General features: G+C 36.6%; 1 protein-coding gene across 6 annotated transcripts; it reads left to right on the top strand.

Annotated features, from left to right (window-relative positions):
• Window positions 1-29,353: 29,353 nt before the first annotated feature.
• Window positions 29,354-68,307, top strand: LOC131079678 (uncharacterized). Of its 6 annotated transcripts, none has more exons than XM_058017690.2 (17): window positions 29,355-29,518; window positions 29,747-30,138; window positions 30,348-30,403; window positions 30,614-31,775; window positions 35,786-35,872; window positions 48,297-48,406; window positions 48,596-48,646; window positions 49,485-49,656; window positions 49,819-50,139; window positions 51,401-51,604; window positions 51,776-52,276; window positions 52,393-52,602; window positions 65,642-65,830; window positions 66,151-66,335; window positions 66,627-66,779; window positions 66,865-66,943; window positions 67,199-68,307. In XM_058017690.2, exons 4-17 carry the CDS (start codon window positions 31,308-31,310, stop codon window positions 67,715-67,717), a joined length of 3,249 nt encoding a protein of 1,082 aa, XP_057873673.2. In that variant the 5' UTR covers window positions 29,355-29,518; window positions 29,747-30,138; window positions 30,348-30,403; window positions 30,614-31,307; the 3' UTR covers window positions 67,718-68,307. The 6 variants fall into 6 exon arrangements, with proteins under 6 accessions (XP_057873676.2, XP_057873673.2, XP_057873675.2 ...); XM_058017692.2 differs by having other exon boundaries at window positions 29,355-29,525; window positions 29,813-30,138; XM_058017689.2 differs by having other exon boundaries at window positions 29,355-29,525.
• Window positions 68,308-72,089: the final 3,782 nt, after the last annotated feature.

Below are 72,089 nucleotides of genomic sequence, written 5' to 3'. Positions count from 1 at the left end.
CTCCAATTGTCTAAGTTTCTATCGGTGAGGGTATAACTCCAAGCTGCTCTCTTAGATATTCAAAAATTTCCTTAGGCAAAGGCTTAGTAAAGATATCTGCAATCTGCTCTTTAGTATTCACATAAACCAATTTCACTTCTTTTGCTTCAACATTCTCTTTCAGAAAATTGAATTTCATAGAAACGTGTTTAGTTTTAGAGTGAAATACCAAATTCTTTGATATATCAATTGCTACCATATTATCACAGTAAATGATTATAGGTTCTTTGCATTTTACCTTTATGTCCTTCAACATTTGTGTACAATTAGTTGTTGCTGCAACATATTTTGATTCTGTTGTTGATAGTGATGTACAACTTTGTTTCTTGCTCAACCATGAAATTAGTCTGCTGCCAAGAAAAAATGCTCTGCTGGTGGTGCTTTTTCTGTCATCTACATCTCCTGCCCAATTTGCATATGTGTATGCACACAAATCAAAATTTTCATCTTTAGGATACCATAAGCCAAGATTTGTTGTGCCTTGTATGTACCGAAAAATCCTTTTCACTGTTGATTCATGATTTTCCTTAGGATTACTCTGAAATCTTGAAACAATACATACTGCATTCATAATATTAGGTCTTGTTTGTGTCAAATACAGTAAACCTCCTATCATAGACTTGTATCTTGTCGGATTAAAAGGTGTCGATTCATCCTTCAATGATAGTTTATCAGTTGTAGTCATAGGTGTACTTATCGGTTTAGAGTTTTCCATGCCAAATTTATTAAGTAATTCCTTCAAGTACTTTGATTGATTTATGAATATACCTTTATCAGTCTGTGAAATCTGCAATCCTAAAAATAATTTTATCTCCCCAATCATAGGCATTTCAAATTCTTCCTGCATCTTGTTAGAAAAGTCTTTACACAATCCATCTTCTCCTCCAAAAATAATATCATCAATGAAAACTTCAATAACCATGATGTCATCATTAGTCACTTTGTAGTATAAGTTGTTGTTAGCATTACCTTAGTGTAACCAAGCTTCAAAAGATATTTGTCCAATCTAGCATACCAAGCTCTAAGAGCTTGCTTCAATCCATATAAAGCTTTCCTTAACTTGCAAACCATATATTTGTCATCTGTCAAAGAAAATCCATCAGGTTATTCAATGTAAACTTCCTCTTCAAGATCACCATTCAGAAATGCACATTTAACATCCACTTGATATACTTTAGAGTTCTTGTGTGTTGCAAAAGCTAAGAATAATTTGACTGCCTCAATTCTAGCTACTGGTGCAAAGGTTTCATTATAATCAATTCCTTCTTTCTGTGAATATCCCTTACACACTAATCTTGCTTTGTTTATGATTACCTTACCATCTTCATTAAGTTTATTTCTGAATACCCATTTAGTTCCAATTACATTTTTGTTTTTAGGTCGGGGAACCAATGTCCATGTGTTATTCTTTTCAATTTGTTCCAATTCATCTTCCATAGCTTCAATCCAATGCTTATCTTCACATGCCTCATTAATAGTAGTTGGTTCAATTTGAGAAATTAGACATACCTCTTCATTTGCAGTCTTCCTCTAGTCATAACTCCTTGATACTTATTCCCAATTATCTGACTTTCAGAGTGATTCAATCTTACATACCTGGGTGTATTCACTTGTTGTTGTTCTTCAATCACTGTGGAATTCTCAGATGATGTCGGTGTGACTGGATCAACATTCTGTACCTGTGTACTCATTGTAGGTTCATTTGCGATTATCTCAACTATCGGTTCAGAGTCCATAGACCTTCTAAACTGTTCATCAATCTTCACATTTGCACTTTCAATGATTTTCTGCAATCTCTTATTAAAACATCTATATGCCTTTCTCTTAGATGAATAACCAAGAAATATTCCTTCGTCACTTCTAGGATCAAATTTGTGAATATAATCATCTCTCCTAATACAACATTTGCTTCCAAATATTCTGAAATATTTAAGAGTAGGAGTATTAGCAAACCATAGTTCATGAGGGGTCTTATCGGTTTCACCTTTTATGTGAACTCTGTTGAATGTATAAACAACTGTATTGACTGCTTCTCTCCAATACACACGAGGTAGGTTTGCTTTTGATATCATGCTTCTAGCTGCATCCAAAATAGTTTTATTCTTCCTTTCCACAACTCCATTTTGCTGGGGTGTTTGAGGTGCTGAGAATTGTTTTCAATTTCCATTCACTTCACAGAATGTATTAAATTCCTTAGATGTGAATTCACCTCCTTGATCCGATCTTAAACATTTGATTTTCTTACCGGTTTCATTCTCTACCATGACTTTGAATAATTTGAATTTCCCAAAAGCTTTTGATTTCTCCCTGAGAAATGTAACTCGATACATTCTATAATCATCATCAATGATTAGCATAAAATATCTATCTCCTTGTAAACTTCCAGTTCTTGATGGACCACATAAATCAATGTGAATTAGGTCAAGAACATTATTGGATTTTTCTGGAATACTTTTAAAAGTTGCTCTAACTTGCTTTCCAAATTGACATTCCTTACATACCAGATTGTGAGGTTTAACAATCTTAGGTAAATCCCTTACTGCCTTAGTTGTACTGATTTTCACAATGCAATCAAAATTTGCATGACAAAGTCTCTTATGCCATAAACAAATTTCATCAATATGTGTAATCAAGCATGTTTTCTCATTGTTATTCAAATGAAATATATTACCTCTAGTCTGATTACCAGTTGCAATTTCCAAACCAGTTCTATTTATGATTTTGCATTTACCATTCTTGAATTGTAACCGAAATCCCTTTTCAACTAATTGACCAACACTCAAAAGATTATGCTTCAATCCTTCAGCATAGTAAACATTGTCAGTATTGTGCTTACCATCAAAAGATATAGTGCCTTTTCCTCTGATCAACAAGCTTTGTCATCTCCAAATCTTACTAGACCTCCATTGTATTCCCGAAAGGTTAAGAATTTACTCTTATCACTAGTCATATGATGTGAACATCCGGAATCAATGATCCATTCATCATTTTCTTCAATTTTAGCTTCCAGGGCCTGCTCTACTGGTTGAACAGTAGGTGTCAGTTGATCTTCTGTTATTGCAACAAAAGCCCATCCATTGTTTGTCAGTTCCTCATCAGAGTCATCAGTAACTCCTTCATCAGCATAGTAACATGATTTGTCTCTATTCTTCTTAAATATGTATCTCTAATATTCAGGGTTAGGCTTATATGTTCTTTTAGCTTCTTCTTTCAATCTTGCATGCCTATCATGACACCTAGATGCCATATGACCAATTTTATTATAGTTAAAACATTTAAATGGTGCTTTGCCTTCATACTTACTTCCAACTGGACCTTTAGGCATTTCCCTTGCAAATAGTGCTTCAAGCTCTTCAAGCTCTTCATTCTCTCTTTTGATTTCTTCAAGTTCTCTAGCATAGAGTGCTTTCCAAACAGATTTTTCAGTTGATGATGATGATGTTGCAGATGATGAAGCTTTGAAAGCCAAATCTGTCTTAATTGTAGCAATATGACCAAATTCCTCAAGTTCAAAAGCTGAAAGTTTTCCAACCAAAGTATCTCTAGATACTAATGCATTAGGCATTGTTTTCAATTCATTAACAATAGTTACTTTCATTTTGTATGCCGGTGGCAATGCTCTTAAAACTTTAGAAATAATTTCATCTTCACTTGAGGATCCTCCACAACATTGTATACCCAGAACAATTTCATTCTCTTTCCATAAAAGCAGAAATCCTTTCATCTTCTTCCATTTTCAGATTTTCATACGTGACCTGGAAACATTCCAGTTTTGCAATTTTGACAGTGGTATCACCTTCATTTAATGTCTCCAATTTATCCCAAATAGCTTTAGCAGTAGATTGATCTGATAATCCCATGATTTGCTAATCTGACAATGCGATCAAAAGTGCTTCTCTTGCTTTGCAATCATTCTCCTGATCTTTAACCAAGGTTGGTGGATTAGGTTGACTTTGTGTAGGACCAACGTAGCCATTCTTTGTAACATCCCATATGTTTTTTCCAATGCAATTCAGATGAGTCTCCATTCTGATCTTCCATATACCATAGTTAGTTCCATCAAGCTTCAGAGTGTCCTTCCTGAAATAGTTAGTTGCCATAGAATCTCCTCAAGCTGTTAAACTTCTGCAAAAAGAGGACTTAGCTCTGATACCAATTGTTAGGACCCAGAGGCAACTGAGAGGGGGGTGGGGGGTGAATCAGTTGTTTATTAATTTTAACCCAAATATAACTTAACCAAACTTAATGCATAATATCGGTAAACCAAACTTAATGTCGGTAGACAGTTTAACAGTATCGGTAAAGTTTAATTCATGAAACAGAAAGACAAATAACATACACAACACATAACACAGTTATTTGTACGTGGAAACCCTATAAGGGGAAAACCCACAGTGGGAAACCTTGCCCACAATCAGATGATACTACTGCAGATAGTATGTGTGTACAAATGGGGTCTACACATGCAAAAAGGCCAACTGCCTAGAGCTCACTACTCAATCACAAAATGGGAGTCACACTGACTACAATTGGATGGTTAAGTCCAATGATAATGTACTGCTAAAAATAACATCTTCATATGCTGAATTCAGTACCGGTTAAGCTCTAATTGTCTTCTTCATACCTTCCTTGAATCTTCAAATGATGTCTGCGTGTATAGCTCTGCTTATATTCGCATATACCTTATTACAATCCCTTTTCCACAATCCTCTACATAATCTCACAAATGAGATCTTACATATATACCAAAACCTAAGACCAAATGTGTAGGTCGGCTCACTAAGATATTAAAATTAAATCAATTACAAATGAATCAATATGCGATGCATGATGTCGGCTCAATGCATTTACAAAAATAACCAATCAATAAAACATCTCCATAACGTGTCGTGCTAATCTTGAATAGATAATGCTTGTCGGTCCATAACCTAGACCTATTTGCCGGTAACAACAAATATGAAAACTCGGTTAGACCAATAACAAAATCACCAAAACCAAGTGTCCAAACAATGTCTTTGACATAACCAAGTAATCTCCAGATGATAACAGATCATCCTCATTGTCGGTGGACAATATAACCTGCCGGTGAACTAGATACCGGTGACTGTGCATGAGTCACTGAACATGCCGGTGAACATAACCAAAGATCTCCACAAGGATAACTGTTGACAAGTGTTGACATCAATGACAAAACCAATGCAACACATCCATAATACCAACAAGATCTCTTTAAAGACTCTTTCCTCCTTTATAAAAGCACCTCCAAAGAGCATTGTATCGTCAACAAATTGCTAATGTGATATATTAGGTAGGCTACTTGTGATTTGCATTTCTATCAATTTTTTTGTTAGATTTCACCTTACCAATTGATCTTCTTAGAGAATCTACTCTAATAATGGAAAGAAAAGGGAGAAAGCCCCCCCTACATCAAATCTCTTAAGACTTCAAAGAAACCTTCAGAGGAACCATTGATTAACATTCAGAACCTTAGGATAGAAACGAGTTTAAATATCCTTTCTATCCCTTATGTGTTGAATCCAAAATACTCTAAAACCTTCATTAAAAACATTTGATCCACCTTGTAAGGATTTTTAATATCCAATTTAATCATCATTATTGCAGTCCTTGTACTATATAAAGAATGCATTTCTTCTTGAGCAATCACAATCCCTTCTAGAATTGATCTCCTTGGTACAAATCCTATTTGTTATTCTAAAATAATATTTGGAATGATTCTCTTTAATCTATTGGCCATTCCCTCAGCCAATATTTTGTAAAGAGTTTGAAAGAGAGATGGACATGTATTCACTAGGTTGGACAACATTTTCCTTCTTGGGAATGAGTGCCTATGAATGTATTACAAACCTTTAAGGATTTTCTTGAAAATTTCATGCCTTTGATGCCACACAAGGAATGCGTAGAAGTATTTCTCTTTGATCCACCAAATTTGATCCCTCTTCATTGTTAAGAAGACCCTTAAATAATCTAATTGTTACCTCCATAATTTGATCTGGATTTCCTAGAATGGAACCATTATCTAGTTTGATATTGGAAATTCTATTGAAGTTTCTTCTACTCTTCACATTGTTATGAAATAATTTTAAGTTTTTGTCCCCATCCTTGATCCACGTCTCCTAAGATTTTTGTCTCTAAAAGGTCTCTTCCTTCAACACTTGGTATCTTCATATTCCCCCATCAACTATTTTTCTTTAAGATACCTTCCTCCATCCATGCCAAAAGATAGTACCTCTTCTTTCAAACACTTCATTTCTTCTTCTAACAACCTCTTCCCGTCAAATATGTTTTTTTAAATGTTCTTTATTCCATACTATTAAGTTTTGTTTAATCATTTTTTTTTGAAACCACCTTAAACATTTTAGTTCCCTCTTGAATATCAACCCACCACCATCATTCTATCAGACCTAAAAAATTAGTACATGTTGAAACTGTATATGGTGAAAATGGATAGCAATAAACAACAATATTGAAAGACTAAAATGGATTCAACCACCAAACCCTAGCCTAACAATGAACAAAGATCCACCATAACATATGAAGATAACCTAAGACAATGCAAATAACTCAAAATCACAAAGATTATACCATCACATGTCCACTAGGGTTTTGATCTCCATTCTTCCTATCTCCATTGATCTTGTTTGATATGCTTGCTCTCAGATTTTTGTATGCACAAGAGTTCAATAAAGAACGGAATGTGGTTGCAAGTAGAATTGTAGTGTAGTCAATTGATCAAGTAGTTAGGGTTCTTCCTTAGAATGCTTGATTAGGGTTTGACAATGAAGAAAGCATCTCCTTAAATAGAAGACACAATAAGAAATGGAGGGTTAAGATTGAGAGGTGTAAAAAGAGAGGTCGGCTAGGATTAGAGGGTAGGTATAAGAAATACCAAAATAATGAAAGAGGTAGGTAGTGTAGGAAATAAGAGATGAATGACATGTGTCATGTGTAGAAAAAGATAATGAACTAATTAAATAAATAAAGATTTATTTAATTAATAGAAGAAGTAGGACAATTAAATAAATAAAATATTTATTTAATTTAGGAAAGGGATAATTTAAATAAATAAATGTATTTATTTAAATGAGAATTAAGGCTAGAAGAGGATAAATGAATTAATTAAATAAATAAAAATTTATTTAATTAATAGAAGAATTAGGCTTAGATAATTAAATAAATAAAATATTTATTTAATTAAACATGACAATTTTGGGTGTCTACATTTTGCCCCTCTTTGAGACAATGCGGCTTGTCGCGTTGTTTCAAAGAAGATAAGATGAACTGATACAGAGTTGCCCCAGAATGGGAATGATATGCCCCCTCGAGAGATTGGATGAAAATGTCTGAAAAGATTGCAGACAATCTCTCGATAAGAAAGATGGGATAGAATGGGTTGAGCGAATAGAGTGACAGAGTCACGGACTGAAGAAGACTGACTCGGGAAAATGCAGGCGAGGGCTAGGCTAGGCTATAAGATAGACCACGAGCAAAAGACATCCTCATTGTCATCCACACCCATAGAAGATCACAGTGCAGAGCGAGAAAAGAGCAGCAGCAGTCAGCAGCGATGGCATTCATTCATAGATTCGATCGTGTCCGCCGATTCCAGCGACCAGCCGATGCAGGAGAGCCGGTAAGTACCCGAAAACCTCCTTGTACTTTCACACATTTCGAGTTTTATCATAAATGCATGTTTAGGAGCAATAAATGCGCTAGGAATAGGATAATTTAAAAGTGCAAAAACGCGCAACCGCGTCTGTGTCAGCGCCAGGCGCGTCTGTGTCGGGTCCAGGCGCGTCTGTGCCTGGAACCGCGTTTGTGTTGATTGCGGACACGTTTGTGAAATGCAGCAGCGTCTGTGCTTTTTAGTAGCGTTTATGTCATGTAGGGACGTCTGTGTTCCCTGGTCGCGTTTGTGTCTGGCATAGGCACGTTTGTGTTCAGAAAACGCGTCTGTGTTGCAGAGGCGCGTTTATGCAGTCTATAAGCGCGTTTAGGAGTTAAAAGCGCGTTTGTGTTGTAAAAGTGCGTTTGTGTGTGTAAATGCATAGTTTTAGTCTTTTAGGTCAAATCCGCAGTTCTGTGATGAACATACGCTGTCGATTGGATAAGCTGCTGAGAGGATACACTCAAGCAGGTCCTCTAGGAAGATTAGGATAGATTAAGGCACTTTGTGATGAACAGGGAGCACCAGGATAGGAAGCACTTTGTGATGAACAGGGAGTGCGAATGTGAGTGACACTTTGTGATGAACAGGGAATGTCATACACGTAGTACTTTGTGATGAACAGGGAGCACTACTAGGATAGATAGCAACACTTTGTGATGAACAGTGAGTGTCACTAGGATAGATGACCAGATGCATTTAGGTAGCAAGTAGCATTTTGTGATAAACAGTGAATGCCACGATAACTGACAAGATTGATTGTGTGACTGCAGGAGTATTTGCCGATGTTAGAGTCACGGGAGAGATTCCCATCGACTCAGAGACTGCGACCAGAGTTGTCTATTCAGGACATGATTTCCATTGAGGAGATGGGTCTCACACATATGCTCTATGTGCCCGAGTTTCAGGCAAACATGGGGTTGCTGACTGCGTTGGCCGAGAGATGGCACTCAGAGACATGCACGTTTCACCTGCCGATGGGTGAGATGACAGTGACATTGGAGGATGTATATAGGATTCTGCATGTTCCCATTGATGGAGAGTTGATTCCTTACGACCGTGACGGTGACAGGGAGGCATTGAGACGAGTTTTTCAGGATCCTGAGTTGGAGATGCGAGCAGGTCATGTAGCCTGGGACACCATGACTGCCACAGGATTAGCATTGCCGGCAGTTGTTGGAGGAGTTATCAGTGGATATTTGTGTCCAGACAGGGCCACACGAGGATTGGCAGTGGGCTGGGGAGGGGCCTTGGAGACGCTGATGGCAGAGCACACGAGGTATGCGTGGGGGCCATGTGTCCTAGCACATTTGTATTATGAGCTGCATCAGTTTGTATACCACGGGTCAGTGGGTTTAGGCTGCGGTGTGACTCTATTGCAGGTTTGGGCCTACGAGCATCTGCCAGTGACGAGGCCGATTCATTTCAGAGGCAGAGGACAGGGACAGAGTTTTGTTCATTTGTATGCCATGATTACATCCCAGCCTCGGATTGGGAGATTGGAGCACTGGAGGAGAGTTATTGATGATATTGACATGGTGATCTGGAGGCCATACCTGGGGTGCGAGGAGTGGGAGGACGATGCATTGGAGCTGCCCTACACCTTCCGGAGCAGGTACCTGATTGGGCGGACGCCCTATATATTAGAGAGACAGCTGGTGGACCGGGTATGCAGGCAGTTTGGGCGGATTCAGCGGATGCCACGAGGCTCGGGCATGTATGCCCGTACGGTCAGAGATCAGGTGCAGTTTGGCCCACTGCTATCATATGATCAGGCAGTGATGCAGTTAGCTGAGATGATGCCGATGCCATGGGACATGTGGCCAGAGGTAGATGATGCAGGGATGGACGCCGAGTACTCTGCGTATTGGGCAGAGCATCCATATCCCAGATTGACAGATCCGACAGAGCCACTGGATGGAGAGGGTGGAGGAGAGGATGATGATGGAGGAGGGGATGGAGGTAGGGGCCGGCGGAGGCGGAGGGGAGTGGTGGGAGAGAGACGGGTAGCACCTCGGAGGGAGGGAGGACAGGAGAGAGCAGCTCCAGTGGTGAGAGGACGGGGTGGACTGCCCCTACAGGTGCCAGCAGCATAGGGTCCCAGAGAGGGACAGAGACAGGTGCAGCCAGAGGGACAGAGACAGGTACAGCCACAGGTACCTATACAGGCACAGGGACAGGTGCAGGCAGAGGCACAGGGACAGGCACCTGTAGAGGAGGAGCCACAGGCAGGGACGGAGAGCGGAGACTCTGAGGAGGATGAGGTGGTGAGGCTGTGGGAGATCTGCCAGGGCCAGGCAGATGAGATTGAGGATTTGGTTCGAGAGAGGAACCACCTAAGGATCAGGGTCCGAGATACAGAGCGGGAGAGGGATCAGGCCATCCAGAGATATACAGAGGCCGAGACAGCTCTGAGGGCAGGTAGGCGGGCAGCAGAGGATGCAGGGGCAGGCTACGCATATGTTTTGCGAGCCGGAGAGGAGATCGCCTACTGGAGGGATCTATACTATGCAGCCGTGCCAGCAGATCAGCGGGCTAGGAGCTTCCATAGATCGTCGCGCACAGCGACAGCTACGGGAGGGAGTCGCAGGAGACAGGCATCCAGCGGTGGAGTCATGGGGCCTCCACCACCACCAGAGAGACAGGGGGATCCAGGGGCGGGTCCATCTATAGCTCAGACTCCGTCGAGGCGAGGCGGCTCCGAGGGAGGGAGTTCCTCATAGCTATAGTGGGCTCCCATTGTATCAGTAGATGTATCATTGTTGTATTGTAGACACCTGCGGGTGATTCTTTTGTAGCCATATGATTCTTTTGACATCATTGTATTATGACACATTTGATTATATATATGAGATGATTCATTTTGCGGCAGCTATATGCATGTGTACCTATGTGATGAGATGTTCTTATGTGATACATGTTTTATGATATGGATGCAAATATGATGCAATGCAATATATTTTTGTTCTTTTATGTTGTATATGTGTATGCATGATGTAAATGCGAATGTATGTAATGCAAATGAATATGATAATGCAAATGTAAATTGTGCTAACAAGTGTTGTGTGCAGGATGTGATGCAGTTGTGATATCTATATGTATGTATGAAATGCTTATATGTGGTAATGCAGGTGCAGCTACATGAAATGCAAATGTTTTTGGTGTGTCATTATACTCAGTCATGTGATAGCAGGCTACGCGGACTCGAGAAGGACGATGGAAGTCAATCAAGAAAGGGGGATGGAAGACAGAAGATATGAACGTGAAAGAGCTTCTTGTGCGTTATCATCATTGAGCTTTATTATGGCAAGTAGGTTATGACAATCGAGGCATATGTTTGACCCAGAAAGTCATTGTACCCGTTTGCATGGAGATAAGACAGTCACAAACAAGGAATGCCCTAGTTCATACTAGACTCACTGTGTCCTCATATCCTTGGACAAGTCATAGCATTACTAAGAGACAATCCACAAACAGCGAATGCAAATAGGTGACGATACCCCATCCTCGCCTTTCTAGTCAAAGACATCCTGGAGATAGAATCTCTAGTCAAAGACATCCTGGAAAAGCTAAAAGACATGTCACCAAAAGATAAAATCAAAAGAAAACCAAGAGTCGACACCAACATTAACTGTAGTCCTCAAGTTTAGTGTCTCTTGTCACTTGTTTAAGTCTTATTCGATTGTGGTCACAATGTTCACTTTCACAAAAAGGATAGATAGCACTGAACCATAATGTTGTCTGAGTCTGTTGAAAGATTTGATTTTGTTGAGGCCCATTGTTGCCACTGTGTCTCAACTGAAACTGACTGAATCCATGAAACTGATACTTTATTGTGGAGAATATGGAACTTTATTGCGGATCTGGCAATGCAAATGTTGCTTTATTGCGGATTGTGCGCGAATAGACTGAAGGAAGCTGGAAGAAACTGTACTCCTCGAAACATGTGATGTTCTCAGTTCCACACCCATTACTAGACGTAAGATTTGGCCGTAGTCACAGATAGGATCTGATTTATTATGGATGGAAAAGGGAGTGAAAGGGGAGAGTTATGGATGGCTAACCAATCTTAAGTAGATCAATAACAAGCCATGATGGGAATGGGCAAGTTTATTGTGAGTGAATAGGTTGTGAGTGTGTGCAAAGTGAAAGGATGAAAGTGAATCCTGAAGGAGGGAGGAGCAAAGTCCCTACGCATGGCGCTGGTGACCCAGTTTTCACCATGGTACTTGCCCAGGGCGCCACCGAAGTGGTTTTCACCGTTGGACGAAATTATTTCTCTTTACTTTTTTCGATTTTTCAAATTTTTTTGTTTTCACAAGGCGCCTGTTTGCCAGGTTTTCACCAAGTAACGATTTTTTTGTTTTTATAATTTTTTTTTGTATTTTTGCAATTTTTGATTTTTTTTTTTTTTTGTGTTTTGAATTAGGATATTCCGAAAAGCTATGTGTAGAACCTGCGAAGGTGCATGCTGTTGATAGGATCCTCCAAGGGTTCACCTTCTGTAGTTGAGAGCTGATATGCCCCAGATCCATATGCTGCTGTGATGATGTAAGGACCAAGCCAGTTGGGTTCAAATTTGCCCTTCTTTTCTCTATCTTGCTGATTCTTGGGGTTCTCTCTGAGGACTAAGTCACCTACCTCAAATGTGCGAGGCTTGACCTTGTGATTGTAACTGCGACTCATCCTTTGTTGGTAAGCCTTGAGATGATTAAAAGCAGTGTGTCGTCGTTCCTCCAGCAGTTCTAGTTCTTGTAAGCGAGAGACCCTGTAGTCTTCGTCGTCGATTATGTTTCTCAAGGAGACCCGTAAAGAAGGTAACTCGACCTCAATAGGCAAGATGGCCTCAGCACCGTAGACAAGTGAGTAGGGTGTAGCTCCTGTAGGTGTGCGGACACTGGTACGATAGGCCCAAAGTGCGGGATTGAGTTGGACATGCCAGTTACGGCCAGCGTCGTCGACTGTCTTTTTAAGGATTTTGAGAATTGTTTTGTTAGACGCCTCAGCTTGGCCATTACCTTAGGGGTAGTATGGTGTGGAGAAACGATGAAAGATATGGAAGCGCTCACAGAGTTCACGAACATCCTGGTTCTTGAAAGGACGCCCGTTGTCAGTGATAATGGAAGTAGGAATCCCGTATCGGCAAATGATGTAGTTCAGGATGAAAGTAGCGATTTGTTTCCCGGTAACTTGCGTGAGAGGCACGGCTTCAATCCACTTTGTGAAATACTCTGTGGTTGTGATAATGAATTTATGTCCATTGGAAGAAGGAGGGTGAATCTTGCCTATGAGATCGAGTCCCCACTGACAAAAGGGCCAAGGAGATGCAAGTGGCTGTAATTCCTGTGCTGGTGCATGTATGAGGTCTCCATGAATTTGACACTGCTTACATTTCTTGACAAACTGATATGCATCTTTTTCCATAGTAGGCCAGTAGTATCCAGTCCTGATGAGTTTCTTGGCCAAGGTAGGACCACTAGTATGCGGACCACATATCCCTTCGTGTACTTCTCGTAACGCAATCTGAGCTTCGTCACTCTCTAAACATCTAAGGAGGGTGCCATCTAGACCTCGTCGGTATAGGATATCAGCTAGGATAACGTATCGGGAGGATTGGCGAATGAAAGTGCGGCGTTGGTTGTTCGATAAATCGGGAGGTAAGATATTGTCGCGAAGGTATGTGAATATGGAACCATATAACTGGGATTCAGGACCAACAACACATATCATCTCCGTAGGAGTGATCTCATATGACGGAATCAGCAAGTTGTCAACCAGGAACTCATAGCGAGTCTCATTTTGCGGTAAATCAATGAGCGAAGCAATTGTAGCCATGGCATCAGCAGCACGATTCTGTTCTCTTGGTATCTGCTCAAACTCTATCTTTGCAAAGTGCTGTTTCAGATCTTCTACCAGTTGTTTGTAAGGCATTAGCTTTTCATCTTTTGTTTGATAATCATCAGTTGCTTGACGGATGACAAGTTGAGAATCGCCAAAAACACGAAGTTCCTGGATCTTCCACTGAACTGCAATTCTTAACCCCGTTGTTAATGCCTCGTATTCCGCTATATTGTTGGTGCAAGGAAATGATAAGCGGTATGACTTTGGTATAGAATCTCCTTGGGGAGTTATAAAGAGTATACCCGCTCCTGCCCCGTGCTGTGTGTATGAGCCATCAAAGTATAGTTGCCATGGCTTTGCAGGTGATATTGTTAGAATGGACTCATCTGGAAATTCTGACTGTAGAGGCACATCATCTATCATGGGAGCATCTGCCAATTGATCTGCGATGGCTTGTCCTTTTATGGCTTTTCTGTCCATGTATTCGATGTCGAATTCACTCAAAATCATTACCCACTTGGCCAGCCGCCCAGTAAGTGTAGCTTTGTTGAGAAGATATTTTAGTGGATCAATTCTGGCAATCAGCTTAGTCTTGTGAGTGAGCATATAATGTCGTAATTTTTGTGAGGCGAAGACCACAGCGAGACATGCACGCTCAATTGGTGTGTAGTTTAGCTCATATCCCACCAATGTGCGACTGATATAGTAGACCGCTTTTTCCTTTCCGTCAGGTATTTGCTGTGTTAGGAGTGCCCCCAGTGCTGTTGGAGTAGCTGATATGTAAAGTAGCAATGGTTGATCTTGAATTGGTGGCATCAAAACTGGCGGGTTCAGAAGATAGTCCTTAAGCGCCTGAAAAGCCTGTTGACAGTTCTCATCCCATTTGAACTTGATGTTTTTGTGTAGCAGGTGCTGGAAAGGATTACACTTATCTGCAAGTTGTGCTATGAATCTTCGTATGGACTGGAGTCTCCCTTGTAAAGACCGAAGTTGACTGATATTCTTGGGTGGTGGCATGTCCAAGATAGCCTTGACTTTTGCTGGATCAGCTTCTATTCCTCTTTTAGACACAATGAATCCTAGGAGCTTCCCGGAGGTTACTCCAAAGACACATTTCTTTGGGTTTAATCTTACCTTGTATTTTTCCAGCCTATCAAAAGCAACTGAAAGTATGTCCAAGTGTGTATTTCTGTCTATTGATTTAACCAAAAGGTCGTCAACATAATCTTCCACCGTTACATGCATGAGATCATGGAAGATAGTAGTCATGGCTCGTTGATACGTGGCACCTGCATTTTTCAGCCCAAAGGGCATGACATTCCAGCAGAAGGTTCCCCATGGACAAGTGAATGATGTTTTATGTTGGTCTTCAGGTGCAATCCTGATCTGATTATATCCAGAAAATCCGTCCATTAAAGATAACATCTCATGGCCTGCTGTGAGATCAACAATTAAATCAATGTTTGGTAATGGGAAATCGTCCTTCGGACAAGCCTTGTTGATATCCCTGAAGTCTGTACATATTCGGATGCTGCGATCTGGTTTGCTGACAGGTACTAAATTGGAAATCCATTTAGGATAATCAATTGGGCATATGAATCCGACATCTAGTAATTTCTTCAGCTCTGCCTTGACTAATAATGCCACCTGTGGATGCATTTTCCTCAATTTCTGCTTTACTGGTTTTGCCCCCGGTTTAACTGTTAAATGATGCATTACTAAATCGGGGTCTAGTCCAGGCATATCAGCATAAGACCATGCAAAGTTGACTTGTCGTTCCTTAAAGAAGCTTATGAATTTTGCTCTCTCGGTCTCTGTCAATGATTGAGCCAAAAATATGTTGTGTGGAACCTCTGCTGTACCAATGTTTGTCTTTATAGTCTCCTCTACCAACATGGACGATTTTTTCTCGTATGATGCTGGGAGAATGTCAAGCCTTCCATCTTCGGGCGCCTCAGAGAGGTTTTCACCCTCAGATACGTGCTTTCTTTTTACTTTTTTAGAGTCAGATAGCGCCACAGTGTGGTTTTCGCCATAAGACCCTTGTTTTGTTTTTATTTTCACATTTTTGCGACTAGAAGGCCCGACACCCTCACCAAAGTATGCCATGTTATTAAGCTCTATGGCGTATCCTGCTTTATGGTCTCCAAGAGGAAGATCATCACGAATGCCAAGATAATCAACAATAGCTTCGTCATTTTGAAATGTATCAAGCTGTGGTGGTCCATCCTGATCCCAGTCAATGAGTTGGGGGTGAACGAGGGGAAGGTCTTTAGTGTTTTTAGAGTCCGCAAGGCTAATAGTGAAGATGTGGTTATATTCAGGTATGTCAAGATAGTCATCGAGGTCGTCAATGGCACTTTCCTCATCAGTTTCGATCGTGAGTGAGTCCAAATTATCATCACTAGTAGCACCCTCAGGGACAGGTGTCCTCATCCTATGTGATCCTGACCTAGGGCCTTGAAACGAAGCTTGTGCGGGATCCTTATGGGTCGGTTCTTGACCGACTCTGAATTTCTTGTAAAACTCCTCCTCCTCTGTAGGTTCATCTGGCTCTCTAAATGTCTCATTGAGCTCATAGTCGCTGGAGGATTTGTCTGAACCCCATTCCCACTCATTGGAGTCTGTGGAATAATTATCTTCTTGTTGAACTTCAGCCACTTTGACTCGCCATATCTGTTTTGTTCTCTTATTTTGAATCTTGGGATTTAGAAAACCAAGCCCCTTAGAGCGTTCCCTTCTTGTAGTTAGCTCAGGTTGTAAAGGCTCCACGACACCTTCTTTGCGTAGTCCGAGAGGGCTCTTTCCATCATACCCGAATCTCTGCAGAATTTTGAAACCTTTGCCATAGTTCTCACAGGGTATTATAATTTGATCATGTGTATCATCTTCAGCGTCCTTATACAGCATTTTATATAAATTTTCTTCCTCTAGTTCGCCCCATTTTTGAAAGACAGTAGGATCCCATTTGAGTAGCATGATGGAGATTTGCTTATTAGGATGTGGTCTCCCATATTCCTTGGGGGAGTTCATGACTTGTCGTAAGAACATTGTTTGATTCAGAGTGTATTCTCCCATGCCTTTGTCTTGAAACTTGGCTCTAAGTTCACCTTGTTTGGATGTCGAGGGCTTTAATGACTCAGGATCAATATATGCTGAAGAAGGAGTAGCCTCACGATTGCTAGGAATGATAGTCTCAGTATGTGATCTCAAGTTATTGCAATATATGAAGGGATTTGGATCACCATTGACCGTTACCTCGACTCCATTATGAGGAAATTTAATGCATTGGTGGTATGTTGATGGGACCGCTCTCATTTCATGAATCCACGGGCGTCCTAGCAATATGTTATACGTGAGATCTAGATCCAGGACTTGACAAATCACGTCCTTTGTGACTAGCCCTATTCTTAGTGGTAAGATGACCGTGCCCTTGGACGAACGCTCTTCATCATCATAAGCCTTAATGGTGATTTGGTTTGTAGCATTCACAGCTTTGTCAGAATATCCCAATTGTCTGATGGTGCTCAATGTACAAATATTAAGACCTGCTCCTCCATCTATCAGGACTCGTTTTATTCGGTGTTTATGTATGAAGGCTTCAATATGTAGAGGTGCATTATGAGGCTGACTTATGGAGGCGTCATCGGCTTCTGTGAATGTGAGGGAGTGTGGAACGGATAAGTATCCCACCATGGCTTGAAACTGGTCCACGTTTAGATCAGTAGGGACAGCAGTATCTCTCAAGGTTTTGTCAAGGACAGCTTTATGTGCAGGGGATATACGTAAGAGCTCAAGAATAGAGATGAGCGCAGGTGTCTTCCCTAGTTGCTCTACAAGGTCATACTCAGGCTTAGTTGACGGAAGATTGGTATTCTTAGTAGAGGTACCTGGCAATGTGATCTTACCCCGATGGGTTGTAACATGACATTCAGAGGTAGATGTGGACGAAGATCCCACACCTTTTAGGACAATTTTGGGTCTTTGAGAAGGATTCTCAGGATTTTTGTTTTTGATAGTAATGGTAGAAATATGATTGTCCATTGAGATGTGATTAATAGTGGAATCATAATTGTAAGATGCTGTGGTGTAATTGGCTTGATCATCTGTGAATTTGCCTTTTCCTCTGTCATGTTTTGGGAATGGTTCCTTAAACACCTCATGCTCTTGGTTAGATGAATGTCCCTCAATCTCAATATCTCCTCTGTCAATGAGATCTTGTACAATGTTTTTCAATCGATGGCAATTACTTGTCTTATGACCCTTGCTCTTATGAAATTCGCAAAATTCATCATCATTCCACCAATTCGGTTTTACCTTTGGTTCATATGGAGGAAAATCTGGGATCGTGATCACTTTGTTTGCTACAAGCTTTTTGAATACTGATTCAAGTGGTTCTCCCAATGGAGTATATTTCCTTCGTGGTTTAGCAGCCGTTTGATTGTTCACTTGATTGTTGGTAGAACTTGATCCAGAAAAGACGAACTTTGGTCTCACTGTGTTGGCATCAACAACACCATCACTAACTGTGTTCTTGTTCTTGTTCCAAAATTTTGGTTTGTCCTTTCCCTTAAAGTCCTCTTTGTTTTCTTTGAATAGTTTGATAACTCCTTGTTCAATCAAGACCTTTTCTGTTGCTAGGCCCTTTTCAATGACATCATTAAATGTAGACAAACAAGCTTTTCTGAGATCATAGCCAATAGCCTTGTTAACATTTTGTGTGAACATCTCTACCATTTGTTTTTGCGGGATCTCACAAGAGCATCTGCTAGCTAAGTTTCTCCATCTTTGCAAAAATGACGCAAAGGATTCTCCTTCCTTTTGTTTCGTATTGCACAAGGTAGTAACTGAGACATCTGTTTCAATGTTGTAAGAGAAATGTTGGATGAATGCCTCTGCCAAGTCGCCCCATGACTTAATACCGGGAGGTAATTGAGAAAACCATTCCATCGCTTGATCTCCTAAGCTCTGTGGGAACAACCTCATTAAGTATGTTTCTTCTGCAGCTACCTCAATGCAAGCTGTGAAGAATTGTCTTATATGTGCCTTGGGGTCTCCTCTCCCTCTATATTTGTCAAATTTCGGCGTTGCAAAGTGTGGAGGAAATGGAGGCATTGGAATGCTCTTATCAAAGGGATAAGGGCATATATCTCTCATAGTATATGTGGGTTTTGATGTGCCCATGTCTTCCACTTTCTTTTGTAGATCTCTAATTTGTTGCTCCAAATTATTTTTGGGAGGAGATGGATTTCTTGTAGCATATCCCATGTTTGAAATACCCATTTGAGGAGGAGCTTGTTGCATATATGGATGATACTGATCGTAGACATGTCCATATGGAGGTCTATATTGTTGCGATATGTATGGAGCACTTGGCATAACTTCTTGTTGAGGGACCCCATATCTGTTTTGTGTATATAAACCATATTCAATAGGCCTTTCATTTTCCATTGTGTTGCCCTCAATTTTGGCATGAGGTCTCCTTGTGTCAAAATTTTGAGGAAGTCCTTGAGTATCCATTTGTCTTGGTTGACCCATATCTTGAGCATGTGTTTGAGCATAAGGCCTCCATGATGGTCTTTGAGTGTAAGTATCATGCATTTGAGCTTGTGTATGTGGGATTGCTGGTTTCTGAAGCAAAACTGATGGTGACTCCGGCATCATATTATTTAGTCCTCCACTATTTGGTTGAGTTTGTTGTGAAGGTCTACTTTCCATAAGTTGAGATAAGTCAAAATCATGTGGTATTTTAGCTCCACTTTGTGCCATCATGTTTAGGAAATATTGACGATCTCTCCTCATTATCTCTTCAACCAATCTATTGAATTGAGGATCCATTATAGACTCTTGTATGTCTGCTGATAGTATTGAAGAATTGTCCACATTATCATTGTGTGTAGCGTTGTGTATAGCGTTTGCGCTTTCCACATTTGGATTGTGTCTATAAACATTCATGTCTGGTAATGTAGTGTGCTCAGGATTGTAGAAGACATCATTGTCATACTCATAAGAACTCATGTTTACGGACCCTTGAGCTTCTTTAGCTTTTCTCCTAGATTTTTGAAGACGGGTTTCAACCATGAACTAGGTGTTAGACCAATATGTGGGAGACTAGACGAAAATGACAAGAGTATGGAAGACCAAGAGTTGTATGGAATGTAAATGAATCTGAAGTTTACTTGCAATGTCCAAAGTGTAAGACCAAATATGTATGTAGTAGAGTAGGTGTGACTTCCAAAGAGAGGATAGTTTCTCTTGATGAGGTAAGCTGACCTTGACTCTAAGTAAGACCAAATGAGACCCAAAGGTAAGAAACCTTGATGAGGGACCACTTAGGAAAGTGTAGTAGTGTGTTGACAAAGTATGATGAGGACAAGCAAGTGACTTTTTGACTCAAGTTTAGACAAGTATGAATGTAAAATGAGATGTGAAGCAATGATGGACTGTGTAAGACCTTAGAACAGGCTGAATGCTAGATGAAACCTGAAGAGACAACCTAGGAAGCTCAAGTATGCCGAAACTGATTTCTTTGTTTGCTTGACTGTTAAACTTTTCAAATCCTGACACAGACGCCTCTGTATACTTCACAGACGCGGTTTTAAGACACAGACGCTACTCTGTTTGATGCAAACGCGATTCTGAGATTTTCCTGTTGATGTTTGCTGAGACTGTAACAGTTTTTTGCAATTGTGGACACAGACGCGCCTGTATACTTCACAGACGCGATTTCCAGACACAGACGTGTCTCTGTTCGACACAGACGCTGATAAAAACACAGACGCTATTCTGTACTTCATAGACGCGTTTATCCGACACAGACGCGGTTTAAACAGACACAGACGCGTTTCTGTAACCTTAGTGCAATCTTTCCTATCTGTGAATTTGTTTTGCTGTGACCAAATCTGATTTTTCGACTGTTTTTCGTGACAAGAGGACACAGTGTTGATGACCCAATGTTTGCAGACTGTTTAGACTCCAAAAAGTGTGTTTGTTTGATGTAAAAAGTTTTTGCATACACTTGAAGACACAAAAGACACAAAGTTTTGTTGTTTTGTCTTTGAGTGTTTGAATGTTTATCACAAGTCAAGCACAATTCTTATGGCTGGCCAGGACAGTAATTGTTGATCCCACATGGGGTTTTACCCCCGAGGCTACGCTATTCAGAGCGGATACTTAGATGCTTGACCTCACTGGCTCCACCCTCGGCACTCACTTCTCGGGTCAGCCAAGCATCAGTCCCCATGAAAACTCCCCATGGCGAACTTTGTATCTCTACTAAGAACCGTATGTGTGTGGGCCGCTACCAGAGGTCCGACCTCCTGCCTCAACAACTAGAAGGATTTGGGCATCTAAAACAAAGAGGTGCTAGTAAGGGCATCCGCTCGTGTGGCCATACATGCGGCACTTTCAGCTCTGTAAATACAGAAGGCTCCCAGCCGGTAGGGGTTACGCCCTACAAATGATCAAATAAATTTGATCAAACGGGTTTATGGGGAGACATAGTGTCGGTATGAACTAATCAGCACACGTTATTCATAGTTTTCACCATGAATACATTTGATTATAGTGGCTTGGAAGAAGATGGCTTTTCTTTTGCTACCACTTGGGTCGTTCTCTTCTCACTAGTAGTCCTAATGACCACACGGGAAGACAGACCCTCTAAAGAGTAAACAAAAAGAGCCTATTGCTCAAGACACAAAAGACAATGATTCAATTTTAGTGCACCAATTGAAGTGTTTGCTAAGCTATGAAAACAAGGCACACAATAAAATTACAAAACCCTAGCTAAGGCCCTGCAACAAAATTGTTAGTAGTTTGGGTTGTTTCAAATGATAACCCCTTCCTGCAAGCACACAAGTTAGGTAAATTTTAGAAAACCCAAAAAGACTTTGTGAAAAGGGGCCTTCAACAAAAACGTATTGGCCTCCAAAAGCAAGCTGCACAAACCAGGTTAGCTAGATCTGCAAAGGTTAGCCGAAAATAAACCAGATCTGAAACCCTAAATACAAAAATCCAAAAACCCGAATCAAAAAAACTTGAAAAATTTGCAAAACAGAATACACAGACGCTGTTATACCAGACACAGACGCGTCTATCCGACACAGACGCGGTTCTGTGATTCACAGACGCGATCTAAGAACACAGACGCCTCTTTCTTCTACAGACGCGATAAGATGATGCACAGACGCGATTCAAAATCACAGACGCGACTTTCGGAAACCTGCAAAAATAGAAATTACAGAAACACAGACGCGATCCAAGATATCACAGACGCCTCTGAAATACAAAAACGCGATCCGAACACTCGCAGACGCGGAAAAAACCTAAAATGTCCTCGAAATCGTCCGATCTGCAACTTAAAAAATGCGAAATCTGCAACAAAATGTTAAATGCAAAGGGACAAGAGTCCCACCGGGCGTGCCAAAATGTATATGGTGAAAATGGATAGCAATAAACAACAATATTGAAAGACTAAAATGGATTCAACCACCAAACCCTAGCCTAACAATGAACAAAGATCCACCATAACATATGAAGATAACCTAAGACAATGCAAATAACTCAAAATCACAAAGATTATACCATCACATGTCCACTAGGGTTTTGATCTCCATTCTTCCTATCTCCATTGATCTTGTTTGATATGCTTGCTCTCAGATTTTTGTATGCACAAGAGCTCAATAAAGAACGGAATGTGGTTGCAAGTAGAATTGTAGTGTAGTCAATTGATCAAGTAGTTAGGGTTCTTCCTTAGAATGCTTGATTAGGGTTTGACAATGAAGAAAGCATCTCCTTAAATAGAAGACACAATAAGAAATGGAGGGTTAAGATTGAGAGGTGTAAAAAGAGAGGTCGGCTAGGATTAGAGGGTAGGTATAAGAAATACCAAAATAATGAAAGAGGTAGGTAGTGTAGGAAATAAGAGATGAATGACATGTGTCATGTGTAGAAAAAGATAATGAACTAATTAAATAAATAAAGATTTATTTAATTAATAGAAGAAGTAGGACAATTAAATAAATAAAATATTTATTTAATTTAGGAAAGGGATAATTTAAATAAATAAATGTATTTATTTAAATGAGAATTAAGGCTAGAAGAGGATAAATGAATTAATTAAATAAATAAAATTTTATTTAATTAATAGAAGAATTAGGCTTAGATAATTAAATAAATAAAATATTTATTTAATTAAACATGACAATTTTGGGTGTCTACAGAAACCACACATTTTCAAATTTAAAGGGGCACCTAACCGACCTTTTATCTCCAACAATGTCCAATTGAATTAAAAAGTGGTCAGAGCTAGAGCAAGGTAAAATGTTATTGTCCAATCCAAATGCAAAGTGTCCTAAACTACCTTTCCAAAACAACTCATCCATTTTTTCTAATATTTTGTAGAAACCAAATCTCCTATTAGTGCAATAGAAGAACCTATTGTTTAAATGAATATCCATTAGCTAGCATCTCTCCACCCAATCTTCAAAATCTACCTAAGATTGAAGTTTTTTTAATAACCCCTCATCTTTTTTCGTGACTAATTAGTTTTTCATTGAAACCCGCTCCTAAAATGTGAAACTAACTTTGCTAGTCTAGGAGGAGGTGTTCCAACTCAAACCATGTTTCCCTCTTACCCAAACAAGATACCAAACCAAAGACATTCATTAACAAAAATTGAAGGTTAGATGTTAAACTTATTACTTTGCAACCTAACAATTATTTACCTTCTACGATCTTCTCTACCATTATTGCTCGTGGATTCCAAAGTGTTGCTAGCCCACCAGAAGCTCCTTTAGCCAATACCCATTCACCCTGCCAATACTCGTTCTCTTTATAATTGACTCTCCTTCAACTATGGTTAACTTTATCTCCTATATGAGGAAGATGTTTGCTTGTATTGGATCCAAGTGACCTTTAACCACCCACTGTTTGTTAGGTGCATTTAAACCCCTAACATTCCATGAAAGGAGCCTCACTTTCCCTTGGGAAGGATTTCACCCTTCCTCGATCTTAGAAGCCTTGTGATTTTAACCTACTCTTCTACATCCCCATCTATACTTCTCTTTTCTCGACTTGTTTTTACTACCTATTTTCTTTTTATCCCCACAATTTAGAGTAGCTTTGAAAGAATACTTCAGAGTGATTCTCTATATCTCCAAAAAATTTCTTGGTTTGCTTTAATTTTTTCTTTCTTCTAAAACCTTTTACTATCCCTTCTCCTACTGAGTCCCATCTTCCTCTAACAATTCACATTCCCAACCTACATCCTCCTTACCTTTAGTTTGATTGGTCAGAAGGCCAAACAAATCTATAGCTATCTTTGAAGAATTAATATTAAAATCTATATTTTTTCAACCCATCCCTACTTTCGTTGGTGTCTCCTGGGTAGGTAGCCTTGCTAATCATCAATTTGACTACTACTTCACCACCTTACACCACTACCTTTGTGAGCTCAATTATCCCTTCTTTTGAGATGGACACTCTTGTTTCTTAATCCCTTTCAGCTTCTTAAATGTCTTGCTTAGAGCCTTGATTGTCGATTTCAATTCCACTAATCTCCCTTTCAAGGATCAATTCAATTTTCCTAGAGACCTCCTTGTCGTACTTTGGACCCTCCATCATCAATGCATTTTTATCCTCTCTATCCTTGAGCAACTTTGCTAACACATATTTATCTCCCATCTTCACTTATAGATCTTGCTTCCCGAGGTCTCCTTGGTTCACTGTCTCTACCTCCCCTTTCTCCAAATCTCCATTTGACTCCTTGTGGACATTAAATTTTATTTTTTCTAGATCGACCTAAGTTTCAACCATGCTCTGTCTTGTGATTTTTTTTGACCTTTCAACTATGATCTTTTGCTTCTAGATTCCATGCTAAAAAACCATCTCCAACTATTCCCAACAATTGCCATCTAAGTTAATTACCAACAAAGTATAGTCACAACATGAGAGTCCCCTATCTCCATATTTTCATCAAATTTAACAAAGGTACCCAACTTATTTTCTACAATCCTCAGAGTTTCTTCAAACCAATATTTTAAAGACAATCCATTCAATCAGATCCACATCGGAGTTTTCCGTATCTTTTGCCTACTAAGAATCAAAGTTTGGCTCCCATCCCTTTACAAAAAATTAGCTTCATCCATCATTAGGGGTTGACTCTACAAGATTTCTAATTTTTGCTCCACCAAATTGCATTCCATGATGAAGAAGTCATTTGCTATTGATTTTATGTTGAGCTCATTACCCCATTTTGGTTCCCACTAGTCAATTACCATCTTAATAGAAGCTCCTATACATGCCCATTTTACAAAAGGAGTCCTCTCTTCTAGTCTCTCATTTCATGGTTTAGGTTTTTGTTGGAATAACTATTGCCATGCTTATGGACATATGTGTTACCTCCATGCCCTTGAATCGCTTCTCCACTTTACAACTCCCCATTGTTTGAAACCTCCCATTCCTTATCTTGTTACCATACCATTAAAATTTGGCCTTCCCATGTTAATTAATCTCATGCCATTGTTGTTTGCTATCTCTCCTATGTCACGATGAGATTCTGTTGGCACTTGTTACAAACTGGGTAACACTTTCCCATTCAAATCCTTATTCTTCCTTCCCTTTCCACCCATCCCTTTGAGAATCATTTCTATAAATCTAACCAACAACTTGTCTATTGGTCACGCCTTGTTCCATCTTATCCTTAATTTTTTTGGAGCAATACTTGAAAACAAAGGAATACCTCACAACTTCCTTCATGCCACAAGCACACTCCAATACTCCAAGAATAAAGATCTCCTTGTAGCTATTGAGAAAGCTCCCAAAACTTGCTCACTTTGTCGCCCTCTACTACACAACAACCATAGTGTGCCTCATGACTCCTATGCGATAGGAAAATTGCAGAAGAAACCATAACTAGGGCATCTAAACCTTGACTCGTGATGTTGGAACCATCTGCATTCTCTTCATAGCCTTTGAATAATTTTTTACTTCTCCCTTAACTAATATTATAGATTCAGGGTTAGTGTTATGGTAAAGGTTAGGGTTCATTTATGGTTATATAAGAAATCTTGAAGTTAGGGTTATGGTTAGGGTTAAATTGCGATTAGGGTTAGGGTTAATTTTTTTTGGTAAGTGCCTGTAAAATTTTTAACGTGACCAGTGACGTTGGCACGACACACCCTTTGGCTCCATGTGAAATGTTTTTGACACAAAGCTATGAACTGGTGATGCCACAAACGGGGGACCTCATCCCCACACTTCACTTGTTCAAACCCACGAGCTCAACGACCTAGCGAAGGCACAAGGCCTTGCGAGCTCAGTGGCCCAAAATTGATTTCAACCTTGGTGGCTGCTTCACGAATGAAGTGTTTTAATCGTGACACTACATGTTCGAAGACAAGGTTAAGGTTAAAATATGATTAGAGTTTGAATAATATTAGAGTTAACATTAGATTAGGGTTAGGGTTCAATTAGAGGAAATATTTGAGTTAGGATTAGGGTTGAATTAGGGGTTATGGTTTATTTGGGGTTATAGCTAAAATCAGGGTTGTTAAAATTAGGGCTAGGGTTCAATTAAGGTTGGGGTAAAATTGGGACTAAGAGAAAAATATCTAAGTTAAGGGTAAGATCAGGGCCAATTAAATTGGTGTTAGGATTAATGTTAGATTAGGGTTTAAATAGGGTTAGTGTTAAGGTTGAATTAGCATTAGATTTAATATTAGACAAGGGTTAAAGTTAAAGTTAGAATTATAATAAGAGATAGGGTTAGGTTTCAATAAGGATTAGGGTTAGGGTTAATGTTAGTGTTTAATTTGAGTTTCAGTTTGCTAAGTGTTATATTCATGACTAATTTAAATTTAGGATTAATATTCAATTAAGGTCATTAATAATTTTTTATTAATATGATAATAATATATTAATAAAGTTTTTTATATTAAATATACTAATATTAACATTATTCAATTTTTCATATTAAGATATAATAGACACTGTTTTTTATTTTTGTATTCTCTTTTACTTTGTTTAATATTTAAAATTATTTACCAAGTACCCACATTAAATGAAAAGTATTTAAAAACATTAACTCCCAACGTTTAAAAATTCACAGAAATCCCACCACAATAAATGGGTAGCAGGCGCCTAGAGAAATAAAGGGCATATCCATTATAGCAGGTTTAGTGAAAAACAAGTAAAGCAACGAGACCCACACAAAAATAATAATAAAGAATCATGGCGCGAAAAGAATAATTAAGCGAGATATTTATTTTTATCACCAGTTGGAAGTTGCTTTTTTCCCTCCAAAATTTACGGCGTTTTATTTCAAGTACAAACAGTTATAACAATTCTGCTCAAATAAGAAGGAAAAAAAATGTGTGGCTTGTGATCGTGAAGTCATAGCTGATAAGGGAAAATACGCTCGACTGATTAAAAAAACATAAAAGACAAAGACAATAGAGGCAGGTACAGCGGGTAAAGTGGCATGGAGTCGGTGGTAGTGCGTACCACATAGGAGATCTCATTTTATTTCATGTTTTTTATAGTGTAAAGCCTTTTCCCCTCGCCATATTTTATTTAATTTAAACATTAAAACTATTGCGTGTAGCATTGGGGAGCGCAATTCTGGGAGGTGTATAAATGCAACAAGACAATAGAATAGTGGGTTTTAAGCTTTGTCAGATTACTGACAATTTGAAGGACAGAACAGTAAAATAATGAGCTTTTTGGATTTGACTTATATTATTATTATTACTATTAATTTATGTTTTTGTTTTTGTGGATTAGTTTGGAAAAAGCAAACATAAAGTCGGTATACTCTCTAAATAGAGACCAAGAATAAATTAAAAGGGATAGGATTATGGATGTGTTTTAAATTATAATTATATAGGGGAAGAGTACCAATAGATAATATAGTTCCAATAGTCGTCATCTTATTGTCATGTTGATCCCTAATAGCTGTCATAGTGAAAACACTATTAATAAATTTGTTTTGTATCAAGAGTCGATCATTTTTTGTAATTAATTGGTCCATTCGTGTACAACTATTGGAACATTTGTCCCATTTGTATACCACTATTGGAACATTTGTGCACCACTATTGGATCTGATGTATAGTTTAGGATCTTTGGGTGCGCAAAGTTAGCTATGATGGCTACTGGTGCTCTTCCCCTATATAATTTATTTATATTATTCATTTTTTTTTCTTAATTTATCTGGTGGATCATGAAGCATGATTCTAAACATTGATGAAATATTTTGATATAATGAAATTAAAATATTTTATTAATTTGATAAATTCATTTTTCATATAAATTGATAAAAAATAAGTTATTTGATTGGTTTTATATTTTATGATTATAAGATTTTTTAAAGAGATAATATTAAAATATAATACTTGGTTAATTTCATATTTATATTTTCTTTATATTATTATAGATTTTTTTATGTATATAAATATTTTTCATTTATTAGATTATTAAAAACTCTCTCTTGTATAGATTACTTAGATATAAAAGTGTTTTTGTTAATTTTATCTTTATAATTTTATATATATATATATTTTTAATAATTAGTCTATGTATTATAAATATATTAAAAATATAAAATTTCATTTTTTTTGTCATTATCATTTTACCTATACGTCAATTGTAGATATGAATCAATTAATATCTTATTGAAAAGGAAAATGACTTTCAACTAAATAATTATACACACATCAGAACATTTAATGTATTATACAATCTAACATCTGGAATCTTTATATAGACATAAAAAAGTATCCATTGAAAATATTTTCTTCTTATAATTAAAAAAAATATAGTTTCTTTTTCTATTGAATCAACAAAACAATATTTATTAAAAACAAAACAATATTTATAAGAAATTTATAATATTTGGAGAGTTTATAAGAATATACTAAAATGTTTAAATCACATATTAAAAAATACTAGAAACATTTTAATATATTCATAAGAGGAATTAGTAACAACAAAATGGAAAAGCCAACAAATAGAAAAGCTGAGCACGGATGTGTTGGACATCACGCAGAGAATGTGCTTGATCTGTAGACTATTAAGGAGGATGTCAACCAACTCGAGAATAAGATGGAGGCTTGGGAAGCCCAAATGGTGGGCCTTAACAAATTCCATGCACAGTTCGGCGCTCACCCTCTCTCGAAGGAACACCATGCAGACACTATTCTTGGATAAGCAGGAGGCTAGGGACCTCTACAAGTTCCTGGACAAGCAAGAGGCTAGGGACCTTTACAAGTTCCTGTGAAACGAATGGAACGGTGCCCTTGTTCTCACTGCTTTATTAATAAAAAATAAAATAACTACAAAACAAATAATAATAAATATATCAATAGTCTATGAACAATAATTATTTAATTGACAACATAATTATAAACCATAACAAAAAAATTATAAACCAAACAAAAATTAAATCCAAAAATAAATTTCAGACTTTTATTTTTTTAATATTTAACCAAACATATTGCCGGAATAATAATTTTATATATATTTGAAAACATTAAATTGTATATTTTTGTCTGGACAGTTAAACCATAATTATTTCTATTAAAAAAATTGGAAAAAAAAATGTTGCTGATTGTCACGTAAAACTTGAAGTTCAGATTAAAATACTAACAAAAAATTTCATATCGTTATAGTTTGTGTTCCAAATTAAGACATAAAAACAAAATAAACTACACTGACGACACATTAGACACTTGTAAGAAAACCCTAATAAACAGCCAAATATACTTTGACAGTCCCTTGTCGAACCTTCTGTACACTCAGCGCCGCAGTTTTGTACGTTGCTTTCTATTACAACTTCCCACAATGCCGCTATATTTAGCGGACTTCTTTTGTAAAACCGCACATCAGTTTAGCAACGTATTCTTTTGCAAATCGCTGAACCTTGGCGTAAAAATGTTGTAACAGAAGTTGATAAGAGGTCTGAGGTTCGAATCGCTAGGACCCTTGCTCTGTCTTCTTTAAAATTTTAAAATTATTTTGGTTCAACGTATCCGATATACATAATATTTCTGGAGTATATACATAATACGGGACTAGAATCGTAAGTCCGAACATTATATCTTTGTTTTCCTGTTGACGATTTCGTGATTATGTTTGTTTTGAATAATTTGTTCTTTTTGAATCACTTTTTTGGGTATGTTTTTAGGTCCCTTTCTTCAATGGAGGTCAGCGGCTGTACTGTGGACTAAAGAGTGCGCAGAAATGGCTGCAGGTGAAATGAACTGGACTTTATTTGGCGTTCTGACAGAAAACAGTGGGGGGATTCATCTTCATCATTACGGTTAAAGTGCTTCAACGTGTGGTCGCATGCACTTAGCTTTTCTGGTTTGAGCCGAGAATTGTTCTCTGCGGCCGGGCCTGGGTTCGATTCCCGAGAATCGCGGTGGCGTAAAGCATTTTTCCTTGCATTTTGTAATGGATTGTGGATCGGGCCCGGCTTTAAGCACCGGCCGCAATTGTGGCGTTTAATTCGCCTATTTGTCACATTTTTCTCTCTATTTGGTGTAGTTTTCTTGGGAGCTGAAAATTTAAGAACAGGTACGTATATAAAAATTCTTGCTTTGCCATTATGTTTGTAACCGATAGTGAATTTATTAAATTGGTTGATCGACCTGAAATTTGTTGCCCTTTAGGCTTTCATTCCTTCAACATAGTTAGAATTTTAAGCTGAGGCGTTTTTTTTGGCTGCGACTGAGGTATTTCAAGATGTTAAGGCGTAATTTGCCCTGTTTTCTGGTTCATTTTAGGTTTTCATGTTGGATAAGAGTACAAAATTTGAATACTACAGCAGATGCCAGTCATGGTGAGCATTTTCCATCCGAAAAATTTAGGCATTGTTGGCTGGATTTGGATCATTGGAATCTTTTTACTTACTCCACAAGTGCTTAATCTTGCTTGCCTCAAAGTACTTGAGATTTTCGAAGTCGTACGAAGCCCAAATAGTGGAACTTTTTTTATTATAAGATTTTTCGGGCTTGAGCAGCTGTTTTTTAATCATTAGTAATCATTGCAGAAATCTGGAAGCATTTCGAAGATATTCATTCGCGCCATAGCTGGTCTTCTAAGTACTTCAGTTTCCCAGGGGCATAGGAGCGGATAAAACATCTACGGCCATTTAAAGACTTCAAGCAGCAAGGGAAATGAGATTAAAAAGATGCAAGGATTATTTTTGCTGATTAAAACTTCTGTACGTAACAGAGAAGACTTAAGCTAGGCAGAAGTAATGGAGCCAAGATTTCCAGGGTTGTAGCATTTTTACAATAATGTGGATACAACATGAAGTTTTCTGCTACATCGCTTGAAATTTTCAGTCCTAAGTAGCTATAGCTTCAACCATTTCTGGCATTTCATCCCTTGCACAGGAATTTCCAGGTTTTCATCTACAATGTTTGAGGGATTCATATTTTTTTCCCAGCAATGCCGTTTCAGAGGACCCAGCCCATGATTTGCTTCTTAAATCCGCCAAAGTGAGCCGTACATCGCTACTATTGGCAGTATTCTGCAGAACACTCGTTACTAATTTATCCGCTTCAATCCTCCCAAATGAGCTGTGCATTTGGACTCGAACAGGGATGTTTTAAATCCTAAGAGATAAAATGACTGGTTAGGGTTTCAATTGACAACATTTTGGTCTGCTGCACTCTACTGGGGCAAGAAATTTGGCTCATCTTGCCCTATTTTGACAAATTTTCGGGGTTGTGAAGTAAATGAATATGGAAGGTTATCCATTCAAACGATTGCCACACAATGGCGATTCAAATGGCTTGAGCTACTTCACCAATGGCAACGGAAAAAAAACACAATATGCCTTCAAAGGCCGCACAAATTCAAGCAAGAGTGGCGGGTCTGTCATATTCGAATCTTGGCGATGGAAAGCCGCGATCTGCATATTTATGGCATGTTTTTTGGCGGCAGATTTCATGCTTCAGGGCACCATAACTACGTTGCTGAGACATTATGACACTACTGATTCGGAAAAAAAGCCAAATTTGGCAGATCCAACAGCAGTCAGATTTGAGCCAAATTTGACGGAGATTTTAGATTCTGGGGACAGAATAAAATTTGTGCCTTTTAAACTCCTTGGCAAGTTCAGGGAAAAAAATGGAGGGACGAATTCTACTCCAGACATGGAGCAGAAAAAGCGGTTTCCTATCAAAGCGCCTAGAATTGCACTGGTATGTTCTTTAGTTGGGTTATGTTCTGCGATTTTAGCTATAAAAATCCTCTGATAAATATTTTATTCCTAGGTGCTTTTCTTCTGAAACAAGGCTATAGTTAACCCGTAGTCAGAAAAACTATAACAATCCTCTGTAGTGAAAAATTCCATGCTAGATTGAATGTTTAGCCCGGTGGATAAAAAAATTCATTTTGGTCAAATGTGCATTCAGCATCCTGGATAGACATTGCCGAATGCTACAGTACTTTTTGAGCTCTGCCTGGAGAAGTACAGACATGGAGAAAGTGATATTTTAATTTTAATTTTTCCTTTTAACTGGAATAAGGATCATTAAAACAACAAACACAGCTGAAAGGGCACAAGACAGCCGAGTTGAAAACATTATAATAAAATACTTTTGCACAACTCTTACTCAGAAAATCAGTTCGTCATTATTAGATCGCATTGATATTATTTACTTCTTAATTTTTAGTTATTAAGTTTGATTGTGTACCACCCGCAAGAACTATGAACCCATTTTTTATGAGCTGTTATAATCCAAGTCAATCGACATGATCGATATTTATTAATTAGAGATAAAGAACCCATTACATCTTTCGTGAGCTATGTTAACATCTCTTATGAACTCTGTTACATAGAATCATTAACTCATATATTTTGACCGGTGGTAAGAATCCATGTCTTAGAATTGTGTTAATACTGAGTGAATCCTCATAACAGATATTTCATGCCTGGAGTCGTCTTATAAATATTGGGTCATTCTTTGTAACTGATATCTCATTGGGTTGCTGTCAGAAAACCTCTTATGAGCTGTGTTGATATCTGGTATTGTATGGGCGTTGGAAAGAACCTAACTCTAATAAGTGGTGTTAATATGAAGTCTTTAGTTGATAGGTTTCTTATATGGCTTTCTATGTCCAAACAATTTTTGGGTCGGTGTTAAACAATCTTTAGGTCGTCGCTGTCCATCCAATATTAATTAGGGAATCCACAGCAATAAACCCTGTTGCTTGTCCCACTGCCCAGACTTTAATACGATGTATTGGAATCTCTATATCAAACGAATATGGTTAATTGTAAAAATCTGCTTGCCTTAAATTCACAATGCCAGCGCTCTTGCTCTGCAATTTTCTGCCAGTAGCATTTGACTGCCAAACTCCCATTCGCACAATTAGCACTATTTAAATAGAGCTCAATTCCCTTATTCTGAAGCTGAGTTTTCCCTCCGTTCGGTGAAAGCTTTAATCAAAACATTTGCAGATTTGCGGGAATTTTGTAGTCTTCATTTTTCTTTTCTTTAGGTAGCTGATTTCTGAATTTGTTTTATCGATTTGTATTTGCAAGTTCTATGGAGGAAATTTTTTCCTGTATGCTCTTAAAAAATGGATTTCCATCCGTAATGATTCACTAGAAAGACAATATTGAAAGCGAGGGAGTTTACTGTTAATGAAGGCAGGTTACGAACATATGCTTCTTTCAAGAATTGCAACACCGCAGCCTTGTAAAACAGAAACCGCAGATTCGGAGGGGTAAAGGAAAGAGAGTTATACACTAATAATTGCCAGGTATATTAATAGAGATGCCTACAATATGTATGTTGTATGGATTCGTCTGTATGTGTATTGGGCAAAAATCTTGTCAATCTCGTTTATAACTTTATATACTTTTTGAATTGTTGAATGTGTTTGGTACCGAGTCAAATAGTTGGAAACTGTGTTCTCTCCAATTATTTTCTCTAGATAGAAGAGGTGCGTGCATCTGAACCTGCTCTCTTGCTTTTTCCCCCAGAAGATCGTTGATTATGAACACTAGTCTCTCATTCTTTAATAGGGTTGCCCACAGCGGCTCATATAACTCTGGTAAGGGACGATGTGCATGCACTTCGAGCTCTGTTTGGTTAGTCTAACACCAAAATATCGAGAATGAATATACACCTTACTCTGTTTGGTTATTCAAATTCCAATGATTGACCTTTGGAAGCCAAACGTTCTCACCTTTTATTTATAACATATTTTTGTTAGAATCATGGAGAAGTCGGTTTCAAGTTTAGTTTTACTTGAAAGAAAGAGATATGATAAAATATTATTTATTATTATTTTTTAATGTAAATAAAATATAAAATTATTATTGAAAAACCCAATACAAATATCTTAATCTAAACTAATCATATATTTAAAAACTATCTGAAAATGATTACGTAAATACATTAATCCAAACCGGATATATTTGGAAAATATCTGCAAGTCGCCTTAGAGTCTTAGAACATATGAATGAAATAATTTCAGTGGCCGTTTATCCTTATCTTTTTGGACCAGCAGTCAACACTCACACAAAAAATCTGGATTTTGATTTTCCATGGGCTTTTAAATTTTGTTCTCCAGAATTTTTACTTTATTGAGTTTATTCGCATCCACACATTTGCAACTTTGCAAAAATAGCCTTTAATATTTCATCAATATTTTATTATTTTTTAAATAATTTAAATCTAAGTAAAGAATCATTTATTTATAAAAATAGATAGTTATTTTATATAATATAGTTTAAGATAACAATAAATTCTAATTAAATTCCACGAGTGAAAAGAAATTTAAATGCAAAGCTTTAGTACAGCTATAATCCATTCCAGTAATCTAATATTTAACTTAATATATTGTAATTATTATTATTTACTATAATGTAACCATTGCACCTCCTTGAAATTATATGTAAGAAGTGATCGCTTGTTAGCTGTGTTCATTTTAATGGTGTAAAAAACCTAATTCTAACGAAAGTGTTCATATAAATTGTGTAAAAATCCTTACCATAATGAGCTCTTTTCATATCGAATCAAACCAGTCTCTTATGACCTGTGTTAACATGGAGTTAATCTTCATAATTGATGTGACTGTGGTAGTCGCAAGCACCCATTTCTTGTGAGCACTGAGTGGGTCATTCGGTATTTCAAATTTTCAATATATTTACATAAAATTCATAGCAGTGAACAATGATCCATTATGATATTTAATTTTAAAATATTCTATTACCAATTTACCAGTTAACCTATTTTGAAAAAGTTACTACAATAAAATTAATTTTCGAGTTCAACTTCGCTCTGGTAGCCCAAAGATTTCTGCAGCTTTTGCCTAAAAGTAGAAGCTTCCCGTTTAAAGATCAAGATTCTTCTGCGTCTTCACACCTTAGGAGTAGCTTCCCGTTTAAAGCTCAGGATTCTTCTGCGTGTACGCCTTAGGAGTAACGATCTATATATGGTGTGCTCAGATAAGCTTCTAACGGTAAGGAATGTAAAAAGAGGGTGCAAGGGTTTGAGCATGGATGATGGGAATCATCGGCTTGAAATCAAAATCTGATGTAGTTTTCCTGGAGTCTGCAACCGAAAGTGGTTATAACAATTTTTTTTGGAAAATTCCACCACTATACAGCAAATGTAAAATAGTTTCCTAAAAGAAATTGAGGAGGTGCTGGAAATTCGAACCCTCGATCTTCAGTGCCGACTCAAAGTTGCTTCTCCAGAAATCAAAACCAAAATTCTATTTTATTCTCTACTGCATGTTTTTTGAAACTCTTAGGAATCCACTAAACAGGCAAAATCTGACTTGTGACCTCTTTCATGGGATCCGGCGCATCCTGTTCAAGATAGATATTTCAAACGTTGTTTCTTGCAATTCTCTTTAGTTTGTGTTACTGTTTTTAGAGTTGTCCTCCTCCGCCTTGACCCTAGCATCATTACCTATAATTGAATTTCCCTGTCATTATCTTGTTTCTCTAAAACCTCTTAAGCAATTTACCTCTAAAGCGTGTTATAGTTTATCTATGAGACGTACCTCAGTTTACAAGCTATTTTACGCAGTAACATTTGTTTTAATGATAAAATTTCTTACCAAATTACGTTGCTATGCTCTCTACGTGGTTTTTTAACGAGACCCCGTGTCCTTGGATATATCATGGGAATTGTTTTCGTTAGCTGGGTTTTATCGTGTTTTAAATTTGCTTTTAATGTTAATGGAACAGGTCACTGGGGACCTTTCTAGAAGCCCGGACCTTCTTTTGCTGCTCAGCGTTGCAAAAGCATTGCAAGCATTGGGATATGTTTTGGAGGTATGCTATAAGCGATGTCCTATTTTTTTCTTTCTTATTAATAATTTGATTGATAGTAATTTTTTTCTTCCTTGTATAATGGTTCCTCTTATTATCATTTAATGATATAGTAAAAGTTATTTATTTATTTCTTATCTTTAAATAATCATCTAATTAACATTGGTTTGGGATAAAACTTTTAAAAATATAAATAAAATATAAAAATTTCAATTATTTATATAAGTTACTTATCACATATATTATAAACTCATATTGCATAATAGTAGAGTTATAATGAGAATTCACATGAGGGTAGTCACACAATAATAATCTATGTATATAATTTAAAAAATGTGACATTATAAACAATAAATGTTTAATAAATGTGAGCTCAGTTGTATTTAAAATAAATTATGAATATAAAATACTATAAATAAAAATATCAAACAATCGTCAAATCCAACTATATTGTCGTTAATATTAGTAATTTAATGTTTTTAAATCATAAATATTAATTAAATTAAAAAATAACTTATAATTTTGATGCTTAACCATTAACTTGTAACTATATAATTATAATGTATTTAATTGTTTCAAATTTAGAGTAAAATTTATATGTTAAATAACAAAACATTATACATATCTTGAAGAATTGCCATCATTGTAATGCCCCAACTTGTATATCAAGACATTAATGGTTAAAGGAAGAATGAACGATTTTTTTATCTTACAATTGCAATATATACATTTTGCAATTCACTCTTGCACTCCACAATATTATCAAAGCAAAATATCAATGCAACAAAAGCACAAAATGGCATTGCTTCATGCATGACTCCACAAGGTAGGTGGACCTAAATATAGAATAACAATAGCGGAAAGCTTACATGACCATCATGCAATGACATTTTGCAATTCACTCTTGCACTCCACAATATTATCAAAGCAATATATCAATGCAACAAAAGCACAAAATGGCATTGCTTCATGCATGACTCCACAAGGTAGGTGGACCTAAATATAGACTAACAATAGCGGAAAGCTTACATGACCATCATGCAATGACATTTTGCAATTCACTCTTGCACTCCACAATATTATCAAAGCAAAATATCAATGCAACAAAAGCACAAAATGGCATTGCTTCATGCATGACTCCACAAGGTAGGTGGACCTAAATATAGAATAACAATAGCGGAAAGCTTACATGATCATCATGCAATGACATCCATATGATGAAAAATGAATGAGATAGATTAGTCCTTAGGTCATATTTCACTCATTTAGGCCTATGTAAGCATACATGAACACTTGTAAAAGAATGGCTTCATCACACCAAGACACTCTCTAAATAGTTGTAAGTGGTTCGTAGTAGGGGAGTTATGATGACCCAATCAAATCTCACAAGAGATTCAGCAAGCGCACCTCGACACACAAACATAAGACATAATGGTTCACAATTGACAAAGGACAAATACATCATCAAACTAAGTTGATGGGAAGGGAAAGCAAACCCCAAGGATTAACTTTCCTTCAATAAACTTTCTTGGAAAATATCACAAACTATCCATCAAGATTGCTCTTGTTGAACAAAATGACCCTTGTTATTTGTTAAAATAACTCTTGACTATCTTGGAATTGCCCATGTTACCAACCAAATCACTCCAACAAAATAGGTGATTTTAAATGGTGCAAAAGGCCTATCTTGAATAGTGGGATCTCAAGAGACTCCAAATTTGACACTAAAGATGGCAAAGGGATTCACAACAAGTTTATCATCCAAATTGAAACCTAAAATCAAGTTTCAATCCTAAGAAACATAAGCAAAGTTCACAAGATCGAAACATGAAAAAAAGTATTGGGAAGAAATTTACATTTATACAAAATTTAGAAATGCAACCAATTAAAATTCCTAGCACCATCCTTTTGTTTCAAAACTACCCTACGTCACAAATATGTATCACAAAGATTCTAAGAAAATTTTAAAAGGCTTTTGGTTCCAATTTTATGTTTACTCATTTTTTTTTTGAGAACTAATAATTGACAATAGTTGAATTGAAACTTACATATTTAAATCATCCAAATGAAGGCAAACAATCTTTCCTTATTCAAAAACATTGGAAGGGGCTAGAGAACCATTACAAAAATGAAAACCTCAATATTTTAGTAAGTGGGAATACAAGGGTTTGAAGAACCTTTGATCACAACAATAAGCTAGGCCACTCTAAAGAATCTCTACTTATCCAAACATAATCCTCTTTCACTAGCTTTAGTCAAGCAATCCAACTATTGGAAAATAATTCACAAGTACTCTCTTTCTATCTCTCTCCCAATTTTTCTCACACAGGGCAAGGATTGACATGCCCAATGAAAAAGAAACTCCCTTATCCCTAAAATAAAAATAGCCCTTTTCCCTTTTCACACATTTCAAATACAAGCCTTAATCCAACCAAGCTGATATCTTTAAAAAAATCTCAAATGATCCTTTCAACCCTCTAAAGGAAGTCATCTTTCCTTTACAACAAGTCACTATTTATCCCCAAGCCATATATATTACATGTAAACACACTTTAATATTGCAATAAAAATATAAAAATAACATTTTCTAACATATTAATTTTTCCCTTTCAATTCCAACCTTTCCTCCACCTAGCCCTCCACCTCATATTATTTTGCTAAGCTATATAATCATTCAAATCCACCTCATATTATTTCGCTAAGCTATATAATCATTCAAACTCAAACTAAACAATGTGCACATGCAAATTAATAAAAGTTGCAAGGAATGAAGGCACACTAGTGTTACACAAATAGGGATCTATTGAGTTATCGGTCGTGGTACTAGTTTGGGTTTTGGGATTTGATTTGTAGGCTTAGTCAAATTTTTTTTTGGTGTTGGGTTCATTCATTCAAAAACTCGTATAAAAGAAATATATATATATATATATTTGTAGCAGTAATTAAGTTCAAAATGCTACACATGGTATCATATTTTGAATAATAAACAAAACCATGAGAAAAATAAAAAATATTATAATGTCAATTAGTCAAACTCAAATGTTATGATATATTAAAATAAAATAATAATGTCAGCTATCAACAATCAGACATCATTGAGCTAAATCATTTTCATCATAGTGCGTTGATTTGTTTTTCGTTCTTCTTGTTGAACTAGCTGGAAAACTCCATTAAGGACACTCTGGAAGTGGCAAAAAACTCTCATAAAAATCCCATCCCACTCAATTAGGGGCTCATTTTCCGATTCTACCATTTCCACTTAGCCCTTTGTCCACCCAAACCTCTAATTATGATAGAGGCTCCTCTACATTTTGATTCCTTGCCCACGATTACCATTGTAGACTCCTCGAGTGGTCAAAGGAGCAAAAAGAAGTGCGTAAGCATTCCAGGTGCTAGCAACACTTCCCCTTTGAAAAGCAACTTAACCCCCTAAGGCCCTATCCTGGCTCACCACCCCCACAACCTCCAACTTGGCTTCTCCTCTTGGGGTTAAGACCACTCCTAATACTCCCCTCTTTTGACATGGCATGGTTGTGGAAGGGCTTTGTGACTTGAAACAATATACTACCCTTTCAGGTTTGGGTAAAAGAGGGAAACTCAAGCATTATACGCCCTCAACCAAGAAACTCAAGAAAACTTGGCCCATTCCCTTATCGAGGAGGTTGATAGTGATGATGACGCGGGCTAGGATTGCAAGGATGATGAGAACAAGGGTGTGGGTACCTTTAACCCTTGAAGGTCTAATATGCTCGCAAGTCGATCTATTGAAAAAGCAAAAGATAAGGTGGAGGTGGATCATATTGAGGAAAATTCTGTGACAGAGGAGGAATTTGAGGAGGAGAACAACTCGAAGAAGATGACCAGTGGTCACTTGGGTAGTTCTTAGGCGGCACCGTTGGACTTGATTGAGGACGCCCACCTATTTAAAGATGCCCCTTGGCTGAAGTGACCCACCTGGCAGGGGAGACTCATACCTGCACTAGATGCAATCCCACTCTTGCAGAACTTGCAACCCTGAAGGTGAAGGTCCTTGACCTTGAGACGAAGAAGGTGCACCTCTCCAAGTTTTGCTTAAAGGTGATGCACAATTTTCCCTTTACGCTTTGCTTGCTGCATTAGAAGTAGAAGATGCTTGGGAGGGATGGTGACGATAAAGGAAAGTGTAAGGACTTTTTTGAATTTTTCACCGAGGATTGGGGTGGCCTATTTGATTAGCCACTTGTTTACTCTTTTTGGTGTTTGTATCGTTTAAATTTCATAAACTTTAAAGACTTTTAAATTGCTAGTTTTATTACTTTGGATTGTTTTTGATATTATGGACTGGACTACTGTTAATGTGTTGTTAATGTTCTATTAAAACTTGTTGACGCTGCCTATGGGTTGTTTGTCTTCATGGTCAACTCCCTAATTTTATTGCGTATTAATATCAAAAACATTATATGGGTCTTCAAAATTATCATCACCACCATCAATATTAGATGATGTAGGTACTAGTATATTAGAAGAACCACAGGTAGTGGCACTAGCACTAGCACTAGCATTGGCACTGCATTGGTATCAATGTTGGAGTTGATAGTTAATCCCACGACTCCTAGAAATCACTTGCAACCAAAACTCCTATCATATTTGAAGAGAAAAAGCCATGATTGATGCTATGCAACATTGAGAGAGAGATATTGATCCAAGAAAGCATGATTGATATGCTTGTATTGAATAAAACTTGGATATATTAGATTGATTACAATAAATGCTTATAAAAGCATAAAGATAAAATCCTAGGAGAGGATTAAATTAGAGCATTAGTGTCTTAATCATATGACTTGAGACAACTTGATCTATAGATAGCTCAATATAAGAATAAAAAAGCACTCCTAAGTTTAGTTAAGTGTTATAAAGTAATAAAAGACCTAATTAGATAATTAATTATGTGATTATCCTAATAACTCCAACGTTGCCCCTTAAGATGAACTTGGGAGAAGCTAAAACCCTAATGATGAATGCAAAGACAATTGCATGAATAGATGCTTGGATTACAAGGCTTAATGAGGTACCTATGTACAAACAAATGTAGTCTCTCATAACTGGAGAAAAGGAGAAAAGCACATGTGAAAAAGCTCCTCTCCAAAAGGGAGAAAATGAAATAACTGCACTAATGAAAGAAGGATAGGAGGACTTGACGTGAGCCCCAAGGACTTCTACCACACAAGTACAATAGATGCCCCCCAAATAGGAGAGAGAAAATGAGGATAGTAATCCCCTCCATATGAAGTAGCTCCTATGCCAATGATGAATGCCTGAAGACAAATCAAAATCCATTGCTCGCAAATAACATTTCTCCCCTTAGGAAGGAATAAGTACACTGGTGATATGAGAAGCCATTCCTATAAAGTGGAAGAATCAAGAATCCAAATCTAAGTGATGTGTGCCCCTAAAAATTGCTCAAATGTTTTATGTCGGACAGAGATGAGATCAATCCTAAAACAAAAGAAGATTGATGTAGAACAAGCTCCATGGGCGATCAAGAGATGTTGACAACATTGATGTGGCTATCAATAAAGAGGAGATGAATGTCCTCAAGATAACCCTCCAAATTTGCAATCTGAGACTCTACAAGGAAGGATGATATGTTTGCAAGATATGAACCCCAAGTAGCCATGCTTGGAAGATAAATATCTTGCTATATAGAATCAATAGGGGCCATGATTGTGGTGATGTCAAGTTGACTGGGAAGAACAGGTGATGATGATACCGTTTCAATGTGAGGAGTAGGAACTAGGAGATGAGTCTCTTATTCATCGGAATATGCAAAAACTTGTGACACACTCAAGCTCCTCTAAAGTATCATCATCATCGTAACGTATGCAATTTGTATGTGCAAGGGGAAGTATCATCATCATCATAAAGTATGCAATTTGTATGTGCAAGGGGATGAGATAATTTGTTGCAGGATCCTCTGAGAATGGAGAGATATGACGGTCTCCATGCATTTCCCAAAGTCTAGTTCCGAGTGAGTGGGTTCAATCAATGTTTGATATGGCATACATAGTGTCAAGATACACTCTAGAACAAATCAATCCTACAATATGGTCAATGATAATACCCCAAGTTGGTCTACCCCTTGGTGTGGTTGGTTCAAGTACGAGTCCATACAAATAAGGCAAAAGATCTAGTCACGTGAGATGTGTCAGGATGCCATTTTGACAAGATTCATAATTATCCTCTTCTAGGATGATAGTAGTAGAATGAATAGAAAAACCCATGATAACTTCTCAAAATGAAATAATCAGACCCTAATAACCTTAGTGCATGCAAAGTAGATCAAATGAAGTCATCTCATGCAAACAAGTCATTTTTAGGTGCTAAAACATTAAAGTAGTTGACCAATATGTGAAAACACAAAAAAATGAATAAAATATACCTAGAGCATCACATTAGATTAATTAGACCCCAATAACCTCAATGCATGTAATGCAGATCAAATGAAGTGTAAATAGATCATTTCCAGGTGCCAAAACATCCAAATGATTGACCAATATGTTGAAAACACAAAAATGAATAAAATGTATCTGGGGTAGATTCTAGAAAAAGTGTGTATGGATCTAAAGAGCTTTGAATCCCTCTTGCAAAGATCAAAGATATTGGCAAAAAGTTGTGAGTTTGAAAGAAGGAAATGAAGATCTGACATCGACTACGAATAACAAAAACTAGTAATAAAATTCAAGAATGAGACATGCACCATTGAAAAGTGCTCATAACCAACTTTTTGATGATATCTTGTATGCTCGATTTCGACTTCGTATGCCCAAGTATGGCTAAAAGAAAAAATAGATCCCCTATGGCAAGTTAGGGCTAGGAGGGGGGCAAGAAGGGGGTCGTATCGTTGATGTCACGTTGATGTCAACATGAATTTTCTTTGAATATTGTCGCATGTTCGAAAAAAACCCCCCTTGAAAAATTTAATGATTGCTAGAAAAGTGAGATATATTGGAATATTATGTTGAGATTCTCTGATCGTCACAAAGATTTGGGTGTCATTGGATTAAATGGAGGGGTTGTCGACTTTGTTGATAGGCATCGAAAGAGTTTTGCATTGGCAAGATTAACTGGCTAGTTGAAGAAGTGGGAGTGGGGTGTTGCGAGTGTCAAGGAAGAGGTGTTGGTTGAAGGAATCAGTGCCATCGTGAATGGGGAAAGTTCCTACCATATGGTTGTCTAAGTTGTCATTATACAATGGGATTGCCTGTTGCAAAAAGTGTTACTTTTTGTAGGTTGAAAGGACATTGAGCGCAAGGTGAAGTTGTCGAGGGATGTATAGTCACAATGGTGGAGAAAATAAATGCCTGATTTGATTTATTTACAGAGGCTTGCTCATTGTACACAAAACAATTGTATGCCGCTTTGTTTATTTTTGCCCCTTTTGTGCCCTTTTTTTAATAGTTTGAATTCTAGTAATTTTTTTAAAAAATAAAATAATTTTTTTGGGAAACCTTACTAAGCAGTTGTGTTGGAAGGTTAATTGTAGTAGGGATACGAATCTGTACGACAATCGTAAGGATCATAGTGAATTTGCCTTGGATCTCGTTCCCCTAATTTTTTCCCCTTTTTTCATTTTTTTTTCAATTTGGGTGTTTGAACAAGTGATCCCTAGATTTTTGGTCATTTTGAATCTAATAGTGATACACATTTTGCACTAGGATGAGTCAAAATTTTCTCCAGGGTCGGATCTCTTAGAAAATGGACAAGAATTCATAGATTTGGACCTTTAATACCATGTTGGAGCTGATAGTTAACTCCACAGCTCCCAAAAATCACCTCCAACCAAAATGCCTATCATGTTTGAAGAGAAAAAGCCATGATTGATGCTATGCAACCTTGAGAGAGATTGATCCAAGAAAGCATGATAGATATGCTTATCTTGATTGATTGAATAAAATTTGGATACATTGGAGTAATCACAATGATTGTAATGATAGCTTATAAAGCATAAAAATAAAACCATAAATGAAAACCCTAGGAGGATTAAATTAGAGCATGACATGTGTCTTAATCATATAACTTGAGACAAATTGACCTATAAATAGTGTCAGACATAGATTTGGAGCTTTAATATCATGTTGGAGTTCATGGTTAACTCCATAGCTCCCAGAAATCACCTACAACCAAAATGCCTATCACATCTAAAGAGAAAAAGCCATGATTGATGCTAAGCAACCTTGAGAAAGAGGTCGATCCAAGAAAGCATCCATCATGGCTTTTTCTTGGATCAATCTCTTTCTCAAGGTTGCTTAGCATCAATCATGGCTTTTTCTCTTCAGATGTACCTGACTCATGAGGGATGGCACAAACTCCGATGTACCTATCCCTAACTTCTATTGGTCCACATTCATGGAATGTAATTTTCTCATTGGCTAAGGAGAGTTTGTTGTAACAAACCCTAATTAGGGTTTTCATTGTAAAATCTTGGCCATTGATCTCAAATTAATTTGAGCTGTTGAAATGTAAAGAGCTCTCTATATAAAGCTTTGGCTCTTCATTTGTAAGGGATAATAGTTGGATAATAGTCGATAGTTAATAGTTAATAGTCAATAGATAGTCTAAGGAGAATAGAATAGAAGTTAGAGTAAAGTAGGAGAAGGCAGAAATTGTTGCCTAAGTTGTAAATGAACTCCATTTTCATTGAAGTTATGGTGAAGTGTGTTGTTCTTTACAATGTGCATGGTTTCTTGTTGGATCCTCATGTTAGATGATAAATAAATTAGATTGAGTGAAAGAAGTTGTTGAATGTATTCATGTGGAAGCCGCTTAGTCCATACCACTAGCCTCTTACTGATTGTGAGCGTGCCTTGTGTGGTCAACTGGAATAACATGAGCTTAACCTCGAATCATCCTACACTCATTGTTTATACATTAACTTGAATGGTGATCAATGTTTGGCGGTAATGGTTCGAACATCTTTGAAACGTCCTTAGAAGATTGCATTGAGCTTGTGTCAAATTGTTCAAGTTGATGGTGAGACCTCGCTTGGTAGGGTTCTATATAGTCATTCACCCATCTTCTTACATTCTAGGTCCTAGCGTAGATTTCTCAAACCCTATTTCTTTTGCTCTTTTTTTATCTTCCAGTCGAGTAGATAGGACTTAAGTTCCAGCAAATCAAGCATTCAGGCATTCGAATGTAAGTCCCCTTGTGATTCCAGCATAATCACATCACACCAACTGAGCTTATCCAACACGTGGAGACCCTACATACCAGAACCTTGGAGTTATTTCGATTGATCCTTAGGCAAATCTTCAACATTTGAATAACTTTGTTCAAGAGAGGATAAGATACCTTGGTATTTTATTCTGTGTTCGCATGTGCATGAAAAACACATCAACAGGACCTAATTGGACAATAATTAAGTGTTTATCCTAATTACTCCAACAATTAGCACTAACATTAGTAGTTGCGTTGGCACTCTCAGACTCATTAGTTGGTTCATCTTGAACATCAAGTGTAGCACAAAGTTGCATGGAGACGGTTACAGAAACAAATATGGATACAAAATTGCATATGGATACAACCATTTTGAAGGCCCCTAATATGGATACGATTGGATATGATTGGATACGACATTCATAAAAACACATACACATATATTTAACACAATTTTCTAAGTAATTATAAGTTGATTTAACAATTTACAATATATAAACCAATACCTAAAATTAATACTAATAGTAACGTCATTTAAATTTAATTTAAGATAAAGTAAAATTTAAATATTAATTGAAAATTTTAAATATAAAGAACTAGATAAACAATAATTTAAACTTTGAAAATAAAATTTCACAAATAAAATAAAATTTGCATGAATGAAGTTTAAAAAATTTAGTTTAGGAAGGTACATGTCAAACTTTTTAAAAATGAAATCATATCGTATCCGACATAGCTAGAAAATTAGTGTTTTTTGGGCACGAGTTTATACAATTCCAAGACGTATTCAAGCCAACAAGTAGAAGAAAGAGTGGAGTTGGAAGGAAAAACATGCTCAAGAAGGGAAAACACATAGCAGATGGAAACATGGAAGACATAAGTACAGACTTAATATGTAAAGACTTAGATTGGCTGGAAATGGGACATGACAAGTTAATCCATAAACTCAAGTTAGTTATGTTGCATTCTAGTACATCAACTTATGGATATAAAACAAGATGCTTTGAACTTCCTCTATGTGCAATCAACCATCTCTAGCGGCTATCCAAAATGGACACTGAAGGACTAAGACAACATCTCAAATGTGGAAAGTAGAAACTTGCATCACATACAAATAAACAATATGCAATACAAGAATGAAACTGAGGAGAAACCTCCAAATGGCTAGAAAACTCTCAGAAGAGTGAGCAATGCTTCTCATGTCAATAATTTATATCATAGCATGTGTATACATTGCCTAATGCACTTTACATTAGCTCTTCTTCACATTATTGAGCTCCATCACATTACTATTCTGAAGATGAACATGTCCAGCATCTTTACTCGCTGTAGTGGAAGAACAAAGGATAAAACCTCTATGCACAAGTTTTGCTGCCCACTTATAGTAGTTGAGAAATATGTTTGAGCTGTCCCAAGTGGCTTTTCTTGCAACTTCTTTTGAATAGGATGATGAAAGGTGTTGTTTGTCACACTTGCAGCAACACACTTATCCTTCCTCCAACATCCTCTCTATCAGCTAGACTTAACTATCTTGTCAGCTACAAAGCTTTGGCTACGTGTCAACCAACCAGCTCTGTATAGTTCTATTGCCAATCTGTTGTATTGCTTCAATTTACATTCAATCTCTACCATTGCTTGTAACACTGGTCCCAAACTCTGACTAGGCTTTTCTATGGCCTCAACAATTAGCCAGCCAGGTTAAGAAACAGTCAGCTAAGGACTTTTTAGCAGCTCTTTTATCCCACATGAATTGATGCTCACATTGCTAGGATGCTCACAAACCCTGCTAAGCTATGGCTCTAGCAGACATATTTTGTCCTCCAGCCATGAGTGACCATGTCAAATACAGCTTGCTTCGCATGAATCCAATAGTTTGCCAATCACGCAGCTAGCTTTGTGCAACAACCAACCGTTTGCTTACAGTATGGGATCCCATGCCTTGTAAAAGTTAGTTTCTTCTTCCAATCTTCATCTTTTGTTTCTTCACCTTCTGCCACTTTCAGATTTGGTGCCCAAAATGTAACAACTGTTATGTTAGCTGTTGCTGCTAACAGTGCCGTCGTAGCTAGCAATAGGGTAAGGTATGGTGATGTGCAAGAGTGAAACAGCCTGCAGCAAGATGAATTGCACCTCCTTGAGAAGAGGAATGGACACACATGGCAATAGGTAAGGATGGCCCTTGTAGATTACCAAATGCCCTCCAAAATAGTTGTCACTAACAATTGTCCAAACAGTCACTGAAATTGCCCACAGGAAGAAGGTACCTGCTGCTCTATCATCCATCATTTGGCAAGATGCAAAAATAGCACGGGAAGTGAACTGTCATCTTTAAATGCTGCCTAAATCTCTTTGCCATTGCCAACTACACACCCCATGCAGCATTCCATCTTTTCTGGAAAATGTGAACACACTCAATAACTTGCAGCCTCAATCTGTCATCAAACATAAGCTCAGTCAGATAAAGCACTGTTAAATTATGATTATAATTTAATAAAAACTAAATTAGCAAGTTAATAGCCATTTCAAGTGGCTGAAAATTCCATCACATTGAGTAAATTGAAATATCGGAAAAGGTGTCTTATTTGATATTTGGGTATACAAAGTAGTAACGAATTCCTTATGCTAAAATAAGTCAAAATGCCACAATTTAGGCACAACAAATTCAAATTTGCATGAAATAGTACCTTTCCAAATGAAATACTCATCTATCCTCTTGTGACCTATATAAACACAATACATCATAACTTCTGTAACATGATTTTAGGATCCATGCTTTGGATCATGTTTCATTACTCATCTTCAAGATGAAAAAGTAATATGTATTAACTATTAAAAATAGAAAAATGATTAGTTATTTTTCCAAACCAGGTCCACACCCTCTATTGTGTTTTACAATTTCAGCCACTTCCCTAAGGCTCCTTCATGTAGTGAGCTGCGTATCTTCTGTTGTGTCAAACAAGATGCTAGAGTGTTCTTCCGTGCCTGAGCATTCACATTTTTATTCTTCTGTTCTGATTGTTTAATGCAGTAGTTAAATGTAGTGCTCGATTCAGCTAAATTAAGAGGATATTTGCATTAGTTAAATGTATCTTCTGTCTTGTCAAACAAGATGCTAGAGTGTTCTTTAGTGCCAAAGCATTCACATTTTTATTATTCTGTTCTGATTGTTTAATGCATTAGTTACATGTAGTGCTCAATTCAGCTAAATTAAGACGATATTTGCATTATGCAGTTGTATTCTCTTGAAGATGGACCTGTTCGTGCTGTTTGGGAGAAGATAGGAACTACCACCAATATACTGCAAAGTAATCTACATCAACCATTCATGGTCGATTGGTTAAAGTGAGTTAAATATTCTTAGGAACTCTCAGTGCTTTTATTTGTGTCTGATATTTTGACTGAATTGGCAATAAATTGGATTTGGTTGATAAATTTTATGCATACAGTATTGAGTATAGTATTACATGTGCAGTAGCAGTTTGAGAAAATTTATTTGGTAATATGCCAATTATTCTTGACATTATATTGCAGTTATGATGGTGTGGTGGTCAACTCTCTTGAAGCAAAATGTGTCATTTCTAGGTGAGATATTTTTCCCTTGTACTTTCCTGATTTGAGAAAAGCCTTTTTCTTTTTTGATAGCTTTCATTGAAGTTTTTCTTATTCTATCTATTGTTACTTGGTAGGCCCTTGAAACAAGGAAGTACAGGTCCTAACTTTTACCGAAAGATTACATATATGTGGATGTGATGCTAGGTCAAAACCTTTTAATTATTCAATATAGAATACAAGCTTTCCTATGCTGTTTGTCATAATGTAGATGGTTATTGCACAAAACATCCAGAATTGATATTGTGGTTCAAAATCCAATCATATTTTAAATCGTGATTAGCAAAGGGTACCTACTGTTTAAGTTGAGAGTCCGTTAAGGAAGCCAAGAATTGATTCATACAGCACCTTTTACACTGCCATATATGATGATGATTTTTGTATGGCCAACGCAAGGAAACAAGGTAGGTGTCTGATGTATGCTCCATTATTAGGGTTGAAGTCAATGGTTATAAGTTATTAAAAATAGTAGTTCATTAATAATTTGTTTTAGTCTATGTAATCTGCTTTTTATTTAGATGGAGACTGCTTCCAATATATTTTTAGATCATAAGTACCGCATGGCATTATCAAGGTACAAACTGGGTCCTATATTTTTGTCTTTCCTGAAGTAGATATATAACTTGATGATCTAATGAGGGCCGTTTTATAGTAGATATTAGCTTTGTAAACCTTACTTATACGTTATCTTTGTTGAATTTTAGTAACCGTAATATCTACTTTTATGTATTAGAAAGTTCTTCTGATGGTGCTGTTGAATGTAAATGATTTTTGTAGGAAAGAATCACAATAGATTCACTTGTTTTTACAGCCTCATGCAGGATCCTTTTAAAATGGTACCTGTGGTATGGATTATTAATGAGAATTCCTTAGGAATGCGCCTAAGGCGTTATACTTCAAGTGAACATAAAAAACACATCAGTGACTGGAAGTCTGCATTTGGTCGAGCTGATGTGGTTGTCTTTCCAGACTATTCTATGCCGGTAATCTTCAATGTTCAACTTTGTGCAGTGTGTTTACAATAATGCAAGTTTAAATACATAGATTTTGATGATATTTTACCTTGGTGAATCTTTTTTATTGCTTTCAAATGGGGCCATTGAGATGAAATATCCCGCTTAATTTATAAATGTTTGGACTGGCAGATGATGTATTCCATACTTGACTGTGGGAACTTCTTTGTTATTCCTGGTTCGCCAAAGGAAACATGGGAGGCAGAACATTTTATGGCTGTACATACAAGACATGAAATGCAACCCAAATTAGGCTTCACATCAGACAACTTTGTAATTGTAGTTGTTGGAAGTCCGTTTTCTTACCCAGGTGTATGGAAGGAGCATGCACTGGTAATGCAGGCAATTGTGCCCATAATTGCAGAATTTAATGTGGACAAAGTTATGAACGGTTCATTAAGGGTTGCCTTTGTTAATAACAATTTAAACAGCACCTATGGCGTGGCTTTGCAGGTGAGGGGTGTATATATATGTAGTAGTTTCTTACAGCAGGTATTTCATTTGAGTGTTTATTGATTTGAATCCATCAGATTAATATTTAAAGGTCTATAAATGTCCTTTTAAGCATCAATAAATTCCGAAGCCAGAAATCATTACAATGGAGTAGGCTCAATGCTATTGCAAGAACTACTAATTATGTGTTTTGATCCTCGTTGCTTGAAAAATGATAAATGCAATTGATAATTACATGGTTGTCCTCATCACTTTAAGATGACTAAATATCATCTAAGAGGGGTTTGGTCTCAACTAGAAGTGGAAGAGTCTCAAATTGTTGAGTTATTGAAATTCAATTTCTTTGCCATCATGATTGAGTATGCATGATATCTTCCAAATTAGTATGCTGTAACAATGCTATTTTCCAGAATGTAGCTAAAATTTATAGTAATGAACGTCAGGTTATTCTGTGAATCCTGTCTTATTCCCAAGGTAGCTGAAACAAGATGTCTTTCATCCAGGTTCAGTTGTATTTTTCTAACTTGCAGATGCATTTCATTATTACTGGCTATGGAATTCCATAGTCATAAATTAGGAACTTAATATTTGGTCAACCTAATAATATGCCAGGTATGTTTCTGCAAAGATACTGATGAAATTGATTTAGGAGATTGAGAATTGCTTAGAACAAGAGAATAAGAGTAGCTACCTATTAAATGTTGTGATGGTAGAAGTCTAGGTTTTATAGTTCTGACACATCAACTTCATGTGTATTGGTGCTTATCTTGAATTTGGCATTTCACTACTCATTGGAATCTTCAAGGTAATGCATGGATTCTCAAGCCGCTGAGAATTACTTATTTGATTGAACTTAGAATCAATTCAGAGTGCTAGTGTTTTAAGAATACCTGGTCTTGTTGATTCACATTTTTTCGAAACCTATACAATGCAAGCACTTAATTTTGTGCCTACGCAAGAAACAGAACATAAAAATGTAGCACTATAAGGGTATGAAAGAACGAGGTCTGTGTCTTACTGTTCAAGCATGCACATGGTTTAATCCAAAATACGATGTATATGTGTCAGTATCTTGCTTTGATAATAGGTCTTTCAGGAACTTGGATTAAAAATGAATAACTGGCTTAAAGGTGTGTTAGTAGTTTCCATGTTGTAAAAAAGTTAAAATAATATTAGTCTTTGTTGGTAGTCTCTTTCAGGCTCTTCCTTTGCAAAGCTAATGGTAAGTTTTGAGGTGATGTTTTCCTTATGGTGATTGTAGGCAATTGCACTTCAGTTGGGATTTCCAGCTGGGGTTGTGCGATATATTTGTAGTGATGACGATGTCAACAGCATAATGAGTATAGCAGATTTGGTGGTTTATGGATCCATTCATGAAGAACAGGCATTTCCATCTGTTTTGCTGCGGGCAATGTCCTTCAAAAAGCCAATAATTGCTCCCAACCTCACTGTTATTCAAAAATATGTAAGTTCAAAGGGTCTAAGTTTAACCAAAATATAATGTAAATTCAAATTGAAAGTATTAATGGCATGATTGGCATCCATTTCTTTAAGATAGCATTTGTGTTGTGGTTATATGATTTCATTTCTATTTCTGCTGAAACATACAGTCCTTTCAATCATTCAATATGTACAGGTTGAAGATAGAAAACATGGGTTTCTCTTCCCACTTGGAAATGTTCGCATGATGACAGAAGTATTGACTATGGCAATATCAAGTGGAAAGTTATCTGTTTTAGCCCACAAGATTGCATTTGAGGGTAGCTTACATGCTAAGAATCTAATGGCTTCCAATTCTATTGAAGGCTATTCTGCGATACTTGAGAATATTCTACAGCTCCCATCTGAAACAGCAGTTCCACTCCCTGCTTCTGAAATTCCAGGTACAATAAGAGGAAAGTGGCAGTGGCAGTTAATGGAGGAAACATTAGAATCAGATGACAAATATTTGAAGCAAGATTTGAAAAAAACTAGTATAGTTTTCCAGGTTGAGGAGCTGCGGACAGAGAGTCCTCCCCAAGAAGATTTTTCTTTAAATGGTAGCATTATACAAGAAGAAACTTTCAGTTTGTCAGACTGGAAGGAAGAAAAGGAAAAAGAAATGGCAGAAGACAGAGAGAGGAGGGAGGAAGAAGAGGTATGTTGAGGAAGAAATATATTAATTTTCAAGGTGCTCTTTTAATCTACATGGTATTTTGTTCCATTCTCTATATTTTAATGGGTACTACATAAATTTGTGTTCATATTTTACAGTTGGAAGAAAGAAGAGACCGGATGAAGAGAACTTGGGAGGAAGTTTATCGCAGTGCCAAAAGGGCTGAAAGATCAAAAAGTGAGCTGCATGAAAGAGATGACGGTGAGCTGGAAAGAACTGGGCAACCATTATGCATATATGAACCTTATCATGGACAAGGTGCTTGGCCTTTTCTACATCATCGTGCACTTTACAGAGGAATAGGTTTGGTGAGTTTGTAACTTGTGTGCATTCATCAGCTTTTGAAAAATTTGAGTGTAACTTGTGAAAAATGGGAGATCATCATTTTTCGGACAAAAAAGAACCATTCTTAACCTTTGAATCAAATAAAATCCTATTTGAGAATTAAGAATAAATGCAAACAAAAACATCAAAATTTTTAATTACAGTTATTTCCCTCAAGAATCAGTTTATCTAGTGAGATATTTGATATGTTTGTATTTAGGATTAACATCCTTCAATCAATTGACAAATCTTTTTAGTTATTTTAATTGTCTGATTCCATTTGAAAAAGATTGTTCTAGCTCTAGTCTGCTTTCTTCACACAAGTGGTCTAATTAAAATATATCTTTTTGTACCTTTTCAATGCATATTCACCATTAGTCATTCATGTGGCAAGCAAGCATTCTAGTCCTTTGATTTATGTAATGAATATTTTATTGCTCGTCTTGCCTTTACTGTCAACTAGTTCAGATGGGGCACATTGACGACATAAGCTTTTGACCAGCCTTTTTCCCTTATGTCATCATCTTTTCAGGTAATTTAATGACCAAAAAATCTGTGTCAACAATTTACTTTGGGCTATATGTGATTAATCATATATATTTCTTTGATGCTATTCATGGCGCACTTTATTTGAGGAATTCGTATCCATAATTTGACTGCTCATTCTATATATTCTTTGTTAAATCCACCACATAATGTTTTTTCATTGTCAATGGGACACTTTTATTTTGTACAAATCATCCTTGTTCCAAGCTTATCATCATCTTAAGAAATTTTTTAAGTTCATATGCTTCCGAGAGTTTAATAAAGTTATTTGTAACAGCTGTTCATATATAATTTAATGTTTGATTTTTTCATAATCGAATCTTTGGATTCAAGAAAATAATAAATTTTAATCCCATTTAACATGAATCTTTTTTCAATAGATATATTTTGTTAACAAATCTTTTGACTGAATATGGCAGCCCTACCCATTTCCGAGTTTTGCCAAGAGCTGCTTGTGATAAAAAGTTATTATTCGTGCTTCATAGAGTTTCATATTTAGCAAAATGCTTGTGGTTTAGGTTGTTAAAGAAGCTGTAGCTCAATGTTGATTTCTAAAGTAGACATTCATTGGGAATCCTTTTGTAGTTGGTCTCCTAGTTTGATTTATGAAAACCCATTTTTGGTATGACTGAGGTGTACAATTTCTACTATCTTTGTCGTAGTCCTTAAGAAATTCTTGTAATTGTTTCTTGATATCACATGGCATTGTTGTGTGGTTTCCAAACTATTGCATAAGAAGACAGGGTAGTCTAACCTAAGATGGAATTACAACTAAAAGGGCAGACAATATCGATAAAATTCCTTTTACCATCAACTTGAAAGCTATTGTTGAAACTTGATCTTATGAACTGGAGGTTTTCTGTATAGGGGATATTTCTAATGTTTTGATTATAGTCATTTCTTTTAGCTCCTAGGGTTCTTTACTACCTTGCCACTGACTGCTTTATTGTAACTGGATGCATTTATGGATCCCATTTACCTCAACTGAGTTGATATTCATCGTGAAGAACATCATCACAATACAATGGTTTGCTGACAAGATTGATAGTGCCTATCATCCTAATCCTTTACACATATAGGATTGTTTCAGCCATTACCAAATTAAATCTGAACTAGTCCCTCAATCTTCTAATTCCTATACATCCCTCATCCAATTTGCACAGATTCTTGTACATCCTAGCTCCTTGTAGGGAGGTGGGGATGATATGGCCTAATAACCTGTGTATCCACCATTTGCAAGTCCCAAATTGCAGTCAGATCCTGGTTCATCTGTAAATAAATCTGAGTTGAAATCTTTCATGCAAGAATATGAACATTGCCCTACTGTAAAATCTGTATTCCCTCCAATAAAGAGAATAGATGTAATCTCAGTATGGTGTCTACCCCTCAAGTCTCTTTCATAGTTTTGTGAAAGGGAGCACAAATGGCGGACCTTTAAAAACAAAGGTCCCGTCTGTAGGTACAAGGGACTTTATCCTGCTCAATCCTGTCCCAAAATATCAAAACTTTGCGACTCTGTCACAAGAAGAGGGAAAATTTCAGAAAACATGTTTTAAAAAGGAAAAACGTGGACATCTTCAACGCTAACAAGAGTCAATTCATCTGATCTTTTCAAGGATACAACAACAGAAAAAATGGACTCTGCAAATGTAACATCCTCATTGGCAAGCATTCCTCTATTCCCCTACACATCAGGTTAGTCAAACCAAAAGCCCCCTTTATTTTAATTCAATTAAAATTATACAGCTACTAATCATGCAACTTCCTCTTGAAAGAAAGCCAAACATCTTCTTATTCAACAATAAAGGGCTCCCATACACAATTCTTTTCAGTTTCTGGGGTCACTATCATCAACAGCTACAGAAATGAGCGAGAGACACGTTGAGCGTAGAAGAGAGACAGAGGTGTACAATAAACAGTGGATCAAAAGCTTTAGAGGTAGCCCCCAAAAGGAGCAACTAACAATGAGGAGTATAATCAATGTTAGGAGAATGTGCACATATATATAACTTAGAGCAGCAGATGGACTTCCTAGATATGTATCCACATTGAAGACTCTCTTTAGAATAGGGACTATGCTTCCCAAACAAATGCATATTTCTTACAGATCTGATCATATCTGATCATAGCTGAACATATAGATCTTTTCTTACTACAAGGAACACAGAAACAAAAGTCCCAATATTCTTCTTGACAGTTGGGGATGCTCGCAATTTGATCAATTCCCAACACATTTAATTGTCATGGGAGATTTCAACACCATCCATCACATCCTGAAGAGAAGGAAGGTGGCACTAAATTCAACTACAAAATTCTTGCAACTTTTCATCAAGCGGAAAACCACTACCACTCTGATGGAAATGGAATTCTCATAAGGGTAGTTTACTTGGTGAAAGCGTTGAAAGGGGGTCTCAAAACCATAGCTCTAAAGCTCAGTTACCGAATTGGAGTTGGGTATGGGTACAGGTACGTGAATACATTATATCAGTGTGACAATTTTTTTTGGGCTGATTATGTTTTGGACACATCTATACAAACATATAAAAATCAGAAATAGATATATATTTGCAGTCTAAAACAAAGATGTAAGTTCAAAAATACGATATTTGATATCAATTTTTAATACTCATTTGTTATGATAGATCTTCATTGCTCAATATATTAGAATAATGCAATCACTAATCGGCTTCATATGGATTTTCATCAAGACTAACATCATCATCATTGTTGACATTAAATCATAGTTTTGTGGAGTTTCTTGATGGGGGGACGAAGGGCCTAAGTTTGGGGATCGTGAGGGCATGGTGATGTGACGGGGTGGGGTGGCGCAAATACATATGGTATTTGAAAAATTAATTATAAAAAGATTTATAAGGAATAAGAATAATAATTGCCGGTAATGTCATAGTTTGATGGTTAAATTGTGGTCTTGTGATTCTTACCACCAAGGTTCAAAGAAACAAAAAGCAGGAAAAAATCGCCACTGAACGCGATTAATCGGAGTCCGACAGGATGCCGAGTGAAAAAATCGCATAAAAATCGTTGACGATTTTCAACGATCAATGGCGCGTTTAAATCGCGAAAAATTAAGGAAAAAATGCGATTAATTTGCGACAACCCTAAAACGGCGCAGAAAAACCCTAAACCGCGTGCGAAAACCCTAAACCGCTTGCGAAAACGGGAAAAACAAGTCACGGAAATTTAGCCTTTCACTAGCGAACGCCCAGCTTTGATGCGGCCCTGCAACTCTCAAGCGGTCACAACACTAGCCATGACATTTCTTTAGGCATTTTTTTTTTCGTTTTTGCTATAAGGTATTTTAGTTTCGTTTTCTTCTATTCTTTATAAATTTAAAAACACATTTAAATTTTTTTTTTTTTAATTTAAATATTGACTTAGTTGTCAATATTAAAGTTCAAATATTATTTTATTTGTATTAAATTTTTATTAAAATAATATTTTATTATAAAACATTTAAATTTAAGATCTTTCTTCTTTCGAAAATAATAATTAATTAATATTTGTTTATAATGATTTGAAAATGTTTTATGAAAATTTAAATTTGAAAATGCTTTATTTTTTAAGGTATTTTAGTTATGTTTTTTTCTATTCTTTATAAATTTAAAAATATATTTTTAAAATTTGTTTTTTTAATTGTCAATATTAAAGTTCAAATATTATCTTATTTGTATTAAATTATTATTAAAATAATATTTTATTATAAAAAATTTAAATTTAAGATCTTTTTTCTTTCGAAAATAATAATTAATTAATATTTGTTTATAATGATTTTAAATCTATTTTGCAATGTTAAATTATTTGACAATTTTGTGGATATATTTTTTATATTTAAAATAATAAAATTTTAATAGGGTGAATTTAATCTTGAATTTTGTACCCTTGTTGAATTCTAATTCGAACCTTGTGACTTAGGCAAAAATACTGCAAATCACATCATGTGACACCTCTACCTTCATCCGACATGAGCAGACTTGGTAATATCTAGTATATCTCTATAATATGTTCTTCCAATGACAAGGATTCCCATTTATGATGACCTCCAGTATGTAATCATCTCTTAGGGAAACTTCAGATTTCAATGTTATTCAAGTTGATTTGCATTGCATTCCTAGAAAGGAGTTTTCAATGGGAGACCCTATATCCACATTGTTTAGAGCGCTCCAAAATGATGGATCTTGAAAAGTAGAATCTGCATCTTCTAGATTGTTCATATTGTTGATATTATGGATGCAATGTAATCATCGAAATGAATATAAACAACGAAAATCTATTTTCTACAATTCATGTGTTGGAGTCTCTATATTAGTTGCTTAAGATATCTCTATGCTATGGAAATGTCCTTAAATATATTAAAAAAAAAGTTTGACTATTTTCTCACAATTTTTTACCTTTTTTTGTAAATCCGATTTTTTCCCGATTTTTTCCCTATTAATTCCCCAAACGATTAATGCTTCTTTGGTTCAAACCCCTATCAGCATAATATAGTGGAGTATTTGTAGTGGGGATGAGATCTCCCATATGTGACGTCACTAGTTCATAGCTCCATTCAAAAGTTTTTACCCTTTTTTTAAAGGAATGACTGCAAGAATTAAATATGAAACTTTGGCATACTAAGTAAAGTTTAAACTACTAAACATTATAAACATGGCAATGATTGCATTGAACATTAACAATAGTGGGTGGAGGCTTAGGAGGAAATCCCCTAGTAGGATCAAAGGGTAGTGCTCCTCATGAGGGTTTGGGGGAAGAGCCCCTAGCAGGGTCAGGGAGCAATACCTCTTGTGGGGGGTTTGGTGGATAGCCCCCAATTGGGCCAAGGGGCAGCATTGTTCATGGGTTCCTTATCAGGTACAAGATAAGGTTAAGGGTTAGAGCCCTCGCCACCAAGCACAAATTAAGGCCTTCAAAACCACACAAACTTTCATGGAGTGCCATTTTCACAACATCACTTATTTTTTGCAACACCAAGTCCTTACTAATTCTGAAACTTAGAAGTGATTTGAAATGAGTCTTTAGAAGTTAGATGCCTATCTATAAGTTGTTTTGTGAGTGTTTAGGGTTTGGGTGGAGACAATAGACCATAAGGGTTACACTTTGTGGCACACAAATAAAAAACGCTTTTTGATTTTAAAAAATATGAATTTTTTTATTTTCTTCCTACGGGGGATGCCTAGAAGTCCTTGGGGCGGTTGGAAGATTCTTTGTAGTCCCTTGGACATCTTGGGGATATCCTCGAGTCCCCAAGCCAACTCCAAATAAGGGGGTGTGTTGGAAATGTCCTTGTGTCTTGAGTGGCAGTGGTGGGATGGCAGGGGATGTCCCCTCCAAATCTTCGCATCTTAAGGACGTCTTCCTCTCGAAAACATGGGGATTTTGGGGAGGGATGCAATCCCATGGAACACTGCATTAAATGATTTAGGTAGATCAGGATAATCATAGGTACAGCGTTCTTCCTTGGGAAAACTTTGATTCCCATGCTAGTAATGCCACAGAAATAGGCTTTCAGCAGATTGTATGAGTTTGTATACCTCTGACCACCTGCTGTGTATTCAAACACGTCTCACCACTTGGAAAAAGGTGAACTTGGGTTGCTTTTGAAGTGAGGTTGGCCCTTAGAGCTAGAACTGGCCGCCATTCTAATCCCCGAGGCATCAAGTGTGGAAAGCAAAGCAAACAGTTTAATAGTTACAAATGTAGATAGTTATAAGTTTTTTCATGTTTTTTCCATTTTGGTTTCAAAATGAGGCATCCAAGCAGTTAGGCTAAATATTTTTGGATTGTTTTATTTTCAACAAAATGCATCAAAGGAAATTAGGCTTTGTTACTTGCAAACTAGAGTCATGGAGACCAAATCACTGATGCATTTTGTTAAACAACTAGTAGTTAAAACAAAACAAAATGCATGAGAGACAGGAACTCCATGATGGCATTTTGCAGGCTATGTACATGAATTGTTTTATTTGAATTCTACTTGAGAAATATTGGCTTATTTAAAAGACAGCTGGTCAAACTTTAATGAATACAAAATTGCAATTGTAATTTTACTAACAACTTGGTACCATCACAAAATATTTGAAAATGGTAGAACATATGATAAAATATTCTAAAATGGCTGATGACAGAAACCTGCATAGTTGGGATACATGCAACAGGATTGAATTTGAAATGGATAGAAATGTTTGAGGAGCCAAAAATAAGTTTTTGTTTGTGTTTGTATTAGTTATGAAAATTGGTTTGGAGCAAGTTTTTGAAGGTTGAAAGTCAAAGAAAATCAGTCAAATTCCATTGAAGACTATGTTTGTATGCTTGGGTATGATTTTGAACAATGCTCTCTTAAAAATATTGTGCCTCACCTGAATCTGCAAGTAAATCAATTACAATTCTAATTCTGGTACATTTGTACATGGAATTGTTGGGGTTTAAGGTTGGGTGATAATTTAGCTGTAAAGCTTGATTGTCTCTTTCTAAAAGAGGGCTGGCTTCAAAACAACTATCAAATGGAAAATACGTTTTAGAACTGTCCTCTCTGACACCTAGCCAACCCTACCATCCATCTCAATGCCAATGATACAAAGTAGGCTATTTGTGTTCAGGTTTGAAAACATGTGGGTCTCTCATCTAGATTTAAGCAACAAGCTAGCTAAACTGTGGTAATCAACTCCAGTCATTCAAGGATCAGTGATGTACTTGTTCATCCAAAATCTCAATTATGTGGAGCAACACATAGGAGTTGAATAAATCCACCTTTGATAGTCTTTTCACCCAATGACACACTATACAGCAACAATAGGCTAGAACCCAATTAACTATTATGGAAAAAAGTTTCATTTCCCTCTCTTGAATGGGAAGAACAAAATTGAATCCATCAACCCTCCTTGGCTTAGGAAAAGAAGAATGCATATTGACAACAACAATAGGTATAATGAATCAAAAGATGAGTACACAAATTCAAAAAATATCGATGCATCTACAATGAACAAGAAACGTATTAATTTTATCAATACTCTTCATACTCCAGAAAGGCAATGCCCACAAGACAAATCGTATGTTAGAAACTGTGCAACTATATATTACGGAACACTTTTGTCTGCCTTGCTTGAAACTGAAGTAGTAACAAGAAGTCAAAACTCCCTTCAAAATATTCCTCAAATCATTGGTGAAGCAAATAAAAGGATGCTGACCTAAATAACATATGTTGAACTCAGGAATTTAGTTTATCCTTACAGACGAAATCCTCAAGACCTGATGGTTTCACTACACTTTTCTATTAGACAGAGACCTTCTGGGATATAATCAAATATGAAGAAAAAACCCATTCAAGCATAGTAAACTGTTGCAAACAAAACCAAAGAAACTTTGTTTGGCAGGGTGAAGACAATTTTTTGAGTTCCTCCTTTAAGTCTAGCCTCTCATTTGCAGTCCAAAATCAGATGGAGGGTTAGGCGTTAACAATCTGCTGCTCTTCAATGAAACCCTTTGTACTATAACAGCATGGGATCTATAAAACCCCCAAAACACCATATGGCAAGTTATAATACAGGAAACTATCTGCTGCACAACGTTACCGACCCACTTTGTGTCCATTTGAAACCTACGTTAAAACATCTTGTGTGGGAAATAGGAAATGACAAAATAGCTAGAATTTTGGAGGATTGTTGGCATGCTTTTCCACCTTTTCAAAAAGACCAATGGAAGTGTCTGCATATATTTTTTTCAATCTAAAGGGAAAACTACTGATTATTGCCATCGTTCAATTTTCAAGATATAAAATTGGGACTTCCAACCACTACACTCTTCCCCTTCTCATTTCTCATGAGAACAAAATCAATTGATACAAGAATTAAGATAATGGTTTTGTGACAGGGTAGGCTGGAAGAGGGTGAGGGTGACTGGCTGGAAGAGAAAATAGGCTTGGCGGCTTGCCTCTAGTAAGTGCAGATAAACATCCACCTCCAGTAACTATCTTTATGGAGGCCTAATCTCATTATCTGAAGGCCTTTTCCTTGCCCTTTCGCTGTTTCTTTTAACAGGGTGGGACCATACACCACAAAAAAATACAAAAAAATGTTCAACTATGTCAATCAACTCCTCATCAGTCTCTCCAGTCAATGAGAATGTAAATGGAACAATCTTTGGTCATCTATCTCCCTGGTCTAAGGTAAAAAAATTCTTTGGATAGATTTCCACAATAAGCTCCTCATCTTAGACAACGCATATATGGTTCTTCTAGGTCCCTAAATTGTAAGGAAAGTCACAAAACACCAATCCATCTTTTCCTAGATTGTATGTTGGCTAAAAGAATGTAAGAATTGGCAAATTCTTTTTTGCAAACAAACAATCAATGCTAGAAGCATCTAGCAAATGTGCCAAAACTTGGGCATGCAAAATTGATATGCCAGTTTTGGTCTTCATCATGTGGCAAATATGGAAGGACAAAAAATGATCGATTGTTTAATGGAAAAAAATGACTGCCCAAGAACTCATTAATTGATAGCCAATGCCTGTCTAAAGACCACAACTTTCCTTGGTTCCAAAAAAGATTCTCAGTGACCAGCAAATATGATGGATTTTCAAAATGTGCAATATTTGCACATTCGATTCCATTATAAAAGCATTTGGCAAACAATCCTTGAAATAGCTAAATGGATCACTCTACAAGGATAAAAATTTACTTCAGTTATGCTTCAAGGAGAAACTTAGTGCAAGCAAGCATTTGGAAGTACCTCACAATCACACAGATTCAATGTTCTTTGCTTTCTCTCGAGGCATTAACATGCAAGCCAACAATATGGTTGAGTTCTTAATTGGCTCAGGGGATTCTATATTACCCTTCAACTCCGGCATGAGAATATTTTCTTGGAAGGTGATTCTCAACTAGTTGTCTGAAAACATTATCAATATTTCAACTTGAATGTTCCATATCAATCTGGCATCCATTGGTCCTTATCTAGATTCCAGTCTAAGTATTTTGACAAACAAGTTAGACACTTTGTGATTCGTCAAATCTAGCACCATGTGCATAGCTGGAACAAAGTTGTTGATGCTGTAGCTAAGCATGACTTTGGGAAGTGTAATCCGAATTTGGCACCAAGAAAAGCAACACTGTGTTGCCGACTCAATGAATTCATGTGCATGAAAAGTTAAAATGAAAATGATGAACAGTAGAAAGAATAAACATTTTAAGTTTAATAAATCAATGCTAAAAGCACTTTTATTCATTGCCTGCACCCTAACTTTGCTCACCAATCCCTTTATTATTGCCCCCCTAATCTATCACTTAAACCCTACCTATCTCTAATCTATTACCCTGACCCCCCTTGTCCTCTTCTCTTGAAAGCACCATGCTATGCCATCAATCTTACATGGCATAAGACCACCCTTCCTCCCCAAACCACTCCCCAATGTTTATAATGCCCTTAATTCTATGTGCATACTTGTGGCTGTGTATCCCCAAACACACAGCTGTTATTCTTGGCCACCCAGCTTTGGCCACCCAGCTTGCCATCCTCTCACAATGTTACCATTTCCATCCAGCAATTGCTTTTCTATTGTCACCGATTTTACCTACATGTGATTGACATGCACCACAAATGCACCATAAACATTTGTCATCTCTTCACATGGGTTCGCTTTAGAAGCAAAATACAATTTATTTCTCCTTCTGCGAATCATTCTAGAGTCTAGACACAATTTCTTTCTACCTAGCATAAAGCATGGGTACTTATCAACTCACTTCTAATTTCAAAGCAACTTATGTAATACCATCACATGGCAGCTATACAATAAAACAAAAATATATTCAATAGTAATAGATTACAGAGAAGCAATTTCAAATACTCTTGACTGCACCTCAGAGATGATAACCCATTTGAAATATGACCAGCCTAAGTACTTCAATAAAATTCCTTTAATTTGTCCACACTTCTAATGCAACAGGAAACCTTCACAAAAGAATTATGTTGTGGAACCCCAAAGATGGACCTGCCTTGTTTCCCAACCCCTAAAACTTAGAATTAAGGGAGGAATCCATGAGAGCATGAAAACACCACATATAGGTTATTACAATAATTCTAAAGAACCCTGCAAACGAGCATGTATAGGAAACAAAAAATAAAAAAACTCACGGTCTTTAATACAAATAAAGACCATTAACTTCCACACAGCCTTGGCGACCCTTTTTATAGAACAACTCACTTTGATATTTATTCCCTCAACAAAAAGACCACGACCAACCCAACTCACAATCCAAAAAGCAGCCTTGCAGTTGACTAAACGATAAAAAGAACCCATGCTTTCACTAACATATACAAGCACCTTAGACTTGCATGTGTTAGCCCCTCAATACCATACAGGTGAGAGAAAACTAAAAATTCAAGCCAATAATAAAACAATAAACGTATTCCTTCATAGTTTAGTTCCCTTGAATGGCATTATATCATACTTATCTTTGTTAATAACCAGCAAGTTCAACACAAGTAGTATTTAAGTTCCTAATCTTATTCAATATTTAAAATAAAAAAATACATACCTCTAATGAACTTGCACAGTGGACCAATGGGGGAAAAGAGTCTGCATGTGCCTTTCACTTTTTCTCAATGTCCCGCTCCAGTGTGGTCATTTGGTGTTCAATAGCTTTGAGCTCTTTGGCACATATGTCGTTGCGTAGGGTAGTCTTGCTTAGGGAGCTTGACATTTGCTCACGTTGTCAGCCGTGTATCATTCCAAGAAAGGTGTTGAAGAATTGCTTTCAAAATCCATGCCATTGCAAGTGTTAGAACATTCTCTAGGCCATCTCTTGGATGATGGCATCACTTTCACGCCTTTTTTTGATGTCTCACTTCCTGATTTGAGGCTTTCTCTCAACCCCCTAGCTTGATTCACCAAACCATCTCCATACCCTTATTTCACCCACTTACACCCATGCCATGCACCATCCGAAGTTTTGTCTCCTTGTGAACAAGGTAGTTTTCAAAAATCAACTAAAATTATTGCCAAAAATCCCCCTCCAAAGTTCCAATTCCGCTCTCCATCCTTCATTGTATTGCTAATGCAATTTAACACCAATAAAATATGAGAGATTAGAATCCACAATCCCTTTGTGGAAATCAACAAACTGAGTTTATTGCATGTGGCAGGTAAGCAACAAGAAGTGATTGATATCATGATACTAACAAATGACAAACTCAATGTCATCATCCAAAATAATGAAAATACCCTGCTGATTATCAGTTCTTTGCTGCTTTCAAATCATTCACAAAGAGGATGAGCTTTAAAAATCAGCCCATATCCCAGCTGTTGTGGAGAGAGCTCTAGCAACATGATGGGGAATAGAAGTCCTAATTGGACTACTGCAGCAGGCCAGCAACAAATGACTCTCCATCCTTGGCAATCACGATCACTACAAGTGAAAAACTATATTCATCAACCTTATGACTACTACGGACAAGGGAAGCCATAGACTCATGTTTTTCTGAATTTTTGTTTAGAAATTGCCTCCTTAATGTAAATAATAATTAAGGCTCTCTTTGTAAGCTGCTAGTTGCACTCTAAAACAACACTTTTGTATTACCTTATGTTTTCTCTTATCAAATCACTTGAGCTGCTACAATCTTGTGTATTATTGCATGCCGACTTTTTATGAAATTTAAAGGCTTAACATCAGCACAATTCTGCCTCCCTAGTTGTATTCAACTTGTAATTATTTTTTCTTTATTAATATATAGTTTCATTTATAAAACAGTTGAGTCCCATGGACAACCTACTCTGGTCACTCTGGACATTGATACGAATTCCTGCATTTATTCTAAATTTATCTAATGGCCCATGAGTTTCCAATAGCATTCCCTTGTCTTAGGTTGGGATTAATATTTTTCTTGTTTCAAACTTCTCAATCATAACTCAATCATTTGTATCATTCTAATTTATTAGATTTGTTAAGAGAGTCTGAAATTCTTGGAGGAATTTGTCTTTCTTTTCTCTCATGAACTCTTCTATTCTTTCTTCATTCACTGTCTTTACTTATATCAGATATGTTCATTTTCTTACTTTTTCTGAGGTATGCGAAAATAAAATATTGAAGTTGGCACCCATGTCCGGAAGACCAGAAATATTAAAGAACATGAATTTCATGACAAAATGGGCACGAATTTCATTACCTGTTACATTTCTACATGAATGTTACTATTAGCTCAAACTTAAAGATGTATGGAAGGATGAATATTGTTAAAACTCTATGAGCATGAAATGCTTATGCAGAAACTTGTCATAAGCAGTCTTAACCTGAAGATTCTAGTTGGACTAGTCTTTTGTGAGGGCTAGTTGGTGTTGCTTAAAATAACAGAATGAATCTCTTCGACAAAATCCATGCAGTTATGGTAACAAATTATTAAGTCCAATCCCCGAGTAAATTTATTTACTTTGTACCTAATACAGTGTCTGTATTTTACTTTTATACAGAGCACAAAAGGCCGACGGCCAGGGGCTGATGATGTTGATGCTCCAGCTCGACTTCCTCTTCTCAACGATGCATACTATCGGGATGCCCTCTGTGAATATGGTGCCCTTTTTGCCATTGCTAATAGAGTTGACCGGATTCACAAAAATTCTTGGATTGGCTTTCAGTCATGGAGAGCAGTTGGACAAAAGGTATGAAACATATATTTCACATCAAGGTGTTCTATTTATTTTCTGAACTTCATTTTAGACTTGCTTTTGAGGTGATTTTTATATTATTTTGAGTTTCATATCTTAATTGTACATCTCCATGTGGTCATTTATTCTGCTAGTTTAGTCTTCATTTTATATTGTGACCAAAACCAATGGGCCGCTCTTTTGATATTCTCCTATTCTATGCTTTTGAGAAGCAGATAATTCATGACGTCTGTACCTTTCAGAGGAGAGGAAAAAGAGGCCTGATTCATGTAGCACACTGATTGACCACTGACATTGTACTTTTCTCTTTATAGGTGTCCCTTTCTGTATCTGCAGAAAAGACATTGACGGAGGCTATTGAAAGAGGCAAGCATGGGGATGCTGTTTACTTCTGGGCAAGGATGGACAGAGATGCTAGAATTGCCAGTGGAGGGGCAGCTTTGCCATGGCAGGAAGGTTTTTGGCCCTTTTGTGATGCCATAAATGCTGGAAACTGCAGGTATGATATGTGTCGCCAATAAATAATGTAATTCTCAAACAGTGATTTAGTTCTGATCTAGTTCTGATCTCTTACTATAGTTCAAGTACATGTTACAATGAACATTGTTTGAGTTTGGCAGGATTTAGTTTTGTAAGCAAATCTGTCGAGATATGTGTTCTTGAATAACAATTTAAATATTTTTAAATTTTATCTTTTCATTTTAACAAAGCATATGCATTTAATTGCCTATATTTTTTTGAATTTGTTAATTTATATGAATTTGACATTTCTAAGTTAAAATGTCTGAAGGATTGTGTTCTCAGACACGTTAAAAAGGATGTATGGTCTCCCCAAAACTTGGATGGCAGTTCCACCCATGCCGTCTGATGGGGACTCTTGGTCCGTCTTACACAGTTGGGCAATGCCTACAAAATCATTTTTGGAGCTAGTAATGTTTGCAAGGTGAGCCATAAGTATAAAGTTCTCATAAAATCTTAGTGTCTGAAGTTGATTGCATGGTTTAATGACTTCTGGATTGCAATTGCAGAATGTTTGTGGATGCTTTGGATACACAACATTACAATGAGCATCATGATAATGGGAAATGCTGCTTGAGCCTTTCAAAGGTAGATTTAATTCTTCCTTTTGTTCTTTTTATGTTGCAATTAAAAATCATCTCATCGAGTCATTACCTCATTATTCATTTCATTGTGATGCCCATCAAAAGCACATATAGTTACCATTTTTAGCTACTATTATTCATCGAGACATACTGTTATTCTTTGGCATAATTTAATTTGAATTTGTGCTTAACTGAGTTATTTTTGAACTATTTTCCTACCAAGTAGAATTCCAGATAGTCAAATTCTTTTTCTTACCAGGATCCTCACTGTTACTGTCGAATGCTGGAGTTGCTTATGAATGTATGGGCGTACCATAGTGCAAGAAGAATGATCTATGTGAATCCAGAAACGGGACAAATGGAGGAGCAGCACAAGTTGAAGAGTAGGAGAGGTCGGATGTGGGTTAAATGGTTTAATTTTAATCTTCTGAAAAGCATGGACGAAGATTTGGCAGAAGTTGATGATTCTGAGCATCCAACAAAGCGGTGGCTGTGGCCTTCAACTGGAGAAGTCTATTGGCAAGGGATATATGAGAGGGAAAGACACCGCCGTAACCGATTGAAAATGGAAAAGAAGAAGAAGAGCAAGGATAAATTAGTACGCATGCGAAGTAGATATCGACAAAAATCGCTTGGGAAGTTTGTTAAGCCACCTCCAGAAGAACTTTCCAACAGTAATGAAACATATATCAAACTACCAACAGAAGAATTTTCGAACAGTACCAAGTTATATGTGAAACTACCATTAGACAAATTTTCCAACAGTACTGAAACGTAAGATCCACTTATGCAGACAACCATGTGATCTGAAATGTATATTTGGTATCCTGCACATTCCTTGCCCAGGTCCAACTGCTTTATCAACTGCACGTTTCAGAACAAAAGGATTACAAGCTTTGGGATCTCTGGTAGCATTATCCTCGGAACCTACAATATTTTGTACCATTAGATCAAGTGTCAAGAAAGATTGATGTTTATTTGCCTGTCCTTTTATATATTTGTAGGTTCATATTCGATTTGGAGAGCAATATGTCTCCATTGCAATTGCAATTTCAAATTGTATGTAAAATTCAAATTCAGTCATTAATGACCTCTAGTTTAGCCTCTGATTTTTAGGATTCTTTCACATTTAAGACTAGAGTTGGATCTCCTCCTTCAAGGATTCTTCTTTGTACAATACAGACAAGAAACATGACCTACAATTTTTGAGCATTCTTTCTTGGACAAGGATCAGGTTTCAGCAACTCATTTGAAAGACCAAGTTGAATGAAGTTTTGGAATTCTCTAAACTTTTGGTTCAAGCCAATGAATCAACCCATTTGTATAATTGTTTGTGACAATATAGTTTAACCTCAAATTTTGGAATGAGATCTGCAGTTAAGTTGTTGCACCCCAGGTACATCCTGGTGCTCGGAGCAGTTGAATGGAAAATATGCAATAAATCTCCAAATTCTCTCTTGTTGGCTACAGATTCTCATTCACAATTGAAGGCTCACATCAACAAGATAAGGGAGTACAAATTGTGTTTGAACATGCAATATGTATCGTTTAAGTTCCTTGGGATTCACTACTTTTTGGAGTAAGATTCTGTACAGTCCATTTCTATTCTACTTTTTGTTTATATCGGTTCAAATGGAAAAGTTTAACCTCTTGAATAGCATAAGAAATGTCATCGGAAGTGTATGAATTGTAAATTTGAAGATTATTTGACAAATATATTGATGTATATCAAGTACCAGCCAAAAGCTAAACTGGAGAATTTTTTTATATACGAAACTAAACCATATTGACACAAGAAGCTACATCTCTGCCATGGCCTTTGCTAAGAATGGATATTTCCTTAAAAGGTTTAAGTAGTTGTACATACTTAATGTTTGCATTTTTTTCCCAAAGGTTAAATTGCTCGATTTCATAAATAAGTTTTATAGTTATGTTTCTGTTCTGATCCTTCTGATACCAGATCCATCTGCAGATGTTTGCATTGATAAAATTTCTTACAAAGATTTGTAAAATTGTAAGATTCTACAAGCTTAAAACCACTCTGGTTGAAAGGGTTTTTTGGTGCACTTGTTCTCTTGTTCTTAGCAGCTGGAAAACATTATTCAAATACCCTATGTTATCTTTGTTTTATCTTTGTTAGGAACCGGAAGGACAACTCACGGGGGGGGGGGGGGGGGCGCGGGGGCGGTGAATCAGTTGTCAATGAATTTCAACCCAATTATAACTTAATCCAACTTAATACTTAATACCGGTAAACCATACTTAATGCCGGTTAACAAATTAGCAGTTAATATCAATACCGGTGAAACTTAATGAAACAAAAAGCGAAACAACATCCACAACACATAACACAGATATTTTTGACGTGGAAACCCTGTAAGGGGAAAAATCATGGTGGGAAACCTTACCCACAATTAGATGATACTATTACAGATAGTATGTGTATACAAATGGGGTTTGCACATGCAAAAAGACCAACTGCCTAGAGCACATTGTTCAAATGAGAGTCGCAATGACTACAATAGGATGGTTAAATCTTAGAATAATGTACTGCTCAAAATAGCATCTCCAATGCTAGATTTAGTACCGGTTAAGCTATGATAAACACCTTCAAACCTTCTTTGAACTTTCAAATGATGTTTGCTTGATTTGCTCTATGATTTGCTCATATGATCTTCAATATTCGCACATACCATGACCATACCATAATTCCACACTTCATCTCACAAATGAGATCTTACAAAACCTAAGACCAAATGTGTAGGTCGGTTTATTAAGAATATTACAATTAAATCAATTACAAATAAGTCTTGATGCGATACAATATGTCGGCTCAGTACAATTACAACAATATCCAATCAATAAATCATCTCCATAACGTGCCATGCTGATTTGAAATAGATAACGTATACCGGTCCATAACCTAGACCTATCTGCCGGTAACAACAAATATGTCAACCCGATTATACCAATAACCAAAACACCAAAACCAAGTATCCAAACCATGTCTTCGACATAATCAAGTGATTTCCAGATGATAACAAGTCATCATCAGTGCTGGTGAACCATATAACCTGTCGATGAGCATATACCGGTGACTGTGCATAAGTCACTGATCTTGTCGGTGAACACAATGTGCCGATTCAACAGTAAACCAATATAACCATAGTGCCAAATCAACAATGTAGATCTCCAGAAGGATAAGTGTTGATATCAATGACAAAACCAATGCAACACATCCATAATACCAACAATCTTGTCCATCAAATTTATGGCTAAATTACATGTTTTTTTCTTACACGCAAATAGTAACATATAGACTAACATGGTTGCAATTAAATTTGTACTATACATTTATCAAGGACATAAACAAAAGGCTAACATGTGTATTGATAAAATCAATAGGGCAGTTTTCACAGTGAAGTAGCCATGGTTGTAAACAACTGCAAACCTAATGATGATTTCCATCTGTGATGTCCCCATCCTTTACCTAATAACAAGATAGAAATAAAACATATATGTTATAAAAAAGAGGTAGACCTTGAACACTTTCTAGTAGTTGGTAAATACAAAATAGACAATTTGTACATAAGCAAGTAGATAGTTTTGCATGTTCCCATCAATAAAGCCACTAGCCTTATAGAGGAAAATAGTCTTATTTATAAGACTTCACAATTTTCCTATCTATCATAAGTATAGCTGACAATAAGATGCAATATTAAGATGGTTTTGAGACCAAGTAGTTTGATATAACTAGTTGCTATCCACCCGTTCGTATGATCAGAGGTTAAAGAATTCAAGACAATTATATATAAGGAAGTATGATGCATACTGAAGATATGACATAGACTTAGCAATAATCAAAGATCATAGTATTGATACCATGCAGATACATGCATATCATAGCAGTTATTCATGATTACCTTAAGCAAGGAGAACCTTTATATTCAGATTGATCTCTATAGTCAATACAATATCCATCTATTGTATCGACCATTTATGAAGGCAATGAATATCAATATCATCATGTAGAAGTAACATGGTAGAGCGATAGTATCTATCAATTATTGTTGTTTTGGGAGAAATAAATTAGACCTGATCAACAAGTTGTTCTGCGATGATTGGTTATATCAAACCATAAAGTAGCACTCAACAAGCAAAACTAACATACTATCTTTATCAGCCAGTAAATACACTTAAGCAATGATGAGTTAGAAAGGTACAATCTCTAGAGGATTGATTAATCCTTAACAAAACGCTGCAATTAAGAACAATAAGTAATGGAAAGATGTGACTAAGAAAAGGATGTGTCCATTCCCATGTAAGAGATGCAACTATTTGATATCACAAGATACTTAAAGGGGATTTATACCTTCCAATCATCATCATCAAATCATTCTTATTTACTTCTTTTTATCCATATTTGGATCTCTCTCTTGGAGCAGTTGCCTTATTGGCACAAAATCGGTGGCATACATTTTAAGGCTATCGATTAGGAACAACACCATACATTGCAGACTTCTATGGCCAAATTAGAAACAATAATTACCTTATCGTTATAAGTGATATACGAGACTTTTTGTATGCTTATATAAAGTCTACATCAGCAACAAGAAGTTATATCATCGCTATAAGAGTTAGAAAACAAACTTCAACATATTTCATATTGCTATATAAGCAACATTGAAAAGACTTGCAACATGTCTCACATTGATATATCAAAAACAAGAAGCATTCGGAAGGAAATTTCCAACACGATTCACATTGGTATATCAAAAATAGTAGAGTTAACTCCATAGGTGCAAATCAGAGTTTAGCAAGATTATCATTGCATAATCCCCATAGTCTATTTCAAAGATAGCAATGATTATCCACCTTATTACAAATCTGAATTTTTGATTAACTTACAGTGATCAAGATTATCAAAAGATATTCATCTACAAGTGATATATCATATAGTGATCAAGATTATCATATTATAAGTGGTATTGACTGTATATCCTAGGGATAAACATTTATAAGCAAATCATAATATATCATTATTGTACTAAGTGGTATCAATTATCGTCAATATAAGTTAATAAAAGATTTTTAGAGTCTTTGATTGGAAATAAGTCTCTTGCAATTGAATTTTTCAAAAAAGAAGTCTC

Source organism: Cryptomeria japonica, chromosome 9 (genome assembly GCF_030272615.1).
Source record: "Cryptomeria japonica chromosome 9, Sugi_1.0, whole genome shotgun sequence".
In the NCBI taxonomy this organism is placed as follows: Eukaryota; Viridiplantae; Streptophyta; class Pinopsida; order Cupressales; family Cupressaceae; genus Cryptomeria; species Cryptomeria japonica.
Note: the sequence above shows the minus strand (reverse complement) of the source record. Positions and strands in the feature narration are given on the sequence as shown.

Excerpts from the sequence above, each read along its gene's own strand:
- LOC131079678 (XM_058017690.2), top strand. The coding sequence starts at position 31,308 with ATGAATATGGAAGGTTATCCATTCAAACGATTGCCACACAATGGCGAT. Across the intron at positions 51,605-51,775 it reads TCACTGTTATTCAAAAATAT|GTTGAAGATAGAAAACATGG; the intron begins GTAAGTTCAAAG and ends CAATATGTACAG. Across the intron at positions 66,944-67,198 it reads GCTGCTTGAGCCTTTCAAAG|GATCCTCACTGTTACTGTCG; the intron begins GTAGATTTAATT and ends TTTTCTTACCAG.